The sequence below is a fragment of the Lates calcarifer genome, linkage group LG10, assembly GCF_001640805.2.
Source record: "Lates calcarifer isolate ASB-BC8 linkage group LG10, TLL_Latcal_v3, whole genome shotgun sequence".
NCBI classification, from domain to species: Eukaryota; Metazoa; Chordata; class Actinopteri; family Centropomidae; genus Lates; species Lates calcarifer.
Window position 1 is genome coordinate 22,052,094 of NC_066842.1, and position 62,941 is coordinate 22,115,034.

Below are 62,941 nucleotides of genomic sequence, written 5' to 3' on the forward strand. Positions count from 1 at the left end.
ACTAATGTAAATAATAATTGTTTTGTTTTTGACAAAATAGGTAAAATAAAACACCAGGATATAAACACTTATTTCTTAGCTAAAATCTTTTTTTTCCCCAGTTTGACTTCTGTCTCTATGAACACTGTGAACTACTGCATATTTCCCTGAGAATACACAAGTTAAGTGTACTCCATGTTCTTGCCGGTAGATCAAGTTTCAATCTGATTTATTTTTCCACAGCTGTGTCATTTAATCAAATCTAATCTGCCTCTTCTCTCTGCAGTCACTCCCTCTCTCACACAGTGCAGGAGGGCTACGTCACAGGAGCACAGAGATCTGATTTCTGCTGCTGCCACTGATCATACTCTGTCACACCAGTTTAAACAGGAAGAAAATAATGGTTGTTATCTGGTTTATTACACAGCTAAATGCAACACAACACAACAAAATTCAGAGAAACCCAACTCAGGGAAAGTAATTTAATGACATAATGCCACAAAACACAGTACAAGATACTGTCACTTAAGTAGCAAGCGGCATTGTCACTTTCTATAACTTAATGAAGTATAGCTGTTGAGATATATAGAACCACAGAACAACAGCAGCACCAGCAGCAGCAAGGAGATCTGAACAATAAGATTAAGCTCAGGATGCAGTCACACTTACCATTTTAATCCACTATTAAAGTTTCCACTCTGTTTCGCACAGCTTCATTTACACTGCTTCACACTGGCATAGAAGGTTTCATACAGACTGTGTAGAATTGCGACCACAGTGAAAACCCTGCCTGAGGAAGGTTTAATCTGCTTCATTGGATTAAAACATGTAGAAAATCAAATGTAGAAGAATCTAAACCTGGCAGGATGATTCCTCACACTGAGAGGAAGAATGTAATCCTGGATGCTGAACGATCCAAGATCACATAAATGACATATTTATTTATTTTTGTTTTAGGGTGGCTTTTTTCTATAAAATTAACACTGCAATAACAGAAATCCAAAGTAATGAAGTGTAAGTTTTGGACGCCACATTCCAACAGTAGCCTTTCAACCAGTCTTCCATCAAACTGGTGGGAGGACTCAGTAGGAGACCCTACTGAGCACTTCTCCATATATCAGTATTATGATGCCTCACTGTACTTAGACCATCTTAAATCAAAACAGAAGGATGATCTTGATGAGGGGATCACAGATGAAATCTGAACATTATCTATTGAGATGATCCATACAGCCTTCATGTGTCAGACAGAGTTTAAATCCCATTTAAAAATATTTCATAGGCCTCGTCTGTCTCAAAGTACTCTTGTCCAACATTATCCAGGAACAAAAAATCCAACCTATCAACAGTGTAACCAAGCCCCAGCAGCCCCCTTATTCATTCATTTTGGACTTCACCAAGTATGAATCAATTTTGAGCCAAGGTTTTTGAAATATTCTTGTACATGTGTAACAAGATCATAGACCCAGAACCAAGAAAAGCAGTTTTTGGCATGGCTCATAGTAATTTCAAGCTCTCGAGAGACCAGGCTCAATCTGTTGCCTTCTTGTCACTTTTATCTAAATGACTCATTATGTGTAACTGGAAATCTAACTCTTCCCCCCCTGTATATAGTTTCTGGCTTCATGACTGGTGCAACTGAAGTTTGAAAATCACAACTCAGAGCTGGGTTAAAAAATTAGAAATAAAAAAGAAATATAACATAATGCCTGTAACTGATAACCACAAACCTGTAGTTTTTTTTAAATGTATTTTTCAATGTATTTAATTTTTATGTATTTAATTTTTAATCTAATTTTTTAATTTGAGTTTTTTGGTAGGTTGGCCAGTCCTCCAGTGGATTGGGTTTGTGGAGTGCATGCTTTGGAATAATGTATCATGGTTATTGCAGGGAAACAACAATTCTTTTGATGGTTATTCTGACACGATTACTAAGAATTTTAGGTGGCTACAATTAGCACTGAAATGGAAAACTCTTGTGCTACAACAAGAAGAGGGGTGGTAAGTAAGGTAAGGTGTGGTGTCTGAATTTAAATTTAAACAGTAGTGTTTCCTTTGTGATTGCTTTATGAAAATTTTATGCAAACCCTGTTTAGAAAAAAAAATTCTTTTTTCTCATTTTGCTCCATTCTTTTTTCCTTCATCCAATGGTCTTTGTAGCCAGTCTATATTGCTCAGTCTTTCTCTCTGTGGTTGCCGGGTGATGAATTGGTTGACACCAGACATTTAGGCCGGCAATGGAAATATCACACCCAAATATCACACTGACCCTCAGCAGCCCTCTCATCATCTACTGGACAGCGTCCTCCTTTGTTCTTCACACACAGAGGACAAGACAAAGATACAGGAAAAAAGGGGAGGACAGAAAGAGAGAAGGAGAGAGGAAGAAAGGGAGATCTGAATGGCATTTTTTTTTAAAAGAAGAAAGTGAGAAGAAGACAGGTAGGATAAATCAGGTGTTTGATTATTTTACATTCCTCTCCCTCTCCCTCACTCTCTGAGGGGTCCAGAGCATCATTAAAAACTCATTTGTACTTTTCCCAAACTCCTCCCTCTCTCCATTGATTAGACGTCTCATTGGTGCTCCGGTGATTAAGATAATTGTCATTCATTGTCTTATTGACCTACCAATCAACATACTTGTCATGACCAGTAATCTTCACATTTAGGCTCTGATGTTGTGTCACATTTATGATCTAATATGATTCACAATGTCTATATTCAAGGCATCATATAAAGTTTTCTTTTTTTAAATTCCTGTAGACCGTTAGCTGGGTCCTTTGAGGTAGAGAAAAAGCAATTAGGCTTCATGGACTAGACGTGTTAGCTGCCTCTGCTTCTGTTGTTTGGTCCATCAAAATAAAAAGGAAGGTGACATAAAATAATGATAATGTTTAATTAATTGATATTAAATGACACCTCTCATTTACAAGAAAAGTGTTCCTGCAATTTGTGTGTACAGAGAAAATGGAGTTTTGTAGAAACACTGTCATATAAGTAATGAAACAGATGGTGGCAGTGGCACTGATTTATCCCACTACCTGTTTTCTTGAACTAAACCCGGAAGAGGAAGAGGAAACACAGTAATATCAACAAGAACATCAGATGACTCCATATGATTGTTGTTCTGTTTATTGTCTAATTGTTTTGGGTTAAACACAGCAACATAGCCATCTGCAACGTCTAGGCAGCATGTCAATGCACAAAATGGTGTGTTTTGTAGTCACAGCAGTCAGTATCACCATTAACCATACAAAGACCAGCAGTGTTGGGTAAGGCCAGGACGAAGCAGTGTGTGGTAGGACAATTTTGAGAATGAAGTTGTGGCTCCTCAATGACTGCATCAAACTTTCGAATGTCCAGGACCTTGCTACTACGTCTGAGTGAGCTATTTCGTCCTCACCTCAAAGGCCACACAACACAAATGAAAACACCGGTGGATGTTCTCTTCTCTTTAATCCCCCCCCCCCCCCCCCCCCCCTCCAAGACAAGTTTTTGTGCAGGTTGAAGATGCCATTCCTGTTTTTGTTTTGTTTTTTTAGAAGACCCTGCATAACCCCTGATGCCCTGTGTGATGAAACAATACGCTAACAGTGGAGTGAACCCACAGGAACAGTACTGTGGCTTGTCTATGTGCACGTAAAGTGGTGACTGAATGCTCTTTTAAACATTTGTAGGCACTGCAGAGTGCAATGGACATAAAAATGCAGGACCTTCCTATTGCTATTTATGCTGTGCTTTGTGCTGCACAGTTTCTGAGAGACAAACAAGAAGACCGTCCTGGAGCAAAATGTATTGCAGCTCTGCAATATGACAGATATTTTTAACCACCCACTCAGCCTAACAACTTCAGAACAAACTGAAATGAGACTGAAGCCAGAAGAGAAAGGAATGTACTCATGGATTTCTTTTAGCACAAAATAAACATAGCCCTGGGCCATTTAGGGTCTGGGTGTCCATTGCTATGTGAATGGCACAGATATAGAATGGCTGTGAGGCAGGTATGGTGCCTGCAATGAATATGGGGAGTGAACCCATCATCTGTCCCATCACAGTAAACCCCACCATAACACAGTTTGTCCTTTTTTTAAAGCTCAGATGTCTAGTTATACTGTCTTTGTACAAGTCGATGATATCGCTGTACTTTGTGTGACACAGTTCCCAATCCATGTTCTCCACTGCTTTGCCAACTTTTTACTCATTGATAACTATAATAGGTCAGCTCCACCATCCATCCAGATAAGGAAGTCTGATTTGCCTCATACAAATGGTCTTTTCTGGTTGTTCTGTGACAAGGCCACAATTAATAAATTTCTCTTGCTGGTGTTGTATTCTGCTTGTATAAAAATGTGTTAAAAATGGCAGGAAGCCACCAAAGGAAATAGAAACACTGTGTTTCTTCGTTGTTTAATTGTAGCTAGCTTTTTTGTGTGTCCTTTGCGCATGCCTAGTAGGAGAGTTAGCTATTTTAGCATTTTTATGTGGACGCGGCTATTTGTAGAAACCCCCTATGTAAGTGCATGTCATTTTTGCATTTTCAGTTTATCTGGGTCAATGTAGACATAGTCACAACCATCACAAAATGAGCAGCATAGAGCGTACAAACATACATTGCAAAAAAGCTTCTACAGTTTGATCCATTTGGTCCAGTAGAACTTGAAAATCACAAAGTCACTTGGCATATGCACCAAGTAAGCAGTTTTCATAGGAATGAATGAGGGTCTCCTTTGGATGTAGTATCCAGGTTTTTATCTATTTTAACCCTGTCCTCCCCACGGGAATGAAATACTGTCTTTTCAAGTTTGACTACTAGTCATCATTCAGAACCAAAAACCTTCAGATGACATGTATGTCATTTCACTGATTGACTGAAGAATTACACCAAGGAAAACATATTGATTGTGATGTAACAGACTGCAATAGTGATTTCATAGAAGGCTGCTGAGGAACAAATTGCTTCTCTTTGCCAAGTGAAGCTTTTTTTTTTTTTTGCATTTCTTTGTGTTGCTGCATTTGATCTGTTTTGATTCCTTGACAGTTGGATTGAATCTGATGACAGCTCTGGGTCTGCGATGCTCTGTGTGTGTCTTCTGTAATTGGTAATGCTTGATTTTCCTGTTTCAGAGGCAGAAAATCAGAGCAGCAATCTGTCTGTGCACAGGCGAACAGTCAAACTATCGAGGCAAGTTTTTTTTTTTTTTTTTAAGATGTAGGAAGTAAAGGGAGGGAATATTGCTACTGATAGATCAAACCTAAAATCAATGAAGTCAGCGTGAGACAGGAATTCTCTTTCTCTATTACTCTCTAACACATCCACACAAGTACATGGGCTAATTAAAGGAAAGCCAGAGTGGAGGAGAATCAGACAGGCAGGTATGCCGATGGGATGAAGGAGACTTTAGACTTCATAAAGGAAAGCAAGCAAATTGACCTCCTGAATGAGGGAACTGTTTCATTACATGTCCCCCGGGTGTGCAGGGTAATAAGGTTAAAGCTAGGGGCACACACTACAGGATTAAAAGGCACACAGGCAGGATGTAGTGAAGATGGAGATGAAGCCATTGTAGCTCTGTAATGACTGTGTTGTAAAACACCCCAAACACATCCCACACTGCCTCTACTTTGAATTCAGCCCATGAGAATAAGAGAAGTTCTGATTATATGTTGTAGACAAGAATCGGATTCCTTCACCACAAGTCAGATCATAAGACTGTAACACAAATTATCATTATGTAGGGCACTCAAAATAATGTGGATACATTTTTTTTTTATCACTTTCTCTGCATGGACACAGCATTTGTAAAGTGTAAAAACCAAAGTGTAAAAACAAGTTACAGTTTAATGGAAAGCTATGTGCTAAAATACTAGCCTAGTCACTAGCCTAGCAAATATTTTTTTCCACATCTGTTTTTGAGGAGGAGACTTTTTGAGGACAAGAAACACTTTCAAACTTGTCCTGATGGGAAAGTTTCCCTAAGATACTGAGAGAAAGTCCTCATCAGTGAAACCTTTTCTCTCATACAAATGAAACATGAAACACAGTAATATGAAAAACCCACATTTGCGTATCTCCCAGTCATTGATTCTCTCCTGTCAAGCTCTTGGAAGTGGTCAAATATCATTTTCTCTGTTACTTAACACTTTTCAGACAGTCTTTTTGAGCTCATCATCCATGATGTATTTCTTTGCTGTTTGACAGATTTCCTCCCTGGTTCATTTCTGCAGTAAAGATGTTGGGAGAACTTGAAGAATTTCATGAAAAACACGTTACACACCCTCAGAAACTCCTGCAGGGCCAACAAAATATTTTTAGGGTTGTCTGACTCAACATTGCGCTGGTAGTAAGGAATAGCTGATGTTGTGAACATATAATCGTCTAGTCCTCAAATATAAGACTGCCCCAATATTTTCAAACCTAATTTTCAGACAGAAAAACTTGAATTACTGCCTTGTATACCTCCACCAAACAGTCAAGTTGGGAGACTAATTTTACAGGAGTGCAGAGGACTAATAGATAGCTCTGTCACTTGGTGCAACAACAATCACTTGAAGCTAAATATCAGTGAAACCAATGAGCTTGTGATGGACTACAAAAGGAACAGGAGGCCCCCTGTCCTGCTTGTCATCAGGGGAGAGGAAGTTAAGGCTTTATTGTTCTTGTTGTGCTGTATGTCTTTTTAATTAGTGTGTAGATTCATTGAGAGAAAAAACTGAGTCAGATTCCCTGTATGTGTTCACGTGCATGGCTAATAAAGCTGACTCTGATAGAATACAAGGTTGTAGCCATGATAGCAGACAATGCTTCAAATATGGATGTTGCTGCAAAGAAGCTACATAATCTAAAATTGTCACCAATTCAGTAGCCATCGAAAAAGTATGGTCACAGTCTCCCGTTGTGCTTTTCCCTCTGTTTTGCAGAACATTATGATGTTACATTGAAGGTTGACCTTTGACCTTTTGGATATAAGATGCCATCATTTCATCATTTTATCCTAGTAGACATCTGTGTGAAATTTTGTCATAATTAGTGTAGAAATTTTTGAATTACTAACAAAAAAGGTCACAGTGACTTTGACCTTTGACTACTACATTCTAATCAGTTCATTTTTAAGTCCAAGTGAATGTTTGTGTTAAATTCGAAGAAATTTCCTCAAGGTCACGGCAGAAATATCATCTTATATTCGGATCTGTAGGATTTTTCAAGGTCAGGCGCAGTGACTGGAGATGCCTGGCAACCTCACCTGCTAGCCAGTAGTTTCATATTCAATATACAGATATATACAGTTATGGATCTTCTCATCTAACTCTCAGCAAGATAGGAAACAACTGCATTTCCCAAAATGAAGAGCTGAATGAGAGGAAAAAAATAGATTAAGCTGTTAACACAAATTAAATGATCTCTCTGAAATTCCTATATAATGGTTTAACATGAAGAAATCCTGTCTATCCAGCAGCAGTATTCTGACCTTTACAAAGGCCACATCTACACTGTTCCGTGATCTGATCATTTTGGTTTGTTACCGATTTTGCATCTTACACCAGCCCAAAATGCACAGCCATCAACAATACAACCAAGCTTTTTGCACTGCACGGTAGTTTGCCTCTGTGCAGGGTGCATTGGTGAAAGAGAATTTTTGATGTGTTTTCTTTGTCAAAGCAAAGGTTAAAGAAAAAAAAAAAAAAAACAAAGTCTCCCAAAGAAGACTGTTTGAAAAAGTGAGATCTTTTTTAGTTGGCTGAGGTCATGAGTCAGTCCTGAATCTTTTATAGCGCAGCTGAATGACTTACTGCTCTCACCACTACTACCTCTCTCTCTCTCTCTACACACACACACACACACACACACACACACACTGTGAGGATGGATGGTTAGAGACAGTAAACCAGAGGCACACACACTTGCCCACACACTGACTGGGGATGGACAGTTGGTAAAGATTGGCATACACACACAGCCGCCTGCTGTTACCACCATACCACACATGCAATCCCCAGCTGGATGGGCAGTAAGAGATCACCACACACACACTCACACACACACATACAGTATGCACCCAGAGCTGAATAGTTTCTGGTTTGAAGGGCAGAGGGGCAGGGTTGAGAGGTGACCAGTGTCCAGGTGTGCCTCTCCAATTATCTGCTACTGCTACCTCTCCAAAGTATGCGCGCACACACACACATACAAGCACACACCAAACACCCCCACCCGGCTTGAATTCCCTTCTCATCTCTCCCCACCACACAATTAAAGCACCTCCCTGCTCCAGCACCTGGTCTCCCACTGTAGAGCAGAGAGGGAGGCAGGTACAGGAGAAGAAAGATCAATTTGATATCCTGTTTGTATTGGCTGTCCCTCTCTTGTCTGCGTCTCAGGCTGTGTCTTTTATTTCTTCTTTTTTATTTGAAGTGAGATGGCAACCTGCGAGAGCCGACCTGCTTGTGTCTCTGGTGCTATTTGGCATGCCAGCGACTGCTATTTGACTTTGAAAATATGAAATCTGTGAGGAACTGGAGGAAATGGCAATAGAGGAGGAGGATGGGGAGGAGCAGAAAGAAAAGACAAGATTGAGAAGGAGGGGTCTGAACACATTGATGGGTTTGTGTGAAGAGGAGACAGAGGACAGGTGATGAAAAAAAATATGGAGGGGGCAGGGGAGAGGGAGAAAGAGAGAGAGAGAGAGAGAGAGAGAGAGAGCGGTGGAGGTGAGCGGGGGGAAAAAAATGTTAAGCAAACAGAAAGTAATAACAGGAGCTGAACGTGAGAACATTGTGGGGGATGAAAAGAAAGAGGGGAATGGGAGGAGATCAAAGCACAGGAGGGCGAGGAGTGAACTGGTGAGATGAAACAGGAAGCTGAGAAAAGCTGAGAGACTGAGAGTAACAAAGCAGGCGAGGCGGCAGCATCCAGGGGAGGCAGCGTGGAGAGAGGCCGCTTTCCATCCACAGGGTTAGAGGTTAAGATAGCACACACACTTCCTATAGGACTGTAAAATGTGCTCCTCACTTGGCAGCAGCCAAGCTCAGAGTCTAGAGGGGCCTGAGCCTGAGGAGCACTTACTGACCTATAAAATGGTCTTCTAGTTTTTATTTTCTGTAAGTACATAGCTAAAGATTTTATTCAAACAATATTCCTCCGGCTAGGAGAGACGAGAATCAGCTAAAAGTTAACTTTGTGCCAGATGAGTGCTATTTTTCTGTGACAAAGTGACCTGTCACCTGTGGTATCACTGTAATTAGTAAGAGTGCACCAATGTAAACCTCTATTGTTAAAGTTTTGCTAAACTAGCAGGCATGTCAGTGTGCTAAAAACCTTCTTTCCCAGTTTTTCTCCATTCATGTACAACTGAACATGACAGGTCAGCCTCTTAGACACAATTTACACTTAAAGCAACACAGTGTAAGCAACAGTGGCCTCTGCAGCCACCAGTGGTAATTAATCCTCCAAGCGGTTAAGTGGTTTTTATGTACAGAAAACGAAAGTCTATCTGCATAGATAGATAGTTTGACTTATTTTGTATCCTCACTCTTTCCCACGAATCTCTGTAGGAGACAGCTGTCATTTTGTTTCCTTGTCTGTTCTCCAATCGTTGTTGGAGACTGCTCTTGTGACCATAATTTTGCTTTGGGTAAGTTTATCCAGTACTGTGGTTCTATCTGTAGCCAGGGTCGGTTTGATATCTTGGCCTGGACCTCTCCCTGAAGTTCAATTCCACCTTTCATACTTGGCAATAAAAGATTGAGAAGGTGAACAAATGCATTCTTCATATTCTCCATCTAATTTTATGTAACTCCCCTCTCCACTCAGGTTTGTAATTATTAAGATGGGAGAGTGATTGTTTTAAAGTAGATAAGAGGAGCTGATGAGATCAGCAGTAACTTGCACATCCCAAAACATACCCACCTACACCTTGTTACCTTAGGTACACTGTGTGCCTACAACTAGTATACTTCCACTCCCTTGACACGTAGGGCACAGAACACTTGACTGCATTTTGCACTCTGCACCTTGACTCCTGAAAGTGACATGGAGTGAATTCATCGGTGTCCCAGTAGATTATTCCAGTACATCCTGCTAACACATTAGCATATAAAGGGTTACAGCTACACTTTACCCCTCTCCCCCTCTCTCTCCCTCATATATGCGCATCTGGTAGCTGCAGGTATTGTGATGTGTGTATGTGTCTTGGTAATGTAGGTATGATTACAGTGTAAATCAGCCTTCTAAAGTGGAGCAGTCCTTGTCGCTTTAAGTTATTAATAACAGACCTTAATCTTGGTGCCATATGTGTGTGCACATATTTATTTGTCTTTATTTGTCTGCCATCTGCAGTGTTGGTGAGCATGTACTGTGAGTGTGTGTGTGTGTGTCTGTGTGTGTGTGTGTGTGTGTGTGTGTGAGAGAGAGAGAGAGAGAGAGAGAGAGAGAGAGAGAGAGAGAGAGAGAGAGACTGGCCCCCCGGATGTGCCTAACATCATTAACAATGGAACCGTCATCTCATGTAAGTGAAGTGGTCCATCTCTGTCAGCTTAGCTTCTCACCTGCCCCCTCCCCACCTCCAAATCCCACTGCTAGAACACACACACACACACACACGCATGCGCACACCACACACACACACACACACACACACCACACAACCACAGGCACAATGATAGGCACAGATGCACACACATGCAGTACAGCACAGACACATTCATACATAAACAGCAAGACCCTCATATGAAAAAGAGAAAGCAAGGATTCATGAAATGAGATGAAACTATGTGAATGGACAGACGCTGTACAACCTGAATCTCCATTTGGTTTTGGTTTTCATTTCAGCTGCAGACATCGAAACTGCTCTTCAGCTGCTGGTAGAACATCACACATCAGTCATTTGTAGTTCAAAGTCCTTAAAGATGTTTTCTTTTTCTTTTTACTTTGTCACACACATCTGTTGAAAATGAAAAAATGAAATTGTCAACTCTTAGTCCACTGCAGTTTTTCCATGCACATACACATACTGTAAATACTGTATAACAGAATAAGAACTTGACTTCAGTTCTTTCCTACCCATTGTTAAGTTGGTGAATGAAATGAAAACAGTGTCTGCAATATAAAGAGCTTTAATGAGAGGTGGGTTCAACAAGTGCCCCCCCCCCCCAGTCTTGTACAGCTTGTGACATAATATGTGCAGCATTGTGGATAATCCTGGGATCTTTGATCAGTGTTTAGCTATAGCTAGCTACAGATAGATGTGCTTGTCCGGCTGACCGTGACTCAGATTCCACTGTTCTGAGACCCATTATGATATTGCACACATTGCTGTACACATGTGCAACTGCGCATTAGAAAATTGCTTCAACAAAATTTTCCTCCCAAGTGCTAAATGAGCAAATTACCCTGTGGTTTATCATCTGCAATCTGTACAAGTTGTCTTATTAATCACTTTAGTCAACGTGTGTGACAACAAGGAGTTAGAGTGTACTATAAGGAAGCTTTCACCAACTCTTTTCTCAAGGAAAGCTCTCACAGAGAATTTAATTACACCACCTTGATGCCACAAATCTATTCAATTTACATAATTACAATGAACCATGTAACATAATATCCAAGCCTTTTAATTCTGCTCTGCTTTTTAGTTATATTAATATTTTTTCTTTTCTGCTAATCAAGGCGTAGTCACTGGAGTCACCAGAGTCTATCATTGTCAGTTAATGGTAAATATCTTGAAGATTACTATAGAAGTGATTTTTTTAGATATTTTTCCTCTGTACTGCACATTTGATGTGGTTGCTGTCAGTTCAAAGGAATATCCTATTACTTCTTTTAGATTCTGCTTACAACACGTTACAGGGGAAAATGATAATAAAAGGAAGATCGTTTCATCGGAACGGTAATCAGTTTGAGTTCAGGTTCAGGTTAAGTAGACAGGAAATAATAATGGTCCCATTTACACAATTTAAAGTGAGTATGTTTCCATGTATGTACACACTAACATGTCATTTTCATGTTTTATTCTACAACATAAAATACATACATCACTTGTGATTTTTTAAAGCTTTTACGTGTCTTAAAAAGGTGTGGCTAAGTGAGACTTGCAGAGGTTGTCGCCATCATAACGCCACACACAACTGCTTTACTCACCGGTCCACCTTCACGACCTCATTGTGTTTATACTTGCACTCTTGCAAATTATTACTAACTTTCTAAGAAGAAAGGCTTTTGTAGCAGAGGTAAGTGCGCTAAATTCAGTTGCAAGTTGGAAGATTAGCGGTGGCAACGCTGAAGTCACTTGACTGTGGTGTCGTTTGTTTATAGCCTAACATTAGCTTTTTACTTCTGCCGATTGTGTTTAGGCTTGAAAAATGACAAATGTGGTCTTCATTTCGTGGAGATAATCTTGCTGAACAAAACGTTTACATGTCAGAGATCTTATTTTCTGCAATAATCCAAAACCCAAAGAAAAAATCCCACTGGCTCTTTGTTGAGGGAGCCAAGGTGACGCTAACTTCCAGGCTGGCCTACAAAAATATGTCATCCCTGTACCATTGTATTTATTGCGTGTGCGTGGTCCTTTTCAGTCCGCTCAGCCACTACACTACAAGGGCACCAACTGTGTATGCACTCCTCCAAGTGGACTAGAAAGGGATATAACAACTAAGCTGTCTGCAGCTATCTTAGTCTTACAGGTCGAACTCTCCGATAAGGCAACAATTGTAAAGGGTTTATAAGCTGTAATTAATGGATTTATTAATGGTTGCTAATACTAATACTAAACAACTAATACTAAACAACTTTTGGGTTGTCAAATTTTGAAAAATCCTGATCCAGCATGATACTTTTCTTCTCTTTTTAGTGGCACTGAATTACACATGGATCAACCTGGAGTGTAAAAATATTACACTGTGGTGCAAAAGCTGACCTAAGTTCAGATGCGTTTTTTGACACAGTGCTATTGTTGGTGGGAACACAGCCTGAGCAGATGGTTTAAACTATATGAATTTTCACATAAGACTTTGACCAAGGAATTCAAATACATACTATGTCCAGCAGTAATTTAGATCATTAATCAATAAGTAACTATTTTTAGCAGTAATTAATAAATGTTTTTAGCAGATTTTATTTGGTGTGTATTTGTATGTCCTGCTGTAGTCACATATATTGGGAGTTATATGTCATAAATTCTTAATGCGTAAGGAGAAACCAGACAGCCACAACACACACACACACACACACACACACACACCACGGAGCTCTGTAGGTCTTTACTTAATGAGCTTCAAAAGCAGCTCTCCCCCACTGCGCTGAATAGGGAGAGAAAGATGGACACATTAGAGAGGAAATGAGGGAGGAGGAGAGCAAAAGAGGGAGGAAGGGAGGGAGAGGTGGAGACAGAGAAGAGATGCTGATGAGGAAAATGGAAAGAGAAGAGAGAGAGGGAGGAGGAGGGAGACAAAGTGGGGAGGAGAGGGAGAACGTGATGTCTGAAGTGTCTGGATGAGTTATCACCGTATTTATGTTTGTTGGTCTTTATGTTGTGTTGTTGTGAGCTGTTAAAAGGATTCTTTCTCTTCTGTCTGAACTTCTCACATGAATCTGGATCTGAAAGGAAAGTACCCCATGTGCTATAGCTCCTGTCACTGTTTTTTTTTTTTTTTTTTTTAAAGTACAATTTCATTTGCTGCTTCACAAGTAAAATCCTGGTGTAAATGCACCAATGCCAAATTTAAATTCTGATTTGACATCAATTTAAATGAAAAGTCTGTTACACTATATTGTCAGTGCAAAATGCAGTATAAATGTATGCATAAATAGAACGTAAATATAACGGTTTCCTATCAAGAATCATCTAAATGACTGCAGCTCTTTTTTAATGTTTTGCCATGGTGACGCCTCAGTATTTTACCTCTCACACATTTTAATTCTGGTTTATGTGAGCAATTCCCAAAGAGTTCTGTTCAATAGTCTTTACTTCAGCGAGCATTTACCTCTGACACTTTGTTTTTCAGTTAACCAAAGGTAAAAGTCTTTCCATCAATTTCCACCTAATGTGGCATTGAGACAGCGCTACTGTGTCACTGCAGCAACACTTTATATTACAATTAAAGACGGCATGTGTTGTGTTAAAATGTTTTTCCATTAACACATGTTGAAACAAAATACTCCCACTCCTCTAAGCTCAAGTCTGTTGGCACTGATTTCTGTTATTAGAATGGAATCTGTCAGATAACTTGACATAGTAAATGCACTGTATTTATATGACTTTTATTTAAAGCATTTTACACATTAGCCCATTAGTCACCCATTCATACATGGTCCTGGCCTGACCATCAGTCACAGGTTAAACACTTTAATATATAGACCTGGGAATACAACCATCAACCCCGGCATCAGGGACATGGTTGTTTACTCACTAAGCCACAGCCGTCATTCAATGGCATAGATTGTAGAGTGTATCAACTGGTGATAAGGATGCTCAATCTTCAAGAAAAAAAAGTATTTTTAAAGCTGCACTTATTAATATTTTTGTTAACAATTGATCAAATGTCTTTGCTTGATGTGAAACAAGTCAGTCATCTGGACACACTCCCAGAGAAATGTCACCCAAGTCTTCAGTTCCCCACAGCTATGAGGACTTTTAGCATGGTTAAGTTCATTGTTTGGATTTTACAGTCTGCAGTTTTACTGTTATGGTTTGCTCCTGCTCCTCTCGTCAGCCATGTTTCATGCAGCAGGCAGCTGTTCTCAGAGAAAAAGGTCTGATAAACAAGCTGTTCACTATTTGCACTAGCTGTTTGGTGCTGGTGAACATAGTAGAGCATTTAACTGCTATGTAAATCCAGATGTGCTTTTTGTCAGAGATGCTTAATGTTGCCCTGTGTTGACTCAACATGTAAACAGGCAAATGTTGGCAAACATCTGTCATGTTCCAAATTATTTAATGCAGCTTTTACACAAAAAAAATGATTTTAAAATGATTTTTAAACATTTGGTAAAATACTGATTGCACATACTAATAGAAAGTAGTCAGATGGTGATAACTTTCAAGCTGATAGAATAAATGAATTGACTAAAATGTTTTTTTGCCCATTCAGGTGCAATGCTATGTGTTTTTAAGTACTTAAATTATTCAACTTTACCTGACAGATATATCACTTCAAAGCTAAATTTGAGTAGGCCCAGAGACCCAAAGGGTTTTAATATTAAGACAAAATATTAGACAAAATATGCCACATAACTATGAAATGTGTTTTAAAAACACAGCTCACATATTATGAAATATGACTGGCTGTTGCTTTTGCTGTGGACAGCCAATATAAATCATCCTGCTCATCTTATCTGACATATAAAGATGATGAGAAGTGGCATTATGAAATAAAACTGGTTTTGAGGAAGACAAAGAAGGAGGATGAATATATTTTAGTTGAGTTTAGTTTAACTATGCATTGAATTACTTCAAAATGTTGCAGTTACAATAAAGATTTTGTCATCATTATTTCAGAATGTCTTCAATTAATATCAACACTTTTATGCTCTATAACTTAGACGAGTACAGGCGATTAATCAGTTCGAAAGATAAATGGGAGACTATTTTGGTTATTAAATAATCTTATACGTCATTGTTTCCTAACAAAATGCAACACGTCCTCAAGCAAGAAAGTAATACGTATGATCACGTTGCTTATTGTTCAATGAAGGCAAGGACAAGTGGATGAAAAAATGATTAAAATGGGAATTTATCTCTCGTCTTATCTACATGTGGATGCTTAGTCAAAATTGCTGATTATAAAGGACATTTTCTTGATGATTTTTGTTTTTAAATAAGAACTTTTTATTTTAAAAAGTGTGATTTTATTCACTTCCTAGCTGCTGCGATTTTTGTCCAACAGCTGACTATTATGTGACACTTCCTATCTTTTTCCATTCAGTTTCCTTCTCCTGAATCCTGTTTTTGGTATGAACAGCACTTTGGCACACTGTGACAGCCTTGACATGCTCAAACAAACATGTGATTATTGTGTGTCACTACCTTCGTCCCTCTTTTCTTTTCTTTTTTTTTCTCCATCTGTTTTCTCTCCTTTCCTCTGCATGCACCAACACACACACACACACACACACACACACACACACTTATGACCCCCCTGTCCTATGTTCTCTGTGCTGGTCCTGGCTCCAGTTCCAATTACCTGGTGGCTACGGCAGCGGGGCCCTAAATGGGTTGTAGCACCGAACAGGCATGTCTGCAATGGATCGCCCAGTGGGATGGGAGGCAGAGGAGGAGGAGGAGGAGGAGAGAGGGAGAAGAAGAGGAGAATGCTGGCCTAGAAAGAATATGAAGGGTGAAAAGCAAGGGGTTGACAAACAGGAAGGTGAGATTGAAGAAGACAGAAGAGGAGGAATAGGTGGTATAGGAGACAGGACAAAGGAAGAGGAGAGGAACGAAGGGGGAGGAAGCAGACCACCTGCCACTGACCTGCAGGAAATTCAAGAAGAGAAGACAAAAAGAGAAGATGAGAAGGAGCTCGATGGAAGAGAAACAAGGCAAATTTCTCTCTCTTATGTTAAATGTACTTGATGGCTGATACAATTAAAAGCCATAACATGCTGCTACATATATGTTGACATATTGATTGTGCTCGATGTGTGTGGATATCCTTCTCTTAGGTGTCTTTGTATTATTCCTAATTTTTCTTCTCATCCCACAGTTTCACATGATTAATCCCTCTGTATTTTCCTATCATGTCATATCTTTACCACTCTGTATGTTTCTCAGCTGTCTCTTACTCTAATACCTCTTTTCTCGTCTCTTCCCTCTTGTCTCTTTCCAGCTTGTGAGGAGGAGAGGAATAATAGGAGAGGAGAGGAGGAGGAGGAGACAGGGGAGAGGGAAAGCAAGCAGAATAAAGGCCAGGAGTGGGTGAGAATGAAAAGAAGCTGTCATTTCCTACACAGCTTAAGAAATTATCTTACTGAGCCTAATGCAAGATACAATTTGGATGATTTATACTACGTAGAGTTAAAGACAAATTTGCATTATTGGTCTATTTTTGTATCCAAAAAACAAATGCAACATCAAAGCAACAGCATCCTGAAAACCTGCTGGAAATTCAACCGTCTTAATAAAACTGTTGAAAAAGCTTATGTCAAGAATGGCTTCTGTCTTTAATAATATGCTTTAATTTATGAATTGGCAAGGTCAGGGCAGTCAGAAGTAGAGCATCTGTCCTGCCTTAACTGAATTTATGTTGGTTTCATTGAGAAATAATGTTTTTACTGTCCCATTAAACAGAATGAGCTCAACTTTTTTACCATATGTTCAAAACTTAATGAATGGATTAGAACGCACTCTAACGTAGTTGTAAGCAGATATTAGTACACTGTCTTTATCAGTGTATCAACAATTATAACATATCAGATCTGTTGTGGGTGCACAAGCAATGAATGGTTGATGGTGCAGAACAGTATAACATGATACATATCAAATTTAACTATTACACATAAACGAATCCTCACAGTTGATTACAAAACATGTTGTAATTGTTAATACATACAAACGTTTGAAATTCTTAAATCAAGGTTCACTTTTCTTTTCTTCTTCTTTCAGTTCCATCTTATGGCCTTCATCAGTGAATGGGGTTCTTTATATTGCCATGAACATATAAAATGACTTAATTAATGAATTAATGACAATAATATTCATCATATTGTAAATCATTAATCTTCTGTTAGAGATACAGTTTATTAAATTAAAATTTGCCCTGTCAGACCAGATATTTAGCAGTGAGTAAAACTTAGGTGTCAGAGTCACAGCGTACTCTAATATTCACAAACAGGAGGTTCAAAGATCCAGGAAGTCATTTTTTGCTGTCATTAACTAATATAGCATCTGGTGCATCTGTGAGTACTTTATATTTATATTAATACTGACAATCAACATTTCACTATCTGCTCAGGACTTATGAACAGATCCTTGCCAAGTGTTGTGGTGTTTTGTCAAGTGTTTTATTGTATTATTGTGTTTTTATCTTCTGTATTGTGTTATGTGTTTTTATTGTAAAGCCATAACAAACAAAGCGCTGAGATAAATTGATGTTTTATTATAGAATGAATGTTATTCTGACCCTGGAAAACAGTGGATTGAGACCATAACATATTGTGGTGTGTATGATTTTTGCAATTTTTGCCTTACTTCAATAGTGAACATAATATTAGACCTCTAGTAAGAAAGAATATGCAGCAGTGTGAGTATGTTGTTGAAAATCACATGTGTGCACATCCACTACAAGTAAACATGTAAGGTGTAACATAATGCAACATAGAATATACATAGGTGACATTTAAGAAGAACACAGAGAGTCTCAAGACCAATGTGCTAAAACATGTCTTGCATTTAAAAATGTGCTTAAGTAAATGTACAGAAGAATCACCAGCAAAATATACTGTAAGCATCAAAATTAAAAGTATTCATTTGCACACTGGCCTGATGACATAGTGGAGCTCCTGTTACAGTGGTATACATTATTGTGTATTTTCATCTATAAAAATGAAACATGTTTTATGAGCTGATCATATGATTTTGTTGTAAAATATTCATCGGCAAAGTAACCAGCAAGTGCAGCTGTCAGATAGATGTAGTGGGAAAAAAAAAAACAAAGTTGAAGAAAATGTAAATACTCCTTATGTTATTACTCATACAGAACACATGCCCATCCAAATCAGCTACATCCCTGGAGTTTTCATAGAATATATTATAAGTGTGCTGTTTTATCAGTAAATCAGTAAAATTCATCTAGATCACACCTGCAGCTTATCATGACATATTTGCGAGAGAGAACACTCTTCTCTTTTTGTAATTTCTTGTTGTCATTATATTTAGGCTTGGTACTTTCTCCTCTGATAGTGTGATTTAGTTACATTGCAATCAGTACTGATACAGTAGTGTCTACTTTTTCAAACAAAAGTGAATTCTCCAGAGGTTATCAATAAAGTATCAAACAAAATATACAATCACCCATATTTTATCCACACCCAGGTCTGTAAAAGAATGCACATATTTGTAGGTCAAATCCACCATTTTTCAGACTCAAAATATTTGATTTTGAATACTTTGCAGCCAATTATTATCTAAGTAAATTTTAAAAAATCATTATTTTCCCACCAGAATAGTTTTTTCTGTTAGTTTGGAGAGGGTTTTGAGACAGCATTTAGACCCTACTGGACAATAAATCTATTAACAATAACGGAAAGAATGAGATCTTACTGTTGGAGTGTGGTTAAAATTAGAAGAATTAATCTTAATTAAGCTATTTTTATTTTTATTTAAAGTTGCTATAATCAAAATTTTAATATTCCCAATGCATCAGATGATTATGTGTAATGTGAAACATGTAATTTGTGACAAAACCATTGAGAATTATTGACCAACTCTGCAGTTCCCCTCAACTTTATAGAGCCTAGTTCATTGTCTCAGAATTTCATCAGGAGCTGTTCTCGGCACTCTACAGTTCATGCCCAGCACTGCTACAACACTATTTAGTCAAAGTTAGTGATTAGCTAAGTCTCGTAGAATTTAGCATTGACGAGGATATGCAGAACAAAGCTAAAGAGTGAAGTGGGCATCAGGAGGGCAGAAAAAGGACTCCATATTGAAGTCAATCTTATGCTTTATCTGCTGATGACCAAAGCAACTCTTAGCTTGCCATATCAACTTAAAGGGTGATGATATCTCAGTGTGTTTACAGCTTGTTTCCACTGCCCCCCAGTGGCCAAAAAAGTCAGTTAGAGTAGATTTCTCAATGTACAGCTTCTCATCTACGAACACACTGTGGCACCAACTTACAGGCTAAGCAAAACCTTTAGTGATACTGACATTACAATCACCATCCCAGTTTCACCAGAAGCCTGGTGCAACTCATTGTGTCTCTCTGTTTGTGTGTATTTGTCAAGGAATCCAGTGAGAGATTGTGCTGCAGCATTCACCTGACTCTGCCTCATCAAAAGTAAAAGTGTGTGTTCACAGTTTAATTAGTTTTGTGTCGATTATTCTGGAAAAAGAGATATTGTTTCACTTCACATCAGTTCATTGTACTTTATAACAAATGAACCAAGACCTGTAAACATCAAGTCACGTGACAGGTAACATTTTGACTGAACCGTTTTGGTGACCTTCTCATGTGGACCTATGGAAGAATTTTGCACCGGTAAGAATTGTGGCTTTCATTAGCCATACTGTTTTTGACTCTTGCAAAAATGCCTGTAGATTTTCCTCTTTTTTCTCTCTGTCTTCTCACCCGCCACTGAACCAGTGTGTGTGTTTTTCCACGTCTCCATATTTTCAGCATGAATCTCTTGTGTTCTTCTTTAGCACGTGTGGGTGGTTGTCTGTCTGTGTATGTGTGTGTGTATGTGTGTGTGTGTGCATAAGTGACTGGGTGTGTGTCCCTCACCAGTCCCACGTTCTGCATCACCATTCATCTCAATTTACCAGTGCTCAATGTGTGCCTCAGTGCCTGTGCGTGTGTGTGTGTGTGTGTGTGTGTGTGTGTGTGCAGCCATCAGACCCTGTAGATGTATAAATCATTGGTCGAGATTACGGCTTTTTTATTATTCATGATGCAGGCCTTTTATTGCCAGCGATATTTATCTCTTCGCTATCTCCCATGACCTGCAAGAGAAAGAGGGATGAAGAAGGGAGGAGGAGAAAGAGAGGAAGAGAAAGAGGGAGGGAGGGAAAAGTCAGTGTGCTCCTGTGTTTGGAGGGGGTGGGAAGCTTTAGCTGAGCTGTACATAAATAAATTTGTTAAGTGGGCGGGTGTGGTTGAGTATTTGTGTGTGAGCGAGTATGTTTTTTTTTTCTTTCTTTTTTTTTTGTGAGTGTTACCTTCAATTCTCCCACCATGAGGCCCAGAAACCACACGCAGCAGTCCCGCATTAACACATCTTGCTTTCTCCACTCTTTCTCTTTTTTCACATATGCACCCTCTTCTAATTTCTTGCAGTATTGACTCCAGTCATGGCATTTCTGATTCTCTCTGTCATTTTGTTATCATCTTAAAACTTAGGATTTTTTTATATTTATTATGTTAAGGGAGTGTGTATATTTTCCATGAAAAAAAGTGAAATGTATAAGTCTGCTTTAGTTGTGATACAGCCATCCTATTTTCATAATGTGGAATTTTTTCTACATTTCTCTGAACGCTCATCTCTCCTCAGGTTTAAGGGGATATTTAGGTATTTTTCAGCCTGTGTCGTATTGTACTGGAGGTCACAGGGCGGCCCACTGAAATCTCTCCAAATACACATTTGGTTATTGTAGCTAGCAGTATCATTTAAGTCCAGTCAAACAACTTTGGACCAGTTTCTGTTTCTGGGGGCTCATGGTGTAATTCCTTGTCTTTTTTTTTGCAGTCAGTGTTGTTGAGTTGCTCATGGGGGACATGCTGTACAACCCTTGATATCTGATGATTTTACAAAACCCTGCGTTACAATGTTTTAGTCTTTTGTCCAAAGTCAAAATGTTAAAATTTTTGCTTGGTTAAGGTTAGGGAAATAAAAGTGTCAGACATGAAAGTCAGAAGAGCTACATGCCCATCCCTGACCTTAATTTTTCAGTGTTATATATAGTGCACATTATTTCCTGTGTTGGCACTGAACGTTGGTATTAATCATACTGTGAGGTGCATCATCCAATGTTGACATAATTCCAAGGGATGTTGGGATACTGGGCTGAATCACATTCTTGCTTTGTTGCTGCGGTCCACTGCCATTCTGTGCCAGTGTGCCAGTGTGCCAGTGTCCACTGGATGTGTGAGCCAAGCTTCTCACTTATAGCTTAACTCACCAGGTCTAGTTTTGCCAGGCCACTGTGCATCTCTGAAGCATAAATTTCACTTGTAAATGTTTACTAATGGCTATAGTTGGGTTTGGCTACAAGTGCAACAGAACACACTTCAGAACACTCCCAACATCAAAACAGACTTTGAAGAAAACCTGATTTCACTAAAACTCTGTTCTTAAATCAAGACATATGTGAGAATTAAATCTTATGTGAGCCATCAGTTACATGATAATGTCCAGTCTGTGCACCTGCCTGAAAATGATTGGCTGTTACTTGTCAGCTGATAGCCACACAGCTGTAAATGAGCGAGCAAATTCGTGAAATATGAGTGAAATAACAGACGGTGATCAGCAAATACACAAAAATACACTTTCATTTGCTCTTCGTGGACTGATGCTATACATCTTGTTTGTGTATGACACTTAATATCTGAGGCAAAAGAGGGTGTATCATAATTTTCCTTCTGCTGATATACTTTTCAGGAAATACAGATAGAAAATAAGGTTTGGACAGAATACTGTATACTGTAATATAAAACAAGTTGCAGCCAGAAGGTGTCTGTTACCACACTGATCATAAATGAGCTATGAATGTGTGTTTAATATGCAAAATGTAATGTAAAACACATTAAATATCAGCAAAAGTAGCTGCTGAAAAACAAACTTCAATGCGTGTGGGTTTTGAAGTAGACACTTAAACTGTGACAGAGACATAATGCAACTGTGGTGCAACCTGAATGCGACATAGCTGCATCTAAAAGACTTGAGGTGAAGCAGCTGTGATTTCTTTAATGTTCTTCTCTTGGATTATATCTGCTTTTTGATTCATTTTCAAGTGCGACCAGAATTTAACTAATTATTAATGAAAATCTAAGACCTAATTCTGCCTTTCTGGCATTTGCTTGCATCTTTCTTTGGATATTCAAACCACTATTACAAAAGTCAACTCGCACTGGATTCTGCTGGGTTTTCACTTCATGTGGCGAGGCCATTTTAGCTAAGTGGTCCCCAAGACACTGTAGTCTATCTGACTCTGTCTCTCTATCACACACACACACACACACACAGTCATGTGGAACTAAAGAGGAGCATGTGTCGCAGGTCAGCCTCCCTTTCACCTCACAGGTGGCAGACACAGCTGTTACACACACACTTGTGCACACACACGCTCACACACACACACACACACACACACACACACACACACACACACACACACACACACACACGCATCTATAACCAGTGAAGCACTGATGCACGTTGGGAGAGAGCTTGATATTTATATTCAGACTTTTTAATATTTGCACTGACACTGTCTGACAACTTAACCCGAATGTGACATTTATTTTTCCTTTAAGCTTATACATGATACACTTTCCTGTCTTTTTTTTTTTTTTTTTTTTTTTGTCTACATGTTGAGAAAAAGTGGCTAATAACAGTGTAATGTATTCTGCACAAAGCCCTTGACAGTTCCTCAGCAGCTCTGTAGCTCTGTAGACTGGCAGCCCAACACAACACATCAACATTGTCAAAATTACAGTAAAACTAAGCTGTACAGTAGTAGGTGTAACTGTGGATATTGCTGTCACCTCTGTCTCTGCCTTTCTCCCCCTCTCCCCACGTAATACAACACAATGAACTTTAATAAAGACAATATTCTTTTGCTGCATGCGTCTGGCCCTCAAATAATGAAAAATATTGATTTGGAACATCTTTAAGTCGATATTACTCTCTGTCATCAGGGAGCACGAACAGAAAAGAGCTCATTACCAAGTTACCATTATGAAGCTTACAGCACCATCTAGTGGCTGTTGATGAGGACGAGTTTGAGAACAGCAACAGTGTTCCACTAGCTTGTGCTTGACAAATTAGTAGTATAGAGTATAGAGTATTATATGTATGTATAATAAATCTGTTTTTACATTAAACTCCCTGTGTTTTGTTTATATTTTTAAGAATCCAATCTATGTATTTGTGCATTGATTAAATATTTTGTAAACACATTCCCTCTGACTGTCTTGGGGTCTTGGGATGCTAAGATCTAGAAGCATCACTCATTTGTGTTAAAATCATTTATATGAATCTTCATCTAAATCTATCTATTTATTTATTAAATGGGGATTTATTTTTCATTAGTCTGATTCCTATGAAGAGGGACCAAAGATTAATTTAGGTAATGAGCTGAAAAAGTCTTAAACCTTCATTTTCCTTGAAGCAATGATCCTTTAGGGCTTACATGCCATGTTAAGCTGAGATTAGCCGTGATTTGTTTTTAAAAGAAGGGACTCATCAAACTCACCCAGGTGGTGACAGCTGGCCCTTTAATATATTTGGGATATTAACTGATTAAAAGAGTGAACAAGATCACAGGCTGTAGCCACAATTCACTGTCACCTGAGACTCAGTGAAACACGTCACAGCTTTTTGTAGAAAGTGTAATGCTATTACGCACATAGATGTCAAATGTTCCACAATTTGTCAGTGCACTAATATTCTGTACCAGGAATGAATATCATTGCAACAAAAAAATAACTGAATTAGATCACCACAGACACTGATGATCCGTACAGGGTGTACCCCGCCTCTCACCCAATGACGGCTGGGATAGGCTCCAGCCCCCCTGTGACCATTAATGAATAAGTGGGATGGAGATCACCAGAGACATTAGCAGCATGTTAAGAAGAGAAATTCAAAGTAAACTATATGTATTCATATAAAGTTACTCTCGCATTAAGATTAAGTGGTAGGTTAAGGAGTGAGAATTTGTTTTTTTTTTTGACTTAAAAAAAAACCCAAAATAAACATCCCCGGCCATTTTAAATATTCTATTTGGATTCTCCCCTTAAAAAAGCAATGATATGAAGGTTTAAACCTAAAGTAAAATATCTCATTCTTTTGGCCTCTTGGTGTCAGCAGAAACATACTGTGTGCATAGTACTGACACGTCATCACCTTTAACCTTTCGAGCTTATTTATATATCTAGTAGTTATGGAAAACACTAGCATTCATTTGAAGTCTTATATCTGACCTCCTGGCCAATCTAAGTCCAAAATTTCCTTTATTGTTGTTGTTGTTGTTGTCTACTAACTCCTGAGGGGAATATTTTTGTCTCTTTGGATAATTTTCACAATAGCCCTCATGTATCAATATTACATTATATGACATTATATGACATTATGTATTTTTGAGCCAAGAACTACTTTACATTACTCTGACAGTCATAGTAAGTCATTATATAACTTTCACTAAACAAATGGACAGGGCACAGGTGACTATCTTGTCGATGTAACTCTATTTATTTAACTTAATTATTTATTTATTTTACTATAAATTTTGCACAGGAAGGATGAACTAAAATGTCAGACTTGGATGAAAAGAAATCTTCCTCTGCCCACCCACAAGTCAAATGACCCTCCTTTCAGACAAAACTAAAATTTCATTAGCCCTCTATTATTCAGACTCCTAAATGTTCCCCTAAATGTTCAGAATTTAGCAAGTGGCAATAATTAATTGCATGGCAGTAGTGGCAAAACTGACATATGACAGTTCAGCAGTAGGACATTCATGGTGAGGAAACTTATCTTCATACTATACCTGAGCTGAACCTAAGTGGACAAAGCCTTCCATTCTCTATGTATGTCCTCATTACACCTTAGTGTTGTTTCATGAGTGTAGACATTCATGATACAGTTGGATTTAGGACCCATTTCCAGCTAACAGGGTCAAACATTCCCACGGCCTTAAGTTGCCAGAAGTGATTCTGGGGGTGGAAGAAGGTAGGTGTGATTTTTTAAGTGTAGGCCTACTATAAGTGTAGGTGCAGTGTCAGAGTGTGATGATGAGCTTTGGAGCTTTGGGTGTATTTAGTGGAAGATGTGGTTTTTCAAAAAACTAAATTTTCTCTTCAACCTTTTGTGATATTGTGTACCTGACTGAAGGAACCACGTGGGATGGCACATACCAGCCCGGTAGCTGCATAGTTTCACTCACCCTCCTACCCTTTCCTCTAAAATGTGACTATGTAACTTTTGAAAGAAGAAATGAAACAAGATTTCTCTTACAAATGAGAACTTTAATTAAAAAGTAGAAACACTGTCTGCCTGAATTCAATACATTAAGTGTTTGCTGTTAAAATCCTTACTTAATATGGTATGACTAGTAGCTTAAGGTAGCCAATGTCAGCAAACTTCAGCTAGATATTCCTGTGTACTGTAACTAACCACGATCAGTTTGCTGATTTTGTGGCTCCTCTCTACTATCAGCCATTTGACTTGTTGTATCACTGTCTGTCTGTCTGTTTGTGTCTGTCTCTGTTTTGCCTGCCCCTCCCCCCTGCACTCTGTCACTTCTGCTGGGTCTGCCCGCTTGTCACTCCACACCTGCCTTGCTGCTGCAGTCAAGCTCATCTGGTTCGCATCAGCTCATCACCCTGGTTGCACTTAATCCCTGCTCCTGCCTTCAGTCCCTGCCAGATCGTCACTCCAAGCACATGTTCCTGCCAGCCTGCCAGCCTGCCTACCATTCCCTCCAGTCTGCCAGCTGTTCAACTTTCCCATCGGGACCTGCACCTCCAGCAGCACAACCTCCCCCCAGGACTCCTTCACCTGCCACCGCACTCTCTTTGCACTTGCACACCCCCTTCCCCTCACCATCTTAAGTTCCTAAATAAACTTTATTTGTTCTGCAGTCCATGCTAAGCTTTTGGGGATTCCTTACACAGGCGTGACATCTAACTTAGCATTTAACCATTATCCCACAGCTGCCATTTGACTGACTTAGAAATTAGTTTCTGTCACCAATAAGAGACTGAAGAGACTTGAGTATAGTGTATTTTAATAGAAGATTTATTTTTGTTGGAAGTTGGAAGTGATGTTGTATAACTTGTATTTATGGAAATTATATTTTAACAAAGTACTTTAACATCTGGCTGTGATATGGTTTTGAACACATTGTATTTGTGATGATTTATAAATCAAATGACAAACAATACACAAACCACAAAAACAATCTCAGATGCACACATCTGTTTCTCCCTCACCATGGGCATAAAATCTTACTCCTGTTCCATCATTCAAACTGCAAAAATTCAACTTCACACTTTCTTACTTCTTCAGAGTGCACATACTAACAACAGCCGTTGTCCAAAATAAATGCAGAGTGACTCTGAGGGGGGAGGAGTGAGAACAGGCTGGATTTTAGAAAAAATGGCATCTTAGGTTTTACAAATGCAAAATGCTGTAGAAGCATTTTTAAATCACACAACAGAATTAATGACCATTTCTGGCTGCTGTACAGTACAAAAATAATTCCACTTAAAATGCCATTAACTGCCTTCAGTTTCTGTTTGTATTTTAATCTCGTAAACCTTGAAAATCAGATTAATGTTTACTTCAACAACTGTGAAGGAAAGCATCAAATACTGCATTTATGAACTGTGTAAGATGTTCTGACTTTGAAGTCTTCTGTTTCTATATATCAATAAGAAAAATGATCAGTTATTCAAGATTTTAACATTGTTCTGTGTGTGTCGAGGAGTGGGTGGATCTGTTTTGTTTTCTCATTCTCGAGGCCATGCAGTGTTGGGTGACAACAGATGCCTCTGTGTTCCTCTGTCTGTCCTCTTCCTTGTCTCTTATTCTTGGAGCGTGTGTGGAGCTTTAGAACAGATTTGGTTCATTTGTAGCGATGAAGAAATTTTCAGCAAATACAATGGAGAATATGTTGTAATTTTTCAGAAAATTCTGCTCAAACGTTAACAGAAGTGTCCATGAATGGTACAGAGGATATACTGCATATGTGCAGGATTAAGGTAGGAAATGGAAATGTCTGTAGACTTAACAGAAAAGCTACTGGTAATTTTCTGACCTACATGGTGAAACATTATGTACCCAGTTCCAACCAATGTCCAACTTAAACCATGTTCAAATAATAATGCTAGCTTTAAATTAATTGTCACCAGATCTGAAACCTTCACAGCATTTTTCATACAGAGAGGATTTAACATATGCAACGCTCAATGAAAAGGATATTACTTTGGTATCAAGTAATCCAAGTCTTCCATATGGAAAAATGTGTGCAGAATCACAGACGCATTCTCAACACAATATTGACTAGTCTATGAACTCAAATGATAAATAACAGGTGATTAAAAATCACTTTTTAAAACCAAAAATACCTAATCTCTGTAATTCATTAGCACAGCTCTGAGACACAAGTTATGGACATGTACTGAATCAGATAATGAGTCTGACACTTGCATAGTTTTAATAGAAGTCCTAATGAATCCTATACCTCCTCATCTGACAGAACTGAAATTCTAGGTTTAAATACTGTAGCAAGCTGGGCTGCAGCACTGCACTGGGCAGCACTGATGCTTGAATATCAAAAATGCAAACAACGTTGAACACTTGTATACGTCATTTTAACCATTAGGTGTGAAATTAAGTGACTCCAGTCATGGACAGATTAACCTGTTAGTGGACCCCAAGGTCTCATCTGTGTTCACATCAACAGTAAAGACCCACTGACAGCGCAGCGCTTTGCCATTCATTTTCTATGGGTCACTGTAGAAGTTGAATTTGTGGTGACACTGAACTGACCAGCAATAAAAATTTCATTTAAATGGAGTTTAAATTGTTCAACTTTTGAGGGTATTCGGATGGAAACTCTGTAGTGATTTGCAAAAAAGTGACATAGGAAAAGTTATATTGGTAGAATAAGAAGTTTAGTGTATAACTGAACACATAAACTGTGGGAGAAAGTGCAGGTTGCCTCTTTGCACAATATTTGCTAATGAGGAAGCTGTTCACTAGCACTGGCATACAAAAAGCAGCGAGCGAGAATTGTTGTACGATTTGTTCACTACCAGTGGATCTTCTCTTTAAGTCGAATGTGATACTAGGTGCCTCCACAAGATATGGCTACAAAATTAGCTGTTGATACAGGACAGGCTTTAATGATGAGAATCCCCCAGCAAATGTGCGATTAATCAAATAAGAACTGTCGGGTTCCTGAGAGAGACACACACTTTGCCAAGTAGGTACTCCAGCTGTGCGTGCTGAAGGAGCTGGTCTGTGACTGAAATGACTGGGGACCCCTGCTGTGCTGACTGCAAGATGCAATGACTTCGCACAACCACGGGAGGGCAAAGCTGCGCATGTTTCTGCTGCAGTGTTTCGGACTGTATGACCTGTCTGGGCCTGAAGGGCTGCACACTCACTTTCGACTAAGCGGCTGTCAGTTGATCATTTCCTCAAAACAAACGCTGTCCAATCTCGTTGGTGGTAATACAAAGACGTTTCATCTCACAGAATTTTGATCTATGGTTTGATGTCGTAAGAATGTAGGTCACTCTGCGTCTGCGTTTTGATAGTTTGTTTGTTAACACCTAATCTGATAACCATCTGTGGATTCGCTGTGAGGAGCACACTTAACTGTCGTGTTTTGATGACGCCATCACTGGGACTTTCCGGATACGTCACTTGGGGCTTCCGAGTTATTAGCTAGCTCTACCTCTGTGTTCATGTCGTTAGGCACTGTAAACGTCGCTGCGTTACCCCTGGAGTACACACCATAAGAGGCTATGAAAATGCCAAAGACTCCCAACGGTGCCGAGAGGTTTGAATATTGAGACGTCGTTGTCAGGGGCGACGGTCAGACCGAGAGGCGGAATGTCAACAACGCGGCCCCTCCTCGGGATGAGACGAGTCACCGAGCTAACGTGCCCGGAACAGCCGAGCAACAGGCTCCCTGCGTCAGCCGGCAGGCAGCAGCAAGAGGCCCCCACCGTGGACGAGTTTACAGTCTTAGAGGATAAAGAGGAAGAGCTAAAATGTGCCAAGCCTCGAGTGGAGCAGGTTTTCAAAGTAACGTTCACCATTATCGGTCTTTTGGACCACACGGGACAGCCACACGGCAGCAAAACATCACGGCAGATATGGCTGCAGCTCAGGGGAAACAGAGACGACGTGTCAAAGGCAAAGGTGAGGTTCTTTAATTCAGTTTCACTTGCATGTTCTTGACATTAACCAGCAGTCCACCGTGACACATAGGTTATATCAAAGCCATGGTGGCCGGCTGTACCGCTCACTGTGAACAGGTGTATCAGGCTCCTGTGACTGGCACCAGTCTCCTCTGTTCCCACGAGGATGTAACATCAGAGCTTGGAGATAATACAGTATTTAGATCAGATATGGTTTTAATTTGTGTGTGTGTGTGTGTGTGTGTGTGTGTGTGTGTGTGTGTGTTTTCTCCTTGTCTATAAAGGCTGCACAACAAAGGGGGATAACTTTGTTTAGGTTGTTGTAAGCTAAGGGATAAAAACAATGAATATTTCTGCCCACTTGACCACCACATCTGCTGTATAAACACTGTTTTCTTAGATATAATATCACCCAATTCTAGCTCAGAGAAAATCATTTATGAAAGTAACAGCAGTCATAACGTTCCTAAAATATCAACACATTTTACACTGTGGTATCTAGTCACAAATGTCATGACATTTGAATCAGTGGGTTTATAGTTGGACAATATCACGGACAAGTCATTTTAGTTTCAAAATGATTTAGAATTAGATTAGTTTATGGCTGTAGAACATTAAATGTGAACATGTGAACTTATTGCTGTTGTCTGTTGTTAAATAAGTTTCAACTGTAAAGTTTGCCACATACACTTACACTTACCTCTCTGTACAGTTTTGTGAAACAAAGATATTTACTAAAGTATTAACAAGTAAAGTGTGTGATTGTGGGAGGAAATAGGAGGCAAAGTTACAATACAGTACAGTCACAGTAAGGATGGTTTCACAAAACTAGCAAGTCTGTGGAAGGGCTACATTACACAACAACCTAAAGGAAGTTATGATGTGGGAAACTTAAAATTGGCTAACTGCTTTTGTTTAGTGCTGCAACAAACAATTATTTAAATAAAATGTAAAAATATTGAGAACCTGGAACCAGTAACTACTGACATGTCTGCTTAAAAAGAAAATACTAAAATATGATTATCAGAATAGCTGCAGATTCATTTTCTGTTGATTGACACATTGGTAAATCAACAAACTGTTGCGCCACTATTCATTTTAATAGGAGAATGAACTGTGATCAAACATTAACATTATTATAAACAAAGCATATAGTTTTTGCACCATTGTTTAAATGTCAAGCAACCATAAACAGGCAAAAGCAAGAATTGGCAGAAAGTGAGCCATTGAACTGTTTCAGCTGCACTATGGCAAGCAAACATAACGTAATATTGTATACTGTATAAATAAAACACAATACATAGCTGAATTTTTTGTCCCTGTCAGTCATGTGATTAAATTCATTTGAGAATGTATTTTGCCATTTGGGTGACATATGCACACATATGACATATTGTCTGATATTGTGCTTGAATTATGGATCTTATCCTGATGACCTAGTTATTAAGTTCACTGTACTGTATTAATATCATTAATGCAACACTTACCTCCAAATAAAGTTTTTTGTCTAGAAACTACAATTTATAGAACTTTTGGTGTAGGGGATCTCCATATAGGAAGTTGTGTTATTGCAGTTTTATTATAGGACTGTGTCTGATTTCTAGATTGATAGATTACAGTGATCATTCATCATGTGTATTCGTTAACATCTGCCTTTGTGTATCATGCACTTAATCTGAAAGAATAATCAAACCATCATGAAATTTACACATAAGTTGTTTTTTCTGACGATCATCTTATACCACTTCAAAGACTGTTGATACGCCATAGGTCCATTTTTATGTGACATCTAAATTTGTGAGAAAGTGCAGCAGCACTCCTCGATTAACAATGCTCAGTGTGACTGAATCATATCATCTGACACTAAAGGTCAGTGTGAAACACAGCTGTCAATTTGAAAAGATGCATTTAGAGATTATACACTACAAAATAGATGTCAATATCTGTAGATTTTTTTTTCAGTGTGATTTCCCATACAGGAGAAAATTTCACACTTCTGTATCTTGTGACATGAGTCTCACTTTTGTGCGTAAGCTGCTCTTCATGTAACCAGCTGTTCCGAGCTCTGCCAGTCAAGCGAGAATGTGACGTGGAAAAAGTCATTTCACTGTCAGTTGCATGTTCAGTTTATCATGAGAATGACAGAGGAGTCATAAATGGCTTCCTCTATAGCCATAACAAATTACACTGGTATGGCTTCATACCAAGTTACATTGGTATGGCTTCCTCTAGTTTGGGAAATCACTGCCATTAATCCAATGACTGCTTTTCCTGTAAACTAGTTTCATAGGTTTTCAGCCAACCAACCACGACAACAACTATTTTTATTTTCTCTTTCAACAATCTGCCACAGTTTGCTGACGTTTCAGAATGTCAGAAAGTTGGCAGTGTAAAGCTCTTTGCTGTACTTACAGAAGGGGAAATACAGTTTGTGAATGACTGTATTTAATTTTATTGGCAAACTTTTTGGTTGTTGTACCTGAATATGTGATGTATTGCTTTGTGGTGTTTTTTTTTTTGGCTTTGACAGAAAACAGAAGGAGAGGTGGCTAAATTAAAGGAATGATTCAACATCTTCAGGAAGTGCAGAGAGTTAAATGAGAAGATCAATACCAGTCTCATATCTGTACACTTAATATGTAGCTGGAGCCAACATAGTTAGCTTAGCTCAGAATAAACACTGGACATGGGGAAACAGCAAGCCTGGCTTTATCCAAGGGCATCAACTCTTTCTACCAGCACCTCTAAAGGTCACTGATTCACACTTTATGCTGTGTTTGTATGTAATCTGTGCAATAACGGAGGTGTAGAAATGACAAGTTACTCACATGAGGTGACATGCCTGACTGTAACTGTTATCTTAAGGAGTGCAGGTAGATTTTAGTAGGTCTTAGAGGTCCCTGTGTTAAATATAACAATATCACTGCACTTAAATCAAAAGTATGTTGTCAGAATAGTTTTTGTCCAATTAGTCACTGTCACAGAGTATTAAATACTAAATATAAATTTAGCCTCCTTGTTCTCCATCTTCATCTATAATGTTTGTTTCTGATATCAGCCCCAAATGTTGTCGCTGGCTCATGGATAAACTGTAACTATTTCATCAGAGTGAGGAGTAAGCTTGTAAAGTATCTGTTTTGAGTGGTTTTAGGGCTAGTTTTTATGGTGTCATTTGGTCGTGCCTGTCCTGGCAAGTTGGGAAATTTAGGTTGGGCAAAGACTAAAAGGTGTGTAGTAAAGGTGTGATCATTTCTTGTGAAGGGGTTGATTTACCTAAATTACTGGGGAAAACATATTTTCTCCTGTACCTTCAACAATATCTCCAATAATATTTGTCCTGGTTTTTAAATATCCCTCTTTTCTTTTTGCCATCATCCCAATAAAAACTGATGCAAATGAAGTTTCATCTGTTGATCACTGGAAAATTACATTTTTAAACAAGCAAGAGTCCTGACAAGGACTGTTCTGACAAGAAACCGTGTTCTCATTGTTGCAGATAATCCACAGACCTTATTGCCAGCTCATCAGTCACATACAAAATTGTTCTATATGCCTAAAAATCACAAAATTAAGTAAATTTACTGCAAGCATGTTTCTTTCCAAAAATGTATTCTAAACTAAAATGTATATGTTTTATTTCTCGCATCAAGGTTTTCTCAAGCATTTGGTTATAGCAAAGGGCCAGACCTAATGGATATCCCAACCAATTTTACTGGTTGTTTCATTTTAAAAGCCACACCCAAATATTTGTGATCCGGTTCTCTTAAAAGTCTGATATTCTTTCTTCTTTTTTTTTCACTCCCACTGCGTCATCGTTGAGTCATTTTACACTCAGTAGTCTTTTTTTCTTGTTTAACACATTAACCCTAAAGAAATGTGACACAGTATCTGGAAGGAAGTCACTGCACCCACCTTCAGCTGATTCATCCAAACATTTCCCATAGCTAGGAGATTCCCTGAATCAATGACAAGAGTTTAGTTTCAGCACGTGTCAGCTTTACTGCCCTACAGTGAAGTGTGCGGACGGGTGTGTGCTTCTGACCACATACCAGTAATGTTTGCACCAGCCCTGTAATATACAGTGGAAAGAAAAAGAATGTGAACCTTTTGGAATTTCATGGTTTTCTGCATTCATTTGTCATAAAATGTGATCTGATCTTCATCAAAGTCAAGGCTATTGACAAATATATACCTACACATTGTTCAGGAGGAATTTTAGCCCATTCTTTCTGGCAGAACTGCTTTAGCTCTGTCATATTCTTTGGATGTCTCATGTGTATGGCTCTCTTCAAGTAATTCCATAGCATCTCTATTGGATTGAGGTCTGGGCTCTGACTTGGCCACTCCAAAAGGCGGATTTTGTTTTTCTGAAGCCATTCTGTTGTGGACTTGCTCGTGGTGTTTTGGATCATTGTCCTGTTGCATCACCCAACTTCTACACAGTTTCAGCTGACGTACAGACATTATCACATTATCCTGAAGAATTTTTTGATACAATTGGTAATTCATCTTCCCCTCAGTGATTGCAAACTGGCCAGGCCCTGATGCAGCAAAGCAGGCCCAAATCCATGATGTCTCCTCCACCATACTTTACGGCTTAGGATGATGTTTTCATGATGATATGCAGTGTCCCGTTTACGCCAGATGTAGTGCTGCATGTTCTTTCCAAATAGTTCAGTCTTAGTTTCATCAGTCTACAAAACATTTTGTCAATACTGCTGTGGAGTGTCAGTATGCTCTTTTGCAAACTTCAGGCGTGCAGCAAAGCCATAGACACCCTCCTTGTTCAGTGTTTTATGTACTGTAGACTCATGAACACAGATGTTAGCCAGCTCCAATGACACCTTTAAATCTTTGGCTGTGATTCTTTACCTAATTGGTGAGTCTTTGTTGTGCTCTTGTTGTCATTTTGACTGGGAGCCCACTTCTCGGTAGAGTAGCCACAGGTCTTAAAGTGTCACAATTTGTAGATTGTTTGCCTAACTGTAGACTGGTGAATTTCTAAAGTCTTTGAAATTGCTTTATAACCCTTTCCAGCTTTATGTAAATCAACAATTCCTCTGGAAGCTCTTTTTGGCGAGGCATGGCTCACATAAGTATATTCTTCTTGTGCAGAGCAAACTCAGAAAGTTTGAGTGGTTTTTATCAGTAAGTAGCTCTAGTCCACACCTCCAAACTAATTTTCTTAACAAGACTCCAGGTATGTTAACACCTAACTCCAGTTAGCTTTTTTGAGGTCATTAATTCAAGGGTTCACATACTTTTTCCACTAGCACTATGAGGTTTTTATGGTTGCTCTCAATAAAAACAAGAAAGGTCAGAATTTTTTTTGTCTTATTATTTTAGGCACATTAGATTTGTCGATACCCTTGACTTAGATGAAGATCAGATCACATTTTATGACAAATTAATGCAGAAAACCATGAAATTCCAAAAGGTTCACATACTTTTTCTTTATACCTGTATACATTTCATTTTGTTTAATGTCATGTATATATATTTTAGGAACATGTGCCACAAAAGTTGTGTTCTTGAGAGATCTGTTGGGCTTCTGAAGTTTTTACCAGATTATTTGTGTGTGCTTTTGTTTTAGGTTAAGGCCACTTTTTAAAAAAATATATAGTTGTTTAATTAATGGTGCTATTGTCACTGTCTTCTCTTTGACATGCAGGAATATGTTAGAGGACTCTGTGACCCAGAGCTGCAGAAAGAGGAGCGATACCCGGTGGACATGCACTGTATCTTTGCTGGCGCTCGGGGCCTCTTCCTGGACAGGCTCATACGGGACACAAGTGCAGAGGTTCAGGTGCCCGAGCCAGGCCGCCTGCGGCTGTTGGGCCGTGCTGAGCCTGTCGTGATGGCCCAGAGCAGAGTTCAGCAGTTTGTAGCACTATTCCAGGTAGGAGTCCTGATAGTCTGTCATCATACACAGATTTATTACACACAAGTGTGGCCTAAAGGACATTTTTGCACATTAAGAACCTTTTAACTGAGAACGTAAATAGTAAGTAGTTGCACCCCAATTTAAAAGATAAGGAGCAATATCTCATGACACTATGTGCTACCACACACTGTGTGTATGTGTGTTTGTGTCCAGGAGAAGCGAAGTCTACCTAGCGACAGAGAGCCAGCCGTGAAACGAGCGTTTAAGTCCTTTGTGGAGGAAAGGGATGATAAGTACACTATGGAGCTTCTTCTGCTGCCCAGTGCCCTGAAGGAAGAGTTACTGGGACTGGCTCACAGCCCCACCAGCACAAACACATCCTCCCTGGTTAGTGTATAATTTTTTAAATGTGATTTATCTCAGTACAGCAGAAACTTGAAACCTCTAGGGCGCCTTTTGTATACCTGCTGGGAATTTAGTAAAAGAGAAACAGTAAAATACATCTGCTGTGGTATTATTGTATGCTATATTTATCAGGCACAGTAAGCTTCTCCATAAACAATGGGAAGCCTGTGTATGTATTGTTTTGATTGGATGAATTGAAGTGAATTTACTCCCTGCCCTTATCTGTGACAGTCTGTTTGTCCTTGGCAGCAGGAGTCATTTTATATTAATCACAACAAAACAGGTTGTTTTTGTTTCTGTTCTACTGAAAAATAAAGTTACTCTCACACCCTCAAGAATTAAACATTTTGAAACTAAACAAAGCTTTTTTTCACTCATCAATAGAGGTTGACCGATATGGGTTTTCCTATGGCTGATGCCGATCTTTAGAGATCAGGGACAGCCAATGGCCAATATACGATGCTGATTTTTCTTTGGCCAATATGTTTTTCAGTTTTCTTCCCCTCCATCTAATTAAATGTAATAGTTTAATGATAATAACAAATTATACACCAAACTTCTTTAAAAATTACCTCAAACTTTAAACTTTAAACATTTATTAAAAAATGTATGGCTTGTTTTTCCAGTGTGCGTTTTGTGTCTGCACTGCAATGCACTTATTTATTTTAAATAAAAATAATAAATAAATTCAAAATTAGAGAGGGTAACTAAAAACAGTAAACATTGTTTTTTGCATGAAAAATAACTGTTTTAGTGCACTTAATAATCCTGATATTAATACTAATATTAATAATAACTTTGCTCATATTACACAGCTTGCTTAGCTCAGGACCAAAGATTCATCAACTGTCTTCTTAGAACTACAGGCTACTGGTGATGTCATCATGGAGGTTATGTAGGAGTAGGACCCATATACACATGAAATAAATGCAATAATGAACTAAATGCACTTTCTTTCTAGATATTGTTGATGAATTTCTCTTGTTTCCAGCCTCACATGCAAACAACTTATTGCACTTATGACGACCATTGTAAACATAAACTTTAGTAAAGTGAAACATTTAGGTTTCATCACCAGTGTGCAGCTCTAAGTGTTGGAACGTGGTGCTACTGCAGCGTGTGTGTGAAAGAAGCTAGTTTGCCCCCCCACACACAGTCTCAGAAAGAGAGAGAGAGAGGAACGCTCCAGTACCAAAAACACTAAGCTACAGCTACTCCAAAGCAGAGTTTATGTTAGCCTACATATGCCGGCTTTAGGCTGGTATCATGTGTTCTCAGTGTGATCTCTTGATAGGGACATAGATCTTTGGAATTGGATCATTATTGATTAAGAACAGTGTACCCAGCAATCACTACAAGACTCCACTGACAAAAAGGGTAATTTTACTGAACAGAACACAGGAGCTGCTGAAATACCACTGCCTCCATCTGTTAGTTTGTTTGTGTTATTGTTTGACTTTATGTGGTGAAAGAAGAATTCAGATCATTTACATAAGTAAAAGTACCACACAGTAACTAACAAACTAACAGACCGAGGCAGCAGTGTTTCAGCTGCTCTAGTGTTCTGCTTGGTAAAATTACTGTTTTTGTCAATGGAGTCTGGTTGAGAGAAAAAATGGTTTCTGGTTAATAAAAATGTCTATCTCTGGGACAAAACCAACCACTTTAGCTGACTTATTTTGATGTGGACGTGTGCACTGTCTGTTTTAATTGCAGCAGCTGTTGATGGTCTCTGGGTTCACTGGGAAGGGGAACTTTGACTATACTTTCCTAACTGAGGTGATTGGCATTTTGTTTCCTCCTTCCAGGCTCAGCTCAACCAGACACTGCATCCCAGCATTGCAGAGGTTGACCAAGACCGCTCACAGAGTAGCACCCCGGTAACAGATCTCTCCAACCGTATCCTGGACACTAGCTTTGAAGAGAAGGGGACTGGGATAGGATCTGTCAGCAGTAAAGCAGCTGGAGGAGGCATAGGTTTAGGTCCTGAGGGCGTCCTTCTCAATGGCACCCGGCCCTCACACAAGCGGCGCTCATCTGAGAGCGAGACTCGGGACACAAAGAGACAGTATTCTCTGGAGCGGAGGGACGAGTCACCGGAGAGAGCAAGAGAGCGTGAGCGGCAGAGGGACAGAGAGGGCCGGGGCAGTAGTAGCAGCTGTAGATCCAAGACGCCCTCTGCTTCATCATCCCTCTCCTCCTCAACTAAAGCAAACACAGTCGGCCCAATCATGCTGGACTCTAGTGAGGGTATCTCAGATGATGGAGAGGCAGTCAGCCCAGAAACCAACCTCCGCTGCTTGGTCAATTTCTTCAGGTAAAGGTTATAACAGTTTGAAGTGTGAAGTGAGCTTTGTAGTTTATCTTTCTCTGTGAGTGCAAGACATGATCCAGAGCTACAACAGTTCACAAATTAGTGCTCATGTCCATCAAAAATGTCAAAATGTGATAGTTCCAGCCTCTCAAATGTGAGACTTTACTGCTTTTCTTAGTTGTACATTATAGTAAATTGAATATTATTCAGTGTTGGTCTGTTGGTCAGATCAAACAAGACTGTGATGAAGTCACCTTGGGTTCCAGCATTCATTATTAGCAGATAAATTGGTAAGGAAAATAATTATTAGTTGCAGCCTTAATGTGGTCTGTTAACACAGGTTCATATTGTCCCAAGTCTGTCTTAAAACTTAAACTTAAAATGCTCATATCTACATAAACAGACTTGCGGTAATTGTTCATCCTTTCCATACTGGCTGTGAAGTGTGAACACATAGTTACCTTCATGATGTAATTTCAATCTAAAAGATGGGAGTCAAAATCTGCGGCTCTTTGTACAAGCTTTCTTTTGTGTTTCCTTGCTGCGTGGCAGTGGTGCGATAGAAACCAGAAAGGGAATTTTGTACTAAAAAGGCTGTGGATTTTGTCCCCTATCTTTTACATTAGTATTGGTATAAGGGAGGGATCTAGTCACAGCCAGTATGGGCAGGAGAAACAATAGCCCCTGTAATGTACATCTGAACATGTACATGTGAGTATAGTTAAGACAGACTGAGAAATTAGAACCATTTTCATATGTCTCATACTTCAAATTGAAATTCTATTAAAACTTTCTTAAAATTTTCTGCAGAACAATGGGTTACCAGCAGGAAGTGGTAGAGCGTGTTGTCAAGGAGACAGGACAGACAGAAGATACCTTCCTTGTCCTGGAGAAGATTGTTGAGGAAACCAAGCGTTGTGAAGAGGGGTCAAAAGGAGGTGAAAAAGAGAGACGGCTGAACTCTATGCGTGCCCCAGACACTCCCTCCTCATCATCATCCTCCTCTACAGTTTCTCGACTCAAAGAGAAGGGGCGCGAGCTGAGCAGAGTGTTGGTAGACCCAGGCAAGTCTAAAGAGAACATTAAGCCCAACCAGTATGGAAGCAGTAGCAATGGGTTGGGGCACCGGCGGCAGTGCAGCGGCAGCGAAACAAGCACTCAACAGGTATTCTACAAAGACTGTGGTCTCTCAGTTTGATAAAACCGTAGTTTTTTCTCATTTTATCTCCCATCTTATACTCTGATCTCTCCATCTCTTCAAGTCAAATCATTTCCAACAAATTGCTTCATATGCTGTAACTGCTCTTACTGGGTCCATCTGCTGTTCATCTCATGTATTTTAAAGCTTGATAAAGATGTGATTTTGAAATGATGTGGTTAATTTGTTGATGTGCTGAATCTGATTTCAGGCAATCACTATCAAGAGGAGCTCCAGTGCTCAAGGAGGAGCAGGAAACTACGAGGTTATTACCATTGACGATGACGATGATGTCATCCCCACGGATACCAAAACAGCAGATAGTAGGATGTCCCGGATGATGACGGTGGCACACCTCGACACCCACTCGGGATCCAGAACAGACTACCTAGCACGTGGAGGGGGCGGCGTCTCGCAGAGAGACTACCTGTCGAGGGGTGGGACTCAGACTTTAGGAGGATCAGTTAAAGTTGAGAGTGTGACAGCTCTGCGCAGCACGCCTCAGTGGCTGACTGCCACCACCACCTCTTTGGCTTCGAACCCCAGTGTAGGTATTATAGGTATTATTATTCTAGTTTCATACAAGAAGGCTGTTTTCACATTCATCTGCTGAACAGGGAAAGTCTCTCTGTGCTCACAGTGTAACACATGTACACAATGACATCACTAGTTTAGAGTGTGATGTGGAAACTTAAAATCCCCAGTGACCAAACACTAAGAACGAATTTCTAGTGAAATAGGAAACCTCTTGTGTCCAGTGGTTAAACTTTAAAATGAACAATATTTACATATATAAAGATTTTTTTCCACAAGTGACAAAGAGGATGTTGTTTTAAGAAAGCGGTTTTTGGTGAAAAACAAATATATCAAACACACAATATTATTCAAACAAGGGCATTTTTTATGAAATCTTGAAAATGTCTGGAATATGTCTTTATTGCTAGTTTTCTTTGCACTGTGGTGCAGTGTTGGGGTTAGTCTCCCAGGGCTCCTGCTGGATTTGGGGATTTTTTGAAAATCCTGGGAGAGTCAGGGAATTGTCAGAGCAGTGGTCATAGAATTAATAAACAATTAGTCACCATTGCTACTGATGAATCATTTTTGGTTGCTTGCTTGACTTTTAGAGAATTTGTTTTACTTCTGGATGTAAGTTGTGGATAATGACTCATCGTAAGACAGTTTTTATATTAATTGTGTTTGAAACAAAAGAGCAGGAAATGAGCTGTGATCTTAAACGAGCCCACACACAGCGAGGGCTTGAACATGTATTATTCTGTTTCTTGTTATGAATCACTTCTTGGTCTATCTGCTAATTTACAACTCTTTCCCTCTTATTTTCGCCCTTAGTCAGCTCAGCCCATCAGCCGACCCTCAGCTTCTCCCTATCAGACCATTGGCCACATGGGGTTTCATGGGGGTGGAGCCAGGACTCCTCCTGCAAATGACCCTCCCGCACCACCAGTAACTGGTTTGGCTCGTTTCCATCAGTCACTGAGGACTCCCTACACTCTGAAACTGCCAAATGAGCCAGGACGTCCAGACCTCAGACACATTATCATAGATGGCAGCAATGTGGCAATGGCGTGAGTCTACATACACATACACACACACACACACACACACACACACACACAGATAAACCCAGAAACTCTATACTGGCATGAAGCAGAATCAGTGCTTTTACATGCATGTAAAATAAGGACATTTAAATCTGAAATGGCTTTTTCATCCCAGGCAGTTGTACAGGCAAATTATTCTTAGGAAATTTAAAGAAAAAAAGAAATTAGGTCTACCTTTATTGTAGATTCCAATATAGCATTATTTTCAGCAAGTAAGAATCAAGCATATGTGCAAATAATGTTTCTCTCATCTCTGCACCTGGGCTCTTATCGCACATCTTGATCAGGTGTGACAAAGGATTTGAAAGTGAACAAAACAAATTTGAGTGTTACTCAGTCTGCAAGTTGACCTTTGGTAGTACACATGCATGAATTTGAAAGAGCCGAATCTGATTTTATCATTACTATGCCTATTGTTATTGCATGAGGCATTACTTTTTAAAATTATTTCCATTCATGAATATTTTTCAGATAATGGTTCTAATCATTTTCTGTTTTAAAATTAGTCCAAAAATGCAAACAGGAGGAATAAGGAAACCGTACATCTGTTTCAAAAACTCACATTAGAAATAGAAGTTATAGAAGAAGTGAAGCTAACACGGCCTCAATGATATGTAGCTAGTAACTTTTCAAGCAGTTCCCCTCCCCAATTTAATCTGTCATAATGGCATAAAGAATAGATCATTTACAGACAAACTGGATCTCCTTTTAGTCATTAAGTATCCATGCATTTAGATTTTTAAGACGATTCAAACACTGCTCTGTCTCTCCATATGGTGATTAAAAAATGTCACTGTCCCAGCTCTTATTTTGAAAGCAGAAGGAATGGTATTGCAGGATGACCCTTCATCTCCAGGTCAGGTTTTGAACAGGTGATGTTCTGCTCTTAGTTTGAGTTTTTACTCAGGGGATTCAGACTGTCAAAAGTGAGCATGAGCAGCTTTGATCATTACGAGCGTGAAATACTTTTTTCTGGCTCAAAAGTAGTTACGCTATTATGGGCTGCTAAATGGATTTCTTTGTTTATTTATGTCAAGTGTCTGCAGAGCACATAATATTAGTTCAGCTTAGAAGATGTTGTTGTTGTTGTCATTTCTTTCAGACTTTATTTCCTTCATTGATAGAACAATGTAGTATAGTGTGAAATGAAAACATTTGCAGTGGATCAGGTGTGGAAAGTTTACATTCAGCAATATATAATGAAATGTTGCATTTTTAGCATCACAACAGTTTGAAATTGTTTTAAAATGTTGTGCTACCTGTTCGAAAAGCAGGATCAGTAGGAAACAGACCCAGTGAAATAGTCTACCATTGAATCTCTGGTTCAGTATCTACATGCAAAACACATGATGGCCATAGCAGTGGTGAATACACTCACAGACCACAAGACAGGCTTGTTAATAAGGCTTCAAGTACAACCAGTGAACTAGTTTTGACTGGGATGATTTTAGCTTTTATGAAATGTTTTAGGTGAATCACCCATTCATTCCTCTGAACACTATAAAAACAAAATACCAAGTAAAAGCGTAATATGTATGTCAATAGAAATCACAGCACATTCTTCCAGCTCTGATTCAGCATTTCTTACTGGTATGAGTGTAAAAACAGAGGGTTGTAGCTTCTGTGATGACAATTGCAATATGTGTCTTGAATGGTGTCATTTCCCACACCTGTAGCACACATATCACATTTTTTTTCCTTTTACATGTGAAGCCATGACCCTTCCCATCAGTATCACCATCATCAGCAGTCATGGTTACACATACACACTCATACACTCTCAAACTAAACAAACCATATGTTACAGTGCGTAGGTCGCAGCTACAACCCTTATTATGTGGGTGCACCAAAACCTAGCCCACATGTTCACATAATGTTGTTACTCATCACCTTTTTGTGTGTGCATGGCAGAGCGAAAGCAACATGATATTGATACGCGGGGGTGTAGTACGGGGGTGTTTTTGAGAAGAAAGGCCTTTTCTAGTAAAAATCACGATGTTCATAGTTTCTGTATACAGAAATTGTGCAATAAAGAAAGACTTTGTGGGTCTGTGTGTATTACACAAGGAAGGATGGAGCTGATCTGAGGCTCATTATTTCATCACAGTCTTCATCCCAAATGACCTTGTCTTGACTTCTCACTTTTGCAACCACTTCCTTTCAGGTTCTGTGTCCCACCCACTCTCCCTCCCTCTTCCCTTTCGTCCTGCCTTCTTCTTTACCAGAAGTGTGCCTAACCAAAAAAAGCACGGGTCACTTCTGGCTCGACTTTTGTCATATGGGATGAATGACTGTTTTGAGAAAAGATTTCATCATTATTGTATTTCTTTAGTAATGCAAAGTGAAACAGTTACAAGCCTTGATAGTCTGTTTAAACCACAGTACTCAGCTTTCCATACTGTGTAAAAGTACAGACAAGACAATCAACTGTAAATTTTCTTTTTCTTTATTAGAATCAAAAATGGCCGCACCTACCTAAAGTAAATGTTAAAGTTCCCACTGCAGGTTTGACGATCAGGATATGCCCTGATCACAGCGGAGGTTGTTAGGATATGTAAAGTTATTCTAATGTGCTGTGCGATGTCCAGGTTTCCACAGAGATTGCATTGGTTGCATAATCTCCCCCTGCTGTGGTGTCATTCATCACTTTCTCTCTCAACAGTCAGTGGAACTTCCCCCAAGTTTGCATTGCAGCTCTGACCCACAAGATGAAAATGATCTCGTTCTGTAGTGTGTGTGTGTGTGTGTGCGTGCATGCGTGCATGCGTGCTTGTTCTTGACTGTGGGTCTGCGTGTGCCTTTTCTACTGTGTGCGTCTGTGTATGCAATGCCATGTCACAGAAAACAAGTTTGTTATCAGTTGTGTGCACTGAGCACATACTTGGACAGTGAGTGTGAAACACATCTGCACTTTTACACAGTGTGTTTACACTTCAGTGCTATCACCATCAAATGCTGAATTCAGGTCAGACACTTGAGCCTCAGCAATATCAGACTTCATAACGGAAAGTTTTCAGTGACTTCCACAGTTCTCCTTTTGCTTTCTCATGATCATGAAGTATGCACTGCAACTTATTATCAATGATAATGTTGTCAGTGTTTTAATATGATTTAATGGGGGCAGTACTGCACTGTTTGTACACTGTCCTACTTCATCTACATTCAGCTGTAGCTGTAGCTAAACAGAATAGCTTCAGCTCGATGCATCATTATTTGTGCCAGTGTTTTGTTTGTTTGTTTTGTTTTGTTTTATTCATTTTGCTAAATATTTGCGTCACACCCACTTTGCAGTGTTACAAGCAGCTACCCAGGCTGGTAGCTGGCACATCTCTGCTTTACCACAGCTCATGTGGGGCCAGATCATCAAACAAGATAATAATACAGCACACGAGGAAGTAACTAGCACAGATATAACTGATAGAAATTCATATGATGAGGAAGAAGAAAGAAAAGCGAACAGAGGCTTCATTCATTTAACGGTTATTAGTTTTTTTTTCTTCATGAGCTCCAGCTGTCAAAATTCTCTTCTAGAAATAGTTTGCCATTGTTGTGGCATCCTCTTCATCAGTTAGATGGTTTGTCACAATGAAAATGTGAAATTCTTACAAAAAAAAAACTTATTATTATCTATGTTTTCTTGCTACTAAATGGCTTGAACAATGATTAGAAAAACATCATGTATTACCACATTAATTACAGATTTGACACACCGTCACACCTTAAATTAATCCTGTCCAAAAGTAAATTACCCCAGTGTAAAAACAGGTTGAGTGATTATCACTAGTCAGAGTGTGACGTCGGTTCTACATCTGTTTCGCCTGTGGTGATGATCTTGAGGTTTACGTATGCAGCAGAGTTTCCTTTAACGCATACAACTGAAACTGTCGAATAAAGTACCGAAATGCACTAATAAAAATAAATGCCCCCAAAAAATCCATTTCAAAATAAAACATTTCCGGATGGTGTTTTGAGTCTGCGGCTGGCAGCAGCAAGCAGCAAGAGCAGCCGGCCTCACCGAGCAGGAAGCTGGCTGCTCTAAGGGAGTTTCTCATCTCTGTTGGAGTTTGTTGTTTGTGTTGTTCTGTGGTTTTCTGCTCTAGCTACCCATTTGTTGGATTACAGCTGTCTGACGTGCGCGTACAGACCGTTAACGTCACCACCAATAATCTGGGTCAGCTGATGGTGTGATGTGCAGCGTGTGTGATTGGCTACTGTTTTGTTTTGAGTGTTACTAAACTAATTTGCAGGTTTATCATTTCTTCTGTTGCCAGTGAAGCTGTTGAAAGCCTGTTTTATGTTAAATGCTATCCTGCTAATAGTTTTCTTTTTTCCAATGCTAAATAAATATTTATCCACCATCATTTTATTTGAGTATCAGAGTTCAGAGTGAAATTTATGCACTGTAAAGTGCCCTCAAAAATTCCACAGTGGAACAAAAAAGTAGTGTCTGTGGCATGTACACTACTGTCTTTTAACAATCCCACAGTGTAATGTGTTGCATGTTTTAGATGCAAAAAACTCCACTGTACAATACCACAGCTGTTAGTGATAGGGTTGGGGTTTCATAGCATTTTAGCAAATCAAAATTCAGCATCAAATCAAGTTACAGGACCTAAATCCTTTCAAATCTCTCAACAAATTTCGTCCTTTGCAAGTAACTCAAGTGATTAAAAAAAGCCAGAAATATGTTTTACTAAATTAATCAACATTGACATGAAATTTTGTCAACCTGGAGCTGGATCCAAAATGGAACCAGCCATTGAAACAACACTGTAATGCTGTCTAATGTATTTTTCATTTGTCTGATCACACCATGTCGTTCCTCTTCTCTAGTCATGGCCTTCATCGGTTCTTCTCCTGTCGAGGCATAGCACTGGCAGTGGAGACGTTTTGGAGGCGGGGCCACAGGGAAATCACAGTATTTGTTCCTCAATGGCGTCAGAAGAGAGATCGACTCACGACAGGTACACATGCTGCAGATGTTAATTATTATCATATCAAGTCATACCTTTTTTAATAGTTTTGGCTCTGTCCTTAAGCACATTATATCTCAACTTTGGCTTTAAGACTGTTGTATGAGAAGGACGTCCTACTTTTTATATACAACATTAATTCAATGTCAAAAGCTTTAATAACATTTAAACCTCAGAATCATGTCCAGGGTCCGTGTGTGTGTGTGTGTGTGTGTGTGTGTGTGTGTGTGTGTGTGTGTGTGTGTGTGTGTGTGTGTGTGTGTGTGTGTGTGTGTGTGTGTGTGTGTGTGCGTGCGTGCGTGCGTGCGTGCGTGCGTGCGTGCGTGCGTGCGTGCGTGCGTGCGTGCGTGCGTGTGTGTTCGTTCGTTCCTTGGCTATGGCACTTCTTTCTCATGTAATATTAATGTAATTGTTCTTACAGAGCAACATTTTTTAAACCAGCTAGAGGACCTGAGGCTGCTGTCCTTCACTCCCTCCAGAGAGGTCTGTGGCCAGAGGATATCCTCACATGATGACAGGTACACACACATGCACACAGGTACACAGCCACGGGCTTAATTCTTTGATTGAACTAGTCACATTTTATGGAGAGGGCAGCATGGTCGTGGTCCTGGGTTAGAATCCCGGGTCGCCCGGGGCTTTTCTGCAAAGAGTTTGCATGTTCTCCCTGTGTGGGTTCTCTCCAGGTACTCTGGCTTCCTCCCACAGTCCAAAGACATGCAGGTTAATTAGTGACTCTAAATTGCCCATAGATGTAAATGTTATTGTGAATGGTTGGTTGGTTGATGTCAGCCCTTGAATAGCCCATGAATACTTGAATACTTTGTATCTAAGAGATCCAGTTTCCAGACCAGCAGGGGAACACCAAAGCCACCAAAGCCCACACAAATATTTCACAGTGTCATCTTCTCTCACCCTGTCCAGCACCAACTATAGTCACACTGTCTTTTCTTTCAGAGATGAATAAGCACACTTACTCGAGGACAGATCTAATAGATGTCTGGTCAACATAAAAACTGTATATTGTGATTTAAAATACTGAAATACTTTTGTAATTTTTGCACAAGTATGTAGGCCAGATGGTGAGTTTTTCAAAGCCAAATCACTGTGAAGGGTAGTAATGAACAAACTTAAAAACTCATCTTGACTCAGCATGAAAGGTGTTCCTCTAATGATGGATTCCCCATTGTGGACTTTGGCTGCCAAGCTGGGAACAAACATATGACCTTTGAACACCGGGAAAATCCTGAATATCTAATCCACACACTCTTTATTTCTCTCTCTCTTGTCAGGTTTCTGCTCCACCTTGCAGAAAAAACAGATGGGATTATTGTAACCAATGATAACCTGAGGGACTTTGTTGATACCTCAGACACCTGGCGCAAGATCATTCAAGAGAGGTGATTGTGTGTTAAGTATACACAGCTCAGTTAGTCATTCAATTATACAGTCCATTACCCAACATGATACTGGAAAGTCCACCAAGACAGCCTGCCAGCAATGATCAGTACTAACCCTTTAGTTTTTATTCACTGCCAGTTTATGTACAACATTTCCCAATAATGTCAAAGTGCCAAAAAGGAAAAACAAACAGAACCTGAAGAGCAAATTAATGTCCATAAGGAAACAATGTTTTGCAATTTAATGTTTTGCAATGTTTTGGTTTGGTTCATTTTGATTTTAATATTTAATATTTTATGAGACTTCAGTATTGGTAGTTGAGTTGATTTATTTAGGCTGTGGCTTTAGTTATACAGGTGAATTTATATGGCAGGGTTGAATTACCATATCTTGACAGTGGTCTTGACAGGTACTGATCATTTTTTGTCTATTTTGATAAAATACTTTGGTACATGGAATAACATCATCATCTTGATTATATTAATGAAGAATGTTTGGATTATTGTTTTACAAAGCTTTCTTAATTAAAAACATACACAGCTACGGTATGTAATTCACTGCACCACCAGACACAGAGTGAATATAGGTGAAAGGGAGACTTTTCTGTGAGATTGTGTCGCCCTCCTTTGGTTGTTATGCAACTCATCACACAAACACAAATCCCATTTATACAGGAAACCAGCATCTGACGGCTGTCCCCCATGTTGCTGTTCCTTGCTGTCACTGTTAACATAGGCTACTCTCCCTCAGTCTCTGTCTCTTTAGCTTGTCATTGTGTTAGACTAGTCTGAGTAGTTGGATAACATACATCCACTTCAGACCACTGTGTCAAATCTGAAGAAATTTTTAGTTGCTGTGATTCAGTAGTTCTGTCCAGCAGGATCTCATGGTGTTTTGTTGTGATTGTAGCTTCTCTGAACTGCAAAGCAATTTGCAGCTTTTTATGTGTGATTTTTTTTAAATTGAAGAAATGTTAAAATTGCAATTACAAATTGTAAAGTGCAGCTGTTGATAGAATTCACCATGAATCCCAATGTGTAGTTAATTTGCCACAAGATTAATGTTTTACATACTTAGTTTTAACTTGCTGAAAAAATACTTTAAAAAGATCAAATATATACTGTAGGTTCAGAACTTACATACTGTACTTTCAGCACACTGGTTTTAATTCAAACGGTAAATGTGAGCAGTAAATGAACATTCATGTGTCAGCTGATAGCTGGCTGTTCAATCATCTTGATTGACTTTTTTCCCCTGCGTTAAGCCACTCAGGTACTATACAGATATTCTAAATCAAATGCTTACTTGTATGTACTATGTTACTGTATGATACATTTATATGTTCTGTTAAGCACTGCCTGACAAGACATGTTTAGGCAAAACAAATACTGTAGCTGTTAATATACTTGAGCTCCTATCAGAGGTTCTGTTAAGCACTGAAATATAGCAAATGGTAAAATTTCCTATAATTTGCAAGTAAATAACGCAGATATTATTTAAATTTTTTCATTCTTGATATTAACACATTAAGTTGCCTGATAAGATTTGGTACTTATCTCTTCATAGATGGAGAGGAGCTGAGACAAGAAAATATAGAATATTCTTAATCATATTTTTATTCAGTTAACTTTTTTGCATTTCCATTGTTTGTATTGTGTTGACTTTTTTTCAAATTTCTGAATTAGTCGTGTTTGTCTCCTTGTGACTGACAGGTTGCTTCAGTTTACTTTTGTGGAGGACCACTTCATGATCCCTGATGACCCTCTGGGAAAAGATGGCCCTCACCTGGACGTCTTCCTGCGAAAAGAGAACAGGTGTGTGAGGGTTAGGGCACAGAAGAAACCTGTGATCTCTGTCCTTTTTATGATTGGAATAACATGTAAATACTTATCTTTAAACCTTCCCTATCGTGATTTACAAATGTTGAACTGTTGTTGGGGCTTGTGTTCTTCCTGTCAGAAGGACTGCAGTCACTCCTCCCCCTCTGAGACCCCCAGACTTCCGGCCGTCTTCTCAGCAGCAGCAGCCAGTTTATGTCCAGGCTCTACACTCTGCTCCTCGGACCCCCTCCTCCACACCCAGGCCCCCTCCCTCCCTGATGCCCCACTCCACAGTGCACTGGCCCCATTCCGGTCCTCCTGAATGGCACCCGCCCCGCCGGTCCCCCTCCCCCTCCCCCTCCCCTCCACCCCAGCGATCACCGGAGGAGACATCAGAGCTGAAGAGAAAGCTGTACGATATCTTCCCCGACCAGAAGCAGCGGATCGACCGCATCCTCAGCGACAACCCGTACATGAGAGACCTGAACGCCCTGTCGGGGCTGCTGCTGGGATAAATAACTGGCTCTGCTATGAGAATCAGCAGGCATATACCAACACACAATAAATACACACACCTGCAAGAATATACATACGTGTCAGCATAAATATAATTTATTTTACCATCTCTTCCAGCCTGGAAGATATGGAGATTATTATTATTTTACATTAAGACTGATCATCAAACTAGCTGCTATTGGCAAGAAGTATTTTTGGGGATGATTTCCTATTTCTCTCTCCCTCCTTTGCTTTCAAATTAACATGAGCAACACTGGTGTCTTGGGAATCAGAAGTGTTAACAAATTGCCATAGTTGTCAAGCAGCAAAGTATATATTGTATTAAATCATTGCAGTCCCTGGACAAGAGACCAGAGGTTCCATGAAGGTGGAACTAGCACTGGAAGAAAATGTTTTGGACCAAAGACAGAGAACTGGTCTCATAGGATAGTGGCTCCAGCTCAGCACATGATGGGTTTCTTCTCCAAAACCATGTTTAAGATCAGACTTGGAACACCTCTCACAAACTCTGAGCTTTTTCTCAACAAGATTATTGACACTGGCAGGTTTTGCATGTTTTTCACATTTTCAACATACAACTTACTCACTTGTAATTTTCTGGAACAGAATTAGTTCACTGGCAGCACCAGGGTATTGAACTTGGCATCTGGTCAGTAGTTATTCAACATCAGCAAGGAAAAATCCAAAAGTACCACACTTTAACTTAATTTCACTGACAATGCACTTGTAGGAGATCAGTTTTCTGAAGACAGCTGTGGTGTCCCTTATCAGAGGAGTATGTCAGGAAGCATGTTGACATCATTAGCATCAAAGAATTGTTACTTTTAAGATTGGATAGAAATGCCAGAAAGGCAGAGTTGAGACTGTACACACAACTTGAATTTTTAAAAACAGGACAATTCCATATAAGCTTATTAAAGAAACATTCTGAGGCTGTATGGATTGGCAGTCATTACAAGGTTTTTGTTTGTTTTGTGTTTTTTTTATTTCACATATAGCTCTCTATGTATAAATCCAAGTTGAGCTCATCTCGTTTATCAATCTGTTTCTTAAACTACAGCAGCACTGCCCATCTTCTGTCCCTTAAAAATGAACCTGTAGTTCAGATGATGCTTTTATACACTACCAGTTTTTCCTGCAAGGTCAGTACAATAATAACTGGCATAAAAGTTGTTGTTTTTTTTTTAAGGGACCATTTTTTTTCTCAGTAAGGAATTTTGTTTTTAAATTGTTCCCATAGATCATACGTTGCTAAAGAATAAAAAAAAATTCAGGAAGAAATGATCATAAATTTGAGTATCATCACTATGACAAAAACCTCCAAGTCCATATTATCTTTCATTAGAGACATATTTTCTTGTGGGCTTGTGTTGCTTCTCAAACCTAATGTTTAATGCTGTGAAAGAACTCAAATGCTGAACCTGAAGGTGCTGCTCTGATAATTTGTTCAAAGTTGCTTCAACAAGAATTTGAAATATGGTGAAATTTGTTCCAGATTAAGTTGTTCCAGTTAGATACACTATCAAACAGTGTTTTCAGGAGGATACAGTTACTAGTTTATCAGCATTTTGTTTTGAAAAGCTTTGCGGATTATCAGCCTGGGTCTTTAGGCAATACATATGTCACACTACAAGAGTTTGAATTTAACCTTTGTTGCTTGAGTTAAATGACCCATTTACATTTGAAATCACACCCTTTGAGTTAGCTCATCAATTTTTTTTTTCAAAAACCCAAATTTACTTACATTTGTAATTAATGTTTCATAGCTGTATTTAATGCACTGAAGGTAAGTAATGATGTAGTAAGTAAAACAAGGTTTCATTGACAAATCTTCAGAAAGCTTGTAGTGTTTTTTTTTTGTTTTTTTTTACCCTCATACACCCAGAGAATGTTGGCCGCAGCTTGCATATTTGATGTGCATCTGAGTTTTGTAATATACAAACACTTTATCTCCTTGTAAGAAAAGAATCTCTGCACAAAATCTTTACAAGGTGTTAAAAAATAAGTTTTGTTCGTACTTGCTATGTTGTTGTTGTAAGGATTACTGAAGGACGTTTATTCTCTTTCGTTGTATTATAATTCTTTGGTGTATATTGATTTCTTTTTTGTAAATACAAGCATTTTGGCTACAGTGCACATATGGTTTTATGTATGTGAAAAAAACAAAATAAAATGCAGCAAGTCCCCATAAAACTTTATTTGCATGGTTGTATAGTGCTTACCATTTATCCTCCTGTTCTCTCACCTATAACATTTCAAATGATTTCTTATTTAATTTAATTTTTCAGTGACAACATTATTGTCATGGCCAAAAGTTTTGTATGAAGTATTAAAAGGAACAGTTTGACATTTTGGGAAATGTGCTCATGTGCTTTTTTCCCCAAGAATTAGATGAGAGAAGCTATTCCAATCATTGCCTGTGTGCCTAACGTTTCAGCCAGCTTAGATCCAGGAAACTACTGTTCCTGGTCAAGAAATAGTCCAGCACATAACCTGTAATAAGAGTCAGTTTTTGTACTGATTACATAAACAAGACATAACATGTTAATTAGTGAGCTTTAGTGGAATTTTGTCACCTGTAGACAGAGCCAAGCTAGCAGTTTCCCTGCTTTCCAGTCTTAATGCTAAGCTAAGCTAACTGACTTTAGGCTATACCTTCATATTTGGCATACATGACAGTGGGATCAATCTTTTCAGCATTAGCATTATATAACTATGTTATTAACAGTATGTCCAATACTTGGTTCTAGACTACATCACTGGAAATGGCAATTAATCAGCATTTGGCCTGATGAGCAGGATTTAAGATTTTACCAGTGTGCATAACACAAGCTATAGCTGCCCATAGCTTTGGTCTTTAACTAGGGTCTTTATGGTTCACTGATGGTGCTTACCACTGATGGTACTCTCTAGCCATGCAAATAGGACCCTTAGTGAAATTAGCCAGTTATGCTGACTGGACACAGGGCTGCGAATTAAAGCCAGATATCTTTCAAAAGCCAATTTGCCTTAAAAACAATCATGACTGCTTCATAGGCCTGACCACTCTGTGACATCCCCAACCTTGCTGTTGCTTTGCATGTGTTCTCACATTGCACACCCATTTCCACCTCTGCCAGTTATTCAGTAGGGGTCAGTGTTTGTTAAGCAATAATTCTCATCAGCTCATCATGGAACCTGCAGATGTTTCAACTTTCAGCTTCACCAGATGTTACATACTGTGTACACCATCTGTGACACAACACATTTGATAAACTAGAATAGTGCGTGGAAATGACAAATTGTAGTGCCTCAAAAGATATTGGAACACCATGTAATGTCACCACACTGCCAGCAGGCATTTGAAAATAGCAGTACTATATCACTTTTCACTGCAAAAGAAAACACAGGGATGCATAACTCAAACTCTAAACTGACCAATATTAATTTACCAAAGCAGTGCATGTCATTAAGTATATGAAAATATAACTATTTACTACGATAAATAATATTTTTAGTTACATAATTGATATGCAGTGTAAATATATATGTAATATGTTTTATAGTTTTGCTATAACCAAATAACTATTCCAGTTGTTAAAAAGATTTTAAATCTAATTTATTTTACTCCTTGTCTTTTAGTCTTCTCTTTAAAGAAGACAGAATCATGGTGTCTGCAAACTTATAATTAGCATTATCTAGCTAACTTTGTCACTGTTTCCCTAAAATGAAAAGCTTTTTTAATCAACTGATAAAAGGTCAAAGAAAAAGTGTGAAGCTTTAAATTTCTTTAAAGGTTGGTTTGTTGTAATAAGACTGTATGTTAGTCATTTAAAAGACTGATTTTTCATTTTATCTATTTTGTTTCCAAATCTACAGTCAGCCATCTCTTTTAAGCTTTTTCATGCATTTTCCAATGAAATTTATTATGCTGACACATCTTTGTATGCAGTGTTATGCAGTGTCAGTTCTATTAAAGCACACTGCTTTCAATCAGTTGCAGTTGCAGTGTGCTAAGAGTAGAGGGTGATGTTTCTTTACAAACTAAAATCCTTCTGAATAAATAAAGTTTTGTGTCTTCCTCTGTTGACAGTTTCTTCCATGAGTACAGGGGTAATCCCTTTAGTCTGGCAAAGAGAACTTCACTAATACAGTGATGCTCACAATTTCAAATGAGGCCGTTTATTTTGTCCTTGAGTAATATTTGTCCTAAGCACAAACTATGTGTGATATACATTGTATTAAAATTGTCTAATCTAGTCAAATAGAGTTAGAAGAGCTCAGGATAAGTCATACAGAATTTAATTTTGTGAACAATTTCTGTCTCTGTGCTTAGAGCCTATAATAAAAATGTAATGGATGAATGGGTCAACAAATCACAAGACACAGGAGGCCGCTATTTGTTTCCTGTGTGAAACTAATAATCAGTGTTGTTTCTTTTTTCCATGACCGTTACACAACCTTAACAATGTGTTCATTATTTTTGTCATGACGATAAAGGTCTAGTACGTCTGTACCTGGTACACTCCTGTGGGATTATATTCCTGTAACTATGACTGTGAAGGTTTGGGATGCCTCCTGCTGGTACACTCCTGTGGATCATATCTGATGGTAAGGACAAATGATATACAGTGTCAATTAGGTTGAAGGCCTTATTGACTGCTTCATGAACAAAATGAATATAGCTTTTTCATGCACAGCCCATACGTCAAATATGTGTTATTCACAGTTTTGATATTTTGTCACCTCCATCAAATGTTCAAGCTCAGTTTGTGGCAGAGGAAAGGGTTAACACTTCAATATCTTGATCAATGTTATTCACTTCACCTGTCAGTGGTTTTAATGTTGTGGCTGATCAGTGTATATTGGCTTTTAACCCTAGAACACTAACACTCGCTTTTGTAACACCATCACTAACGTTGGGTATATTTTACCCGATGTAATACACCCGAAAAAGAATACTTCTCATCAAAATAGATCAAAGTACAACAATACATGGCAAATTTAAGTGTTTGTCTTTCAGTTCCATCTATACAACATTTACATCATACAACATAATATGTAAAAAGGGGGGACCCTATAAAAAATAAGTGAAAAATTAGGCAGTCATTAACAAAAAGTCCCCCCCCCAACAAAATAATGGAGCAGGGAACTTGCTCTTTGGTCCAACTGTTGAGGAGCCTTGTCATGTGAAGTTACAGTCTCCCTGCAACTCTGGGAGAGATAAACCTTTGGCTTTTTTGGGGGGGGGGGTTGACCAGCTGACTATACTTTTTTTTTTTAACCATATGAATTCCCTTTGAAATTAACAAAAAGTGCTATTTATTCATACACATAACTAAAGTTAGCTGTTTCAAGTTATGTTGATATCACTACACTTTCACCTGGAGCTAGCTAGATAACCCTAGCTCTAGTATCAAAGAAGAAATCTGCATAAGCTAATTATTGCCAACATGAATGAACTTTAGCCACGTTTTGCTCATTTGTTGGCATACAAGAGTCACCAAGCCTCTGACGGGATGATAGCTGTGTATGATATGGGGCAATAAATATGGCAGGCCTGAAAGTTGTTACCCTCGATTTAATGCACAAACACTAACGTCGGGTGAAAATCACCCGAACACGTGCCTGTAGAAAAAAACAGGGATGGGAGCAGGGAAACACACCTACCTTCAATAATGTCAGTGAGCACCCTGAAGCTACCCAAGGACCCACGCAACTCAGACAGCAGCAACACAATGAAATTCATGTGAAAACAATCACATGGGAGAAAATCACCTGATGTTAGTGTTCCAGGGATAAGATCAGAAAAAAGAAAAAAAAAAGATTGATGTTGCAATTATTCTAATAATTTTTTGAACATACAGCAATGGGGTTCTCTCAGATCTCAAACAATGAAGAAGTCAATGTCAACAAAACACAAAGGTTAAGTCCTGGTCAAGTCTTGAAAAGAAAAGAAAACAGGCAGGAAGTATCTAAATCAATGATTCAGGTTTTGATGAGTCCCCATGGCACCAGCTTTTATTTTTAACTATTAATATATTCATGTTTTCACATTGATCCCAGATGATAAATGTTCAACAGCAGAAGGAGGTGAGAAAACTTATTTCATTAATTTGATCCACTCAGTCATTGTTACTTTCATTCACTATTGTCAATGTTTTTCCGCCATATTTAAAATGGAAATGCCCTTTCCAAATGCCTTTAACTGTAAAATATTCAAATTGGTTCAAGTAATAAACATAAGTTTATTAAACTTTAGATGTTCAGTTGGATCAGTCACACTAACAAACATTCCAGACAGATTCCCATTTTTATTTCTTTTGTTTCAAAGAGCCAGTTCTTCATTTGACATGAAAAACGGCTCCTGTTTTATTTTAGCATTGCAATTTTCCATCATGTATGTTTTCATTAAAACTACAAAAAAGAAGAGTCTGGAGAGTTCTTTAACAATAAAGTGGAGTCTGTTAATATGCTAACAGAGACATTTGGGAGGAGACAGACCACTAACAGTAATGCCCAAGATGGAGGAGGTCTGCCGAACCAGGAAACATATCAAGCCAACATTGAGCCACATATCAAGTCATGTTGTTGCACTGATACAACATGTGTCATGTATCAACATGTCTGCGTGTAAAATCAGTATGACGTGGAAAAAGACATTAAAAATCATTTATTATTATTTTTGGACAAAGTCAACAAATTTTTTTAATTTTATTTTAGTTTTTTATTTTATTTTTTTTATCAGATTTGACCGGTGATTCTTGTTGGCCTGAAATAACTGCCCAGGGTGTTTCCAAGATGGCTGCCAACTGGCGAGATTTGCCCAGAGGGATTTTGATGCTAATCATGCTTCTTACTTGAATGAGTTGAGTGAACTCTCAGCAATGTGGTCAAGTCAGGTGAACTCATTATTATTATTATAAGTTCTGAAGTGGTCTAAAAATAAAAACTTGAAATTTTAGGTTGGATTACTCTAAATTCATAAAACATACAAAGTTACATTAAGTTAATGAGAAAACATTAGTTGATTCCAATTATTTTCAGTAAGATGTTTCACAATGAACACATTGATGAAACACACATATTTTCATTGACAGAATTTTCCCTGATTAAATCAGGACTGAGCGGGTGTGTACAGACCACGACTCAATGACTCTCCTGTTAAGTTTGTTGCACCTGTTCAGTTAGGATAACCTTGACTTATTCTTTTTTGTACACAGAGTTTGGTGACTCAGCTCCACCCAAATTAAACCTGAGCAGAACCAGAATAACTGAAAGCATCTGTTTGGTGTGAAGGGCCTAAATGGGATTTCTCTTCATTCCACCTCATTTCCAACGTACATGAAAAATAATCCTCTCTTTGCCTTACATGTTGAAAAAAAAGGAAAAAAAGGAGTTTGAAAATTTGATTTAAAAAAGAAAAAAAAAACTACTAGGATTTGGGTCAAATATCTGTGAACTGTCAAAAACCTCAGGGTCAAAGGTTGTGACCATACAGTATGGATGGATGCTGAAATCAATCTAGCCAGACAGAAACTTAATATTTTACTTCCTGATATTGGATATGGGGGGGATTTTCAGGGGGAGGTCCCATAGGATAGGTACAGGGGATCACACACATACATGAGATAAACGGTTGTTTGCAAATGTGTGTAGTTTCAGGCTGATGCCAGCTACGCAAACACATGAACTTCGCTAAAATTCATGTGTATGTCAAGTCTTTTTTCTACACACACAGTTAGTAATATTACATACATTTTTGTCATCTTTGGTACCAGATATAAAAACAAGAAGTTATGAAGCCCTAGGATAAAAATAAGAAATCCATCTAGTCCGGCTACAATTAAACACTGCTGCTGTTTGTTTGAGATCCACATTTTCATCCTATTCTTTATTTTATCTGTTTATTTATTATTTTCCAGAGAGGGCTCCAGACTCCAGAGACAAGAAACACTCATGTACAAACACATATCAGGTGCAACATTACATAAGCAACATGCTTCTTGCAGCCTGGCTCTCATTATGCAAACACATGTGGCTTGTGTTTCAGGCAAAGTAACTTGCCGACGCTGACAGTGTGTGTGTCCACACATTATTCCTCGACTGCAGTGGAAAGTACTCATGGAAATCATGTGCAGGTCTGCTTTAGCCAAAAAATAGCTTGAGGAGAATTCCCCGCAGGCCAGGCAGTCTAATTTAGGACAGATTGGGGTGCCTCTTGTTGCAATAAGCAGCCTTTGCATGCAAAGCGAATGGCTACTGCACAACTAGTTTGGCAGTAACACGTGAGGTTCTGACCCAAAGGTTGAGAAACTCTGGATTACAGGAAGAGGAGAACAAAATATTTTTGTCTCCCAGTGAATTCTTAGCACTGGATACTTAAACTACACTGCATTCTTAAATCAAGTGGTTTTGTGCAGAATCTGTATCTTGGTTCATACATAACTTGAAATCAGTTGATGGTTAACATTAACTAAAAGGTTAACTGATTGGTCAGCTAACAGTTAGCACTAACACATTACAGATTCTTGCACATATCTTATGTTAAAATTCTCATGATGAAGAAACAGGGACTGTTAAAGAATGAGAGAAATGTTGAAATAAAAGTACGTCCTACCACTCACAAGTCAAAGAACATGAAATGTTCCAATTTCGTATTGAACCTCTTTACCCTTTTACTTCATTTTTGATTTCACAGGATCTCAACAAAATTGGGAGGTGTTTTTATATTATAGAACAGAAATAATAAAGTGCATGGGTGAAAATTCTGCTGTTAATGGGTTGATTTGGTCTGGGTTCACGCCAGCTGCTACATTTTGTGATGCCAGTGTGCCATAATTTCTGATGTTTCTAATTTCATTTTTCTGTTTCTCTAGATTTTATCACCAAACTGACTTATCTGTCAGATGCTCTGTTTCCACAAAAATGGGTCTGTTTCAGGCCCATTGGCACAGGATCTGATTGAGCCTCCCAATGTCAGTCTTGAACAGAAAATGGGGAAATAGTGGTTAGCATTATAGACTTGTGGTTTTTCCACTCTTAATTAGGCCACTCAAATCCAAAACCCTGTCTGTGCCACTGTTTCCCTGTTTTTCTGAGTCAGTCTCTATCCTTAATTGCCTTTCTTGTTGCTCTGTGGTCCTGTGTGTGTCATGCACAACCCTGTAGTTATGGTTATAAAGACATAGACAATGCTGTTTGTGCTGCAGTTGTGCTTTGATCGCTGCCCATAGACCATAATTTAAAAGTTGGATTTCATAATCACATAATTACATTAATCCACCGTAAAGTTATTTGGTGGCCGGAGGACTTAAGGCTGCACAGTAAGCCGATGAGAGGTAATACATGACATTATACAATGTGACACAGAGTTTCTAAAAGCTTTTTAGTCAAAGACACAGCATGCATCCACTCTTACTGAGTGTCATTTCTCGTGTCATCATGTGGTAAGCCACATGCAAAAGCCACATCACGTGACACATTTTGGACTCTGACACATGCTATAGTTTAATATACCAGTCTCAGAACAGTCACAGTCAAAAAAGCAAAGAAACAACAATCCCACTCTCAAAATATGAAGCTGGTTAGCTTAGCACAAAGACAACTGGGAGAAATAGCTAACCTGCCTCTAACACCCACAGATTTTACACATTAAATAAACATGGTATAATGTGTCAACTAGCGAGCTTTGGGCTGCAGTTATGATTCTCTGGGCTGAATATAAGCAAACATATATTCAGAGTGTATGTGCTTCATTTATATTTTTACACACTGCGGATATAACTTACATGTCCACTAGGAAGCATTGTCACATTCAGTAAATTACAAAGAAAATGTGGAAGAAGAAAATGAAAAAACGGAAATAGTGTCAGTGTAAACAAATCACTATATCTGTCAAACAAATGTGAAAGGATTTGGATGTCAATGTAAATGGATGGGGCATTGATAAGATGGGCAATGATATAAGGTGCCATGAAGAGGAACTTATTTTCCTGTGCACTGGCATAAGTATGAAAGAGTAAGTAGGAATATTTTTCAAAATAATGAACTTTTCCTTTAAACACTTTCACTGCACAACCAGCTGCAATAGAAGTATCAGAGTAGTAACATATTGATACTATACATATTCCCAGTCTAATCATCTGCTTCCCTCACAGTCAGCCACCTATGTTTGACCTCCCCTGTCATTGTCAGCCAACATGACTTAAGAGTTTAAAGGACACTGGTTCAAAACCAGTCTAGACAGGCTGCTCCACAAGAATCTCAGCAGTAAACAAATCCTCAGCAAGGAGCCTGAGAAATCCACAGCAAAGAATTTGCATTGGTTTCAGGATAAGAACCTACTGCCAAACAGCGTTATGTCTGGAATTTGCTGATGAGAGTGCAAAAAATTCAGCCAGCTCTCAGACACCTTCTTCCTCTCCCTCACCGATTCTTTTCTGTGAACTTTCCTCTCCACCCTCTGTCTTCCTTACATCCATCACCACTGTCTCCTCACTTCTTTCCTCCCTTTCTCTCAAACTCTCTTCTCTGCCTCTACAGTATCTTCCTTCCTATTCCTTCCCCATTTTCTTTTTGGGCATTCTTCCACCCCTTTCTCCTTTTCACTTGGAAAAGAAAAAATAAAACAAAATGTACGTTGTTATGAGCGACCAAGAAATTCAAATTCCTCCAGCATACCAGCACAGCTTAACATTCTCTTGGGTTTGGATCTCCCCACTTCCTCTCCCTCTCCTTCCCCCAACCCCTCTCCCACATACTCCTTGCTGTTTTCCCTGTAGTTTCATTCCTGTTTTCTTTGCCATTTTCTTCTCATCATTCTAAGGAGGTGGGCTCACTTCATCACTTTCTCCAACACAGTAACATCCTCGCAATTGGACCAGACAGCCAGAAACCTGATGCTTGTAATAACCTCAGTCTGACCTGCCAATATTATACTTTGCAGTGTAAAAAAGTCTTGTTTTTGTTTGTTGCTTTCTTTAACTTATAATATACTGTAAACTGTTATACATGGCCTTGTTATATTCCTGCTGCAATCCTCCACAAAATATCCTCAGCTTGTTCAGACTATATAATAGCTACAGTATCATATTACACTAATCTGTGTATTGTTTGCATTGCTTTATTGGTTACCTCTCAATTTCAGATATGATTTCAAAATGTTACTGATTATGTTAAATGCCCAGATTTGCCTGGCACAGTTTTCAATTTCAAATCTTCCAACTCCACATTTGCAAGCTCACTCCTCTCTCAGATGCTGCCGTTTCTGGTTGTTTCTGGTTGACTGAAGTAACTTTTGCCATTATTGATGCTATATGTAAGCTTTTGTCATTGCTACAAAGCCAGTGTTAGCATTAACAGCTGTTTATTTACCAAGAGCTTGCATATACAAGATGAGGGGTTAGTGCTGCCTTCTTCATCCTCCCATGCTGGACTGAGGGTAGACTGGACACTACAGTGATTCAACATCACAAAGTTTACAAGATGACTTGGGCCAGGGCTAGCAGATTAGCATGCTAACTTCAGTTAAAGAAAAGAAATTACAGAAATAGGAGCAAAACAGAAGTTAACATCATCATCACTAATGAAGATAGCTCTTGGCACGTAAATTAATGACGTTTGAAGCTGAACTTGCAATCTTTCTTCTAGACTGGTATGTAAACAGCTGTTAATGCTAATGTTGACTATGTAGCAATAGCAAAAACATACATATAGCACCTTTAAGACCCAGTAATTGTAGAACTACTGGTTAGTGAAGAACCCATTTAGTTTTGTGCTAAATGCTAACATCAGTGTATCATATTAGCAATGCAAACATGAACAGAAATGAATGACCACCAAATTTCATGCCAATTTTCCAATATTTATTGGGACATTTCACTGAAAGCCATAAATCTGTCAAATTCACGGTGGTATTAGAAGAGAAGTCATGGATCACCAGTCATAAGGACCCTGTGTCTGGGAGCCATGTGTGTCTGTATTTAACTCCGTACCAATCTATTTAACAGATGTTGAGAAATATAACAGGTAAGTGAAAACTCTAACCTGCTGGTGGTGCTGGATGAAAAGGGAGGGGATTACCAAAGTCAATTGGATTCATTCTTTGTGCAGGAATAATATCAGTATGAAACATCATGGGAATCCATCAAATATTTGCTGAGCTATATAAACACCACAGATGTCAGCCCTGAATCCATCATTAGGATTCATCCTCTGGGCACCACTAATGTCTGCACAAAATATATCAGATATATCAGTCTGGACCAAAGGCCACTGTGACAGCTAAAAAGGTCACAATCTCTATATGTTTTAGTATAATTGCATATGATATTGTATATTATTTTTGTCCAGAGAAAGAAGTATTAATAAATCCATATGCTAGATATTGAATACTATATATTTACAGATCATCAAAGAACATATTGTTTATATTCAGAATACTCTACATTTACTCTACATATAATACATGTGGTTCACTTTGTACTGTATGTTCAGAGAAAGAAGTGGTTAACTTAATGCATTTAGAGAGAAAAGCTGTGGCACTCTGTACGATTACTGTAAAAGGTATTCTTCCAGTGCCTAGAGCCACTGCTCACGAGAGGACAATAGGATTACATTCACAAAAGTCTGTTCTTTCTCTCACTTTTCTTGCTGTCTAAGCCTCTCTCTCGCCCTCCCATGCGCCCAGACTGCTGCTACCCTACTGGGACAATGCACTTACATAACCAATCCTTCTCTGTAATCCCAGCCCATGCAGCCCCTCCCATCTCCACCCTACACTCCTCTCTTCTCTTCCAATCTCTCCCTCTCCTGATTGTGGCGCGCGGGGGGGGGGGAACACGGGACTCCCTTATGTCCAGATTACAATGGAAGAAGCGACATGACCTCTTAATCTTAATCTCACCCAGTTACATGTATGCCCAGCAGCATCAAGACTGAATCGCATGGCCTCAGTCTGAACTGCCGAAACGCTGGTTTTATGTTTGGAAACAATCATTAGGAGATTCACCTTAATTTGGAGATAAAATATAATGACAGTTTATAGCAG

At 38.9% G+C, this 62,941-nt stretch overlaps 1 protein-coding gene across 2 annotated transcripts; it reads left to right on the forward strand.

Moving 5' to 3' along the window:
* The first annotated feature begins 29,021 nt into the window (after positions 1-29,021).
* Positions 29,022-52,104, forward strand: n4bp1 (nedd4 binding protein 1). Of its 2 annotated transcripts, none has more exons than XM_018703581.2 (12): positions 29,022-29,782; positions 35,453-35,680; positions 35,879-36,052; positions 37,879-38,387; positions 39,195-39,549; positions 39,794-40,129; positions 40,930-41,165; positions 46,035-46,165; positions 46,596-46,692; positions 47,467-47,574; positions 49,288-49,389; positions 49,538-52,104. In XM_018703581.2, exons 1-12 carry the CDS (start codon positions 29,471-29,473, stop codon positions 49,908-49,910), a joined length of 2,961 nt encoding a protein of 986 aa, XP_018559097.1. In that variant the 5' UTR covers positions 29,022-29,470; the 3' UTR covers positions 49,911-52,104. The 2 variants fall into 2 exon arrangements, with proteins under 2 accessions (XP_018559097.1, XP_018559096.1); XM_018703580.2 differs by having other exon boundaries at positions 29,023-29,782; positions 49,535-52,104.
* The last annotated feature ends 10,837 nt before the right edge of the window (positions 52,105-62,941 follow it).

What these genes read in the sequence shown, in the direction of transcription:
- n4bp1 (XM_018703580.2), top strand. Translation starts at nt 29,471, where the DNA reads ATGTCAACAACGCGGCCCCTCCTCGGGATGAGACGAGTCACCGAGCTA. An exon ending in ACGACGTGTCAAAGGCAAAG is followed by an intron (nt 29,783 to 35,452) that starts GTGAGGTTCTTT and finishes TTTGACATGCAG; the next exon opens with GAATATGTTAGAGGACTCTG. An exon ending in GCACAAACACATCCTCCCTG is followed by an intron (nt 36,053 to 37,878) that starts GTTAGTGTATAA and finishes TCCTCCTTCCAG; the next exon opens with GCTCAGCTCAACCAGACACT.